At 55.1% G+C, this 61,978-nt stretch overlaps 3 protein-coding genes across 13 annotated transcripts; all 3 read right to left on the bottom strand.

Moving 5' to 3' along the window:
* Positions 1 to 1,350: 1,350 nt before the first annotated feature.
* Positions 1,351 to 28,895, bottom strand: WIZ (WIZ zinc finger). Of its 8 annotated transcripts, XM_073016838.1 has the most exons (13): positions 28,764 to 28,895; positions 27,075 to 27,339; positions 21,594 to 21,666; positions 17,463 to 19,618; positions 15,654 to 15,977; positions 10,651 to 10,821; positions 9,229 to 9,732; positions 7,780 to 8,178; positions 6,653 to 7,204; positions 5,049 to 5,576; positions 4,413 to 4,832; positions 3,984 to 4,179; positions 1,907 to 3,047 (listed from the first exon to the last, which is right to left on the bottom strand). In XM_073016838.1, the coding sequence occupies exons 2-13, from the start codon at positions 27,277 to 27,279 to the stop codon at positions 2,888 to 2,890; spliced, it is 5,688 nt and encodes a 1,895-aa protein (XP_072872939.1). In that variant the 5' UTR covers positions 27,280 to 27,339; positions 28,764 to 28,895; the 3' UTR covers positions 1,907 to 2,887. The 8 variants fall into 8 exon arrangements, with proteins under 8 accessions (XP_072872942.1, XP_072872944.1, XP_072872946.1 ...); XM_073016840.1 differs by lacking the exon at positions 7,780 to 8,178; XM_073016839.1 differs by lacking the exon at positions 10,651 to 10,821.
* Positions 28,896 to 30,579: 1,684 nt separating this feature from the next.
* RASAL3 (RAS protein activator like 3) lies at positions 30,580 to 44,676 on the bottom strand. 4 transcript variants are annotated; one of them, XM_073016836.1, is made up of 18 exons: positions 44,211 to 44,671; positions 43,737 to 44,083; positions 40,437 to 40,573; positions 40,195 to 40,273; positions 40,026 to 40,087; positions 39,168 to 39,223; positions 37,485 to 37,611; positions 37,282 to 37,380; positions 36,245 to 36,787; positions 35,455 to 35,599; positions 35,085 to 35,200; positions 33,592 to 33,866; positions 33,295 to 33,496; positions 33,083 to 33,201; positions 32,050 to 32,440; positions 31,601 to 31,758; positions 31,001 to 31,064; positions 30,580 to 30,894 (listed from the first exon to the last, which is right to left on the bottom strand). In XM_073016836.1, the coding sequence occupies exons 2-18, from the start codon at positions 44,062 to 44,064 to the stop codon at positions 30,751 to 30,753; spliced, it is 3,045 nt and encodes a 1,014-aa protein (XP_072872937.1). In that variant the 5' UTR covers positions 44,065 to 44,083; positions 44,211 to 44,671; the 3' UTR covers positions 30,580 to 30,750. The 4 variants fall into 4 exon arrangements, with proteins under 4 accessions (XP_072872937.1, XP_007993785.1, XP_007993784.1 ...); XM_007995594.3 differs by having other exon boundaries at positions 33,592 to 33,828; positions 35,056 to 35,200; positions 44,211 to 44,666; XM_007995593.3 differs by lacking the exon at positions 31,001 to 31,064 and having other exon boundaries at positions 33,592 to 33,828; positions 35,056 to 35,200.
* Positions 44,677 to 48,424: 3,748 nt separating this feature from the next.
* PGLYRP2 (peptidoglycan recognition protein 2) lies at positions 48,425 to 59,087 on the bottom strand. Its single transcript, XM_007995596.3, has 5 exons — positions 58,897 to 59,087; positions 55,056 to 56,126; positions 51,124 to 51,334; positions 49,402 to 49,699; positions 48,425 to 48,531 (listed from the first exon to the last, which is right to left on the bottom strand). Exons 1-5 carry the CDS (start codon positions 58,955 to 58,957, stop codon positions 48,442 to 48,444), a joined length of 1,731 nt encoding a protein of 576 aa, XP_007993787.1. The 5' UTR covers positions 58,958 to 59,087; the 3' UTR covers positions 48,425 to 48,441.
* Positions 59,088 to 61,978: the final 2,891 nt, after the last annotated feature.

The raw sequence follows: 61,978 nt of genomic DNA, 5'->3' as shown, positions 1-61,978 counted from the left end.
ATAAGATAAACCTCTTACAGCTGAAGACATTGGTCATGGGTTGGTAAGTGATGGGTAGATGAGGGTCCACTTTACTGTTTGCTGTATTTTTGTATAGTTGGAATTCTCCATGATAAACTGTTTTAATAAAACTCCCCCACCCAAATGAGGCTTCTGCAGAACTTGCTGTCATATGGAACAAAGCCACTTATGATGTGTTCAGTGAGCAACTCCACACATGAAGCAGAGATCTGACAGATAAGCACTCTGGCTTTGGGGTTCATCTCCCTGTCAGTCTCAGGGATGCCTGCCTGTCTTTCAAACCAAGGCAGGGCCCTGAAGGTTCGTTCCTTCATGGCACTTGCCACAGCCATCATTGTATCCTGATTTGATTTCGTTTACATCCAACACCCTCACAGAGAGCACAGCTCAAAGGCTGAGACTTTGCTGCCTGAGGTGCATTAAAATGGCTTGAGCAGAGAAGACCAATGCTCAGAAAGTTTTAGGAAAACATCCCCCTGCAAGAACTGGAGGCGATTCTTCCAAGGACACACATGACCCTCACTTCACTGCATGATTGGTGGAACTTGCCATGTGACTTTATAAGCTCTTGTATTATTTGATTGTTTTTTGTTACATCTAGCCTATACCACTTTCATATTTCAAAAACTGACTTATGGGCCGGGCATAGTGGCTCATGCCTGTAATCCCAGCATTTTGGGAGGATGATCGCTTGAGCTCAGGAGTTCAAGACCAGCCCGGGCAACATGGTGAAACCCCCGTCTCTACAAAAATTACAGAAATAAGCCAGGGGTGGTGGTGCACACCTGTGATCCCGACTACCTGGATGGCTGAGGCAGGAGAATCACTTGAACCCAGGAGGCAGAGACTGCAGTGAGCCAAGGTCCTACCACTGTACTCCAGCTTGGGCAACAGAATGAGACCCTGTCTCAAAAAATAAAAAAATAAAAACTGACTTATGAAAAGTTGAAAGAGGAAGAAACACCTTTGGGTCAGCTCATAAGATGCTCTTCCTGCTTCCTAAGTCTTGGATACATCCACCCACCCACAGCACAGGATGGACAAAAGTGGTTGTGGCCTTCTGCCACCAGGCAAGATGTGCGTCCTGACCCCACAGGAGCAGATGTGCGGGCCAAGACCACCCTTGTGGGCGTGTTATTGCAGCCTGTTAACCCCTCCTTCCCAGGAAGGGGTATGATGGGAGGGCCCAGAAAGCAGGGCTGGGAGTAGAGGTGGCCCCTTCTGTCCACATGCCATGAGGTCATTCCCACTTTCCAGCACTTGGCCGTTTAGTGAAAAGGATGAGCTGAAAAACCACATGCAATAAACAAGAAGGAGCAGCCAACAAAATCTCTTAAAATCTCAGAAATGTTCAATAAACATTTGCAGAGCAAGAAAATAAATAACATCGCAAAGGAGCCAGCGGCTCCTCTTTTCCCGTGTTCCTTGGGTTAGGGGTGCATGTGTCTAACTAGAAGTCACAAGTATTAAAAGCAGGTGAGTTCCAGCTCTCTACACCCCCACTGCCCCCCCCCCCCCCCACCAAATGCTCCCAGCAGGTCCCTGACACCCTCGCTGGTAGCTCCTGCCCTTGATAAGCTCCCCTAGCCTCAACTGCTTCTTGATCCTGGCTCCCTTCCCAGACGGGCTGCCCAGAACCCTGGTTTGTCTGCTCACTGGAGCCGCTTTGCCAGCCAGCCAGAGCCCCCCCACCAACATGGCATAAAGCGCCAACAGCTGGGAACTTGGGCTCATCCCCAGCTGCGTCTGGTTTGCTTGGCGGCCAACGGGAAAACCCAGGGCCTCCATGACTCTGGACAGAGGAGGCCCCGATCCCAGCCCCGGCTGCCAGCCAATGCCAGCCTGTCCACTCGACAGAAAAACACACGCTGGCTGCCTGCCCCAGGGCGTTTCCAGAAGAGAAATTTAATCTAATTTACATACTTCTAGGTACATCGATAACCAAAATGTGGCCACTGAAAAAAGTTAAAAGGTCAATCAGCTCCCGGCTTCTAGCTGGCCCAGGATTGCAAAATAAAAAGATCCACGTTCCTTATTCTCTACACAAAACGCGTTTTTAAAAAAGTGAAAGGTCTAGGGAGCTATACATAGAAAGCAACAGTGAAAAGGGAGAGGGAGCAGGAGTGGGGGAGGAGAGTCCCACCCCCCAACCCCACCCTCCAGGGCCCCAGAGCCCCTGAGGCTCTTTGGGGGGCCTTGACATGGCAGGAGGCAGCTGTCAGCTCTGAGCTCTTCCCGGCTGGGAAGGCCCCTCTGGGGGGCAACCAACAAGGATTTCCGTGGCATTGTGGGCTCAGTGGGGGGCTCCCAGGCCCCAGCAGGCCCCACAGAGGGAGCGTGGCTTCCCCTGAGCAAGCACCGTGGCATGATGTGGTCGTTCAACCCGGGAACTGGGGGTCCGGGGCAGGTCCCGGGTCTCACGAGGTGCGTGTGTGTGTGTTCGCATGTACATGCGTGTGAGAGGATATTCATGGGGGCGAGAGGGAACCAGAACAGGGGTCTTTGGGGTCTTTGCAAATGGCCACGGATGGCAGACATTGCCCTGCCTGGCTGCTAGACAGGGGAGTGCTGTCCTCCCCTGTGACCAGATCGGCTGCCACCAGAGACCTGGCTGCTGCCCCTGCTGGACCAGGTGGGCATGGGCTGAAGGAAGACACCCTGTGGCCCCAGAGTCCTCAGGCTGGGGGAAGGGCAGCTAGCTGGCTCCCGGCGCCCTGGCTGTAGTGTGCCCGGCCCCCAAGGGGCGCCGGTTTGAGGTTTTGGCTTGCTCCTTTGGAAACGGAAAGAAAGAGGAAGAGGGACGAGGACACAGAGGAGGAAGAAGAGGAGACAGGTGGCACGAGAGGGGATCTGGAATGCTTTTGTGTTAGGGAGCCTCTGCCGCCGCTGTCTGTGCCTGCGGGGCCTGGGACTCCTCAGGCGGGGGGTCTGCTTTGGAGAAGTTCATCTCCAGGATGTGCCGCTGTAAGTGCCGCACCCACTCTTCCTGGATGGAGAGAGGGCCCTGGAATTCCACCTCACAGAACCTGCGTGGGTGAACAGAGAGAGGGAGTGGCCAGTGCTGTGAGGAGAGGCGGAAGCATAGCCTTGCCCATGTCCCTGGGCACACCTGCTGCTACTTAGTGTGGACAGAGCAAGCCCAGGAGGCGGGGGAAGAGGGGCCCAGAAGTCAGGCATTTCCCATGGACAGCCACCTCCATTCACCATGGGGTCATGTGAGCTCCTGCCTCTATGCTCAGAAGTCACTGGGACCAGCTAAGGGCTACTGGCTTCCAAGTACCCCTGCCATCTGGCAGATACACAGACTCTGAGACGGTAGAGGGCACAGAGAAGCAAATCCTAACCAATAAGCCAGGCCCCCCTCCTCCTCCTTCTGTCTTCCTGGCACCTAAAGAGGCCTCACAGCACAGAGGCCTGGAGCCCAAGCTCCATGGCTCAAGACTTGGCTTTGACTCTGACTTCTGACTTGGCCTCTATGGCCTCAGGCAAGTCACCTCATGTCTCAAAGTCCCAGTTCCCTGCTCTTTAATGTACTTGTGGAGTTTGGTAAGAATTAACTAAGACCTACTTTTTTCTTGAGCCAGACACTAGTTGAGTGCTTACTTACCATGTGCCAGGCAGTTCTGAGTGCTTTATAAATATTAAATTCACTTACTCCTCGTAACAAATCTGTAAGGTAGGTTTGTTATCAACCCGCTTTTATGAGTGAGGAAATTGAGGTAAGGAACAGTTAAGTCCTTCCCTGAGGTCACTAAGCTGGTAAGTGGCAGAGTTGGGATCTGAACCCAGCTCTCGCAGGCTACAAAGCTCAGGGTGTCAGCCTTTAGCCTGAGCCCCGCCACACCCAAGGGCAGCCACTGAGGCGACACCTCCCAGCTCCCACCAGACCCTATCCTGTCCAAGGCTCTGGGTGACCAAGGCCCACTCAGGTGGTCCCCCTCCCTCCCCCAGGGGCAGCCTACCTGCATTTGAGGGTGTAGATGTTGCCCACGAACTTGACAAGTGATGTCTGGGGGGGCCGGGGCACCAGGGAGGGGACCGGCCGGACTCGGGGTGGGGGTTGCCGCACCTCCTCCAGCTTCTGCTGTAGGTCATTGGTGTCCTCGCCTCCCCGGGCTGCGGAGGCATCTGGAGGGCGGGCTTGTCGGCGTTCGAATTCTAAGGTGGAGAGAGGGACCAGAGATGAGTGGGAGGGGTGGATGCTGCAGAGACTTGGAATACACAAGAGCTGAGGACTGATGCTACCTGGATGGGCGGGATGGGGGATGGATGGGTGAATGGGTGAGCAACTGGAGAAAGGACTAAAGGGCCACAGCAGAGCACCTGGGGAGTGGCTGGGTGGGCCTGGCAGGTGCCCGCTGCGCTCCCGACCCTCCTCCACCAGCACTCACTGTTGATGTTCTGCCGCTGGTGCTCCTCAGCCTTCACGGTGCCTGGCGGGCTGGCTGCCAGAGGCCGCTCACCACTGTCGGCTGCCCGGCCAGCCTCAGGCCCTGGCTCCCCCCCGGCACTGCGGCCGACCACGGCCAGGCCCCCGGGTGCCAGCCCCAGGGACGGCCGCTTGTCACTGTCACGGCCATGGCCGGCACTGCGGAACTTCTTGGTGAAGGGGCGGCCGCCCTGGATGTAGCTGCGGTAGGCGCCCACCTTCTGGGGCCGGTGCTTGATCCACTCGCTCAGTGTCTCGATGGGCGAGCCATTGACGCACCACTCGGTCACGCCGAACTGCCGCAGGTGTGCCCTTGCGTGGCTGGCCAGGGCCTTGCGGTTTTCAAAGTAAAGGCCACACAGCTCGCAGCAGGCCTCGGTGGCTGCGGGGCGGAGGGGGTGCTGCTGAGCCACAGCCCGAAGGGGGCAGGTGCACCCAGACGGCCCTGCACAGGCCAGGTGCCAATCCCGCCTCCCACAGAGACCCAGCCATGGGGGCCCCACTTGGGGTCAGTCCACGCTTGTGGCATTGCCTGGCCTGGCCTGGCCTGGCAGGCCCTGGCGGTCGCCCTCCCGGGACCCTGCCGCCCGCTGCTTACAGGAGTGGGAGGTCTTCTCGTGAAGGGTCTTTGCCTTGAAGGGCAGTTCAGTCTGGATGTAGGTCTTGGCCTTGACCTCTGCTGGGAGGAGGCGGTCCTCCTGCAGGGGCCGCTTGGCTGCCACTGAGCCCAGGTAGCCAGTGGCTGAGGGCTTGGCCCCAGTGATGGGCGTCAGGCTGAGCTCTCGAGGAACCTGCGCCGGCCCTGCACCTGGTTTGCCTGGCCGGCCAGCCAGGGGCGACAGCGGCAGTGGGGACTGCACGGGCCCAGGGGCCATGGTGGGAGGCCCATCCTCAGCCAAGGCAGGGGCCAGGTCTCCAGCCGGTGGCTCCTTCTTGATGAGGCACGGCTTGGACTTCTTCTTGAGGATCTCTCGCAGTGTGTCGATGGGCGAACCATTGACCGACCACTCGGTCACACCCATCTGCCGCAGGTGTGAGCGCGCGTGACTCGACAGGCCCTTGCGGTTCTCGAAGAACTCACCGCAGAACTCACAGCGGATGTCGCGCACCGGCTCTGCCCGGGACGCTGCAGGGGGAAGGAGGAGGAGGAGGAGGCGGCGGCTGCGGGCAGGAAGCCTCCAAGCTCAAAGCCCCCATATCAGTGCCAGTTGCCTAGCTACCCCTGTCTATGCCACCCACCAGACCGAAACAACCTGCTCCCTCATCTGGGCCTCCAGAGGCCCTTGTGTACATCTGGCTCTTCTGCTTGTTCTGTCATCTCAAATTCTAGCTGGCTTCAAGATATCTCCCTGTATGATCCTGGGCAAGTCACTTTCCCTCTCTGAGCCTCAGTTTCCTCTGCTGCAAAATGGAGATGAAAACCCCTACTTCCCAGTGTCACTATGGGAGGGTCTAAAATGGGAACAGCTCTGAGCATGGGGCACAGAGCTGGTACACAACGCACGTGAGTGCTAAGGCACAGCCTGGGCTGCCCTCACCTGCTCAGCACAGAGTGGGCATCCAATCAATCTGAGCAGAATGAACACAGTGCTGGTGTCACAGGCAAGCGAGCAAGTGACATTATAAGGACGACATACAGAGTTTTCTGTAACCAGGTGTGTGCTAAGTGCTTTATCCCACTTAATCTTCAAGAAAAAAAGACAGAGTTGGGACTATGCTGATCTCCATCTTCCAAATGAGGAAACTTGCCCATGGTCACACAGAGCTAGACTGGGGAGGAACAGAGATCTTAACTCACACTTGACTCCAAATGTCAAGCACTTAATTACCAAAAAAGTCAGAAAGACACAGTTCAGACGTTCCCTACACTCCTGCTGCAGCAGACATCACTAATGGATCCCCGCATTCTCCCTAGGAGTCTGGCTGGCAGCCACTACCAATCGACGGAAATGGCACAAGAGATGGAATCTTTCTGCTGTCACTGAATGACACAATCCTGCTTCTCAAGTGAATAAAGGACAATTGAGCAGCAGCTCAGTTGCAGGGGTCTGCATAGCAAGAACACACAGCTAACCCCGTGTCCTCTCAACCTGCATGTCCTCCCTTCCAATTCAACCCTAGGCACTCTGAATACCCCCAAGGGGAGGCAGGGAGGAGACCCCTCCAACTGTTCTCCCTGCCCTACTGCGAGGTCACACTTACACAGGTTCAAGGGTGTCATGTCTTCCCGTGGTGCCCCCCAGGGACCTTCAGATGGGTGCAGTTCCCCATGAAGGGCCCCTGGCAGCATCTCCCGCTTGATCTCCACCCGTATTTGTTCAGGCTTCAGCTTCTTGGGCAAGGAGGGTGCAGCCAGGCCTGGGAACATCTTCCGGGCCGTAGGAGGAGGAGAGGCAGTTGGTGAGTGGCCCAGGGGGCTGCCTGGTGGCGGTGGCAACTTCTTGGCCAAGGGAGAGATGTGAAGGTCCGAGGGGCTGCGGGCTTCCAGTGAGCTGCCAGGACCTGTGCCGCCTATCATCTTGGCCAGGGTTTTTGGGCTTGGCCCTGGTGGGTTGGGAGGTCCGCCAGGCCGAGACTGGGTCCGTCTCTTCAGGATCTCCCGCAGCGTGTCGATGGGTGAGCCATTGACGTACCACTCGGTCACGCCCATTTGCCGCAGGTGGGAGCGCGCGTGGCTCGAGAGGCCCTTGCGGTTCTCGAAGAACTCGCCGCAGAACTCACAGCGGATGTCTCGTGCTGGCTCTGGGCCTGAGGCTGCAGCAGGAGGAGAAGGGGGCAGTTAACATCATAGAACTGCCAGCATGGTCACCTGCAGGAGTGTCCTGGTCAGCTGGGCGTGGGCGGCAGCAACACGCCCACAGGTTAGGGTGGTGAGGCAGGTGCAGGTAAGGGAGTGGAAGAGCAGGGCTGGGGGCCAGATACCCGGCAGGTGAGGGGAGGCTCCAGAGAGCACATGGGCCCTCGGTCCTGGCGGAGGAGGATGGAATCAAGATTCCATTGCTCTGTGGGTCCCAACAAGGACAGGGTGAGGCAGGGAGGGCAGCCTAGGTGCTATGTGCCATCCAGACAGGGGCAGATGTGGGTGCTTTGCACACTAAAAGGCAGGATCTCCCCACCTTGGCCTTCATTCTCAGGAAGGGTCACGGAGGTCAAAGGCCAAGAGAGAGGGCCTAGCAGCCCACTGCCAACAAGATCTCTGGGCAGAACTGGCCCACTGCCAAGGGCCCCTGTCTACTCCCTGCCCCAGCAGGGAGGGGGCTGTGACCCCCCGCCCCGGGAGGGGCTCCAGGGCCCGCAGTGAGGAGGGGGCAGCTGAAGCGAGAACCTACAGAGGTTGAGAGGAGACGGCTCCACATCAGAGGCCCAGAAAATGCCGGCGGCTGCGGCGGCCGAGAGGTCCTGCTTCCCCCAGGGGCTGGCCATACCCGCGGCCTTCAGCTTGGCCTTCTTGGCCGGCGGTGGGGGGGGGAGCAAGGAGAGGGCCGCGGAGGTGGGAGGCGGCCGCCCCGGGTGGGCCAGGGCGCCGCGCCTGGGTGGGAGGCGGATCTGGACGCCGTCCCTCCTGATGAGCCCGTGGAGCACGTCTATGGGGGATCCCTTGGCGTCCGGATCGCTGACGCCCAGGTGGCGCAGGTGGGCACGGGCGTGGCTGGACAGGCCCTTGCGGGTCTCAAACCAGGCACCGCACAGCTGGCAGTCCAGCTCTCTGCCCCCGTCACTATCTAAAGCTGCGGAGACAAAACACAGGGGGGGTTCACGGCCGCCACCTTGGCTGGCCTTGGGGGCCTGAGGCAGGAGGGTCTGGTGTGATTTTTGGCTGCTCAGGCAGTTGGGGGGTTCAAGACTCAGGCTGCAGATTTCTTTTGAAGTTTGGGAAGCAGGACATCCTATTTCCTGCCTAGCCCTTTGGCATCAAGGGGAGTGTAGAGAGCTTAAGGACGTTGGGTAGACAGGCAGTGACCAAATTCCAGATAATCGGATACTCCCAGACCCTCTCCCCTAGGATCCCTGCTATGGGAGCTGTGTGGGGGCGATGGTGGCTGCTGGACTCATGCAGCCAAGGGCAGGTGTGCCCCTGAAAGCACGGCAGACTCAGTGGAAGCAATTTCAAGGGAACATAAGGTGCCAAATGGGGGACTCCGTTGGGCAGGGGGTGAGACCCTGGGGTCACCCCCAGACTCTAATGTCCACAAAGATATGGGAAAGACTGATGTTATAACGGACGTCCTTGTTAAACCTACTCACTGCACCTGGAGGGTTTCTTCCCAAACCCTACCTGCCGTGCCCACAGGCAGCCCAGGAGGTGGGGCTTCACTGGCAGGCAGAGAGAGCTGCCTCTGCATGGACAACCAGGAAGACTTGATGACAGGATCAACCGTGGGCACCTCCCATTAGGTGATCCCCATCTACCCAAGATGCTTCCAACTATCACTGAGAAAGCTAGGCCACAGGAACCCTGGTTACCTTCACTGCCCCTACCCACAGGCCCAGAGAAAGCCAAGAGCTGCCCCTCAGTGGCGAGCATGACCCTGGCAGGCTCAGCAGCTGCAGTGAGGCCTTCAGGGGAAGATCAACAAAGTAAAGTGGGAGACACGATCCACATCCAAGGCGGCCCAAAAGGAGATGCAGAGGCTTGACCGATATTCTGGCCCGGCTCACTCAGGACATGGGAGCTGTAGTCCCCACCGCCCCCACCCACCCTGGGCCCTCTAGCCCAACCTGAGGTCCCGTCCCTCCCAGCGCCAGAACCTCCCTCGGCTCTCGGGACCCACACTCACTGAGGTTCAAGGGCCCCTCATCCTCAGACTGAGGCCACTGTGCCTTTGGGGAGGCTGGCCGGGGGCTCAGGGACAGCTGGGGGCTCTTGTCCTCAGGATTCTTAGGGGTAGGGGAGCCCGCCAGGGCCAGTGGTGTCTTTTTGAGGAGCGGAGAGCTGGGAGGGTGGCCCAGGCCCTTGGCCGAGAAGCCGGGAGGCGACTTGATGGCTTTGTTGACAGCAGGGGCATCCAAGGGCTTGGCCAGGGTGAGCAAGCCGGGCCGGGGTGCCCCGGCGACCACCTCCTTCAGCGAGCTGGACTTCTTAGCCAGGCCCGGGGGCAGCCCAAGGTGGGCGTCAGGCAGGCCCTTCTGCTTCACAAGCTCGTAGAGGAGGTCGATGGGTGCGCCGCTGCTCTCCGACTCTGCCACTCCCAGCTGCCGCAGGTGGGAGCGCGCGTGGCTGGACAGGCCCTTTCGGGTCTCAAAGCAGGCGCCGCAGACCTCGCAGGTGGTCAGGCTCTGGGCTGAAGGGCAACACAGAGGCCGGGAGAGCAGGTTGTGAGGCCTGCAGCCCAGCTCTCCCGCTTCTCCTCCCCCGAGAGTCCCACTCACCCAGGCTCCATGGAAGTGTTTTGCCTCCGTCAGGCCCCCCGAACCTCACAATGACCCTAACAAGGCGGAGAATAGCTTGGCTGCTTTGCCAATGAGGGTTAGAAACTGAGGCTCAGAGAGGGAAAAGTTGTGCCCAAGGGCACACAGCAGGAGGTAGAGCCCTTCTGTCATCCAGCCAGTGGGACACCTTTCAGAACCTTTCAGGCCTACTGGGTGCCCTGGCAACAGGTTCACACAAACGCTGACCTGCCAGCCACATGCTTCACTGAATTAAGGTCTAACCACCCTCTGTGGCTCAACTCCTGCCCGAAACACTGGTTCTTGCAGTCTCCTGCACCCTCTTCCACAGAGCCTTTATCCTTGTCTATCTGCTTCTCTGTCTCACTGTTCCCCAACTTGAATGGCCCTCAAGAGCAACGGCCAAATTCACTTTGCTCATCTCACCTCCCTGTCCACCCCAGGGCCCGTCACTAGTCATTAACAACCTTAGGATCAATAGACGAAGAAATGGTGTCATGCGAGAGATCACACAGCTAGCAAAGGCCAGATTCAGCAAATGAGCTGGGTCTGAGTATGAGCTCTGGACCACCACGCCCACTGCTTCTCTGGATGCTGTCCCTCACCCCATGAGGGTGCAGCTCAGGGCCATGCATGCCCAGGACAGAAGTTCAAGGGAGAAGACAGCTGAGTGCCAACCTTGGTGCCTCAAGGTGCCAGAGGGAAAACTGCGGGCAACCTGGAGCCCCACATTAACCCCAAGGCACAAGAGTGCCCCTGTGAGTGTAACCAGCCTGGCCAGCTTCCCCTGCCATGCCACCTGGGCCACTCACCCTTGAGGTCCTGCAGCTCCTGTTTGCTGCCATGAGGAACCTCTGCAGCCACTTTGCTGCTCAGCCGACTGGCCACCTGCTCCAGGGCCCCAGGGACAGGCAGGCTCTTCTTAGGGAGCGAGGGAGAGCCCAAGTCCATGGCCACCATTGCGTTTTCCTCAGAACCCAGGCCTGTGGGTTGGGAAGACAGGCTCAGCCCAGGCAAGTTTCAGGCTGTCTATCCCCAGAACTAAGAAGATAACCTTCTTCCTTATCCTTGATGTCTGCTGTCACTCTGCCAGGCGACTCACCCCAGGAAAGCTGAGGTTCCACCCATAACCCCCAGAACCTGTCCAATGCAGGGACGCTAAGGCTGCCACTGACAGCAGACACCAGCAGCTGCTTCCACACACTACAGCATGGGCAGGTCTGGGGTGTAATGCAAATGTGAGCCCAAACTCCCATCCCGGGGGATCTCAAAGAAAAGATCTGTCTGGGCAGAACTTGTGAGGGGCAACATCTGCCTGTCTTGAGGGTGAGGGTGGGAGGCACTCAGAAAGGGAATTCAACAAAACACCAGGGTCAGGAGGCTGGAGAGGCCACGCAGAGGCAGGGAGCCAGGGAGCCAGGGAGCCAGGGAGCCAGGGACAGGGAAGTGGCTTCACAACCCTCGTGAGGAATCTCCACCAGACAAAACAGCTGGGGCTGCAGAGACAATGGGGGAACCAGGGGTGGCCTACTCATCACAAGCTGAGCCCTAAGTGGGGTAAGGTGAGAACCTGGTGCCTGCACGTACAGCGATCCGACTGCGGACAGAAAGAGTTGGAATCACAGAACTTTGTGTTAAGTTTCTGAGACATCTATCAGGTCCGAAGCATCCCTGGGTGAGGAGTGTGTGGCAGAGGGAACCCAAGGGTGAATTTTCACGTCTAGTTTTTCAAAGGGGCCGGAGAGGCCAGTTGAACTCCAAATTTAGAGTTCAGAGGATGGCAAAGGCTCAGAGGATGAAGGAACTGTGTGCCAGATAGGGCCTTAGAGGCGTTCAGTGGGATGTAACGGGGCAGGGGGCCATGTAGGTTCCATGCTCAGTTTGAGTCTCACAGAAGCAAAGAGTAAGCGCTGAGGACTGGGGCACCGAGGACTTTGTCAAAGTCTCCGGGTCGGGTGGGCGCATCTGTCAGATGGGGCAGGGCTGAAGTGAGTTTCCGCACCGGACGGACCGGAACCGTAGCAAGGGACGCTCCCGGGGCTCCAAAGGGGGCAAGGGACATCTGTCAGACGGGGCAAAGGTCTCAAGGAGCGGCGGCGGAGTGTTTCTGAAGCCTAGGACCCTACGAGCGGCGACAGAAGGCCCTGGGCCCACACGACTAAAGGGCCTGGGGGAGGGGGGGCGTCCCGGAGACTGGACAGAAGGCGTCGGGGGCGGCGGCACCGGCAGGCGGGATTCCGACCTTCCCCTCCCCGCACCCTCCCAAGCGCGGGCTCTTACCCGGCGCGGGAGCGGTCGCGGGCCCGGGCCCCGGCTCCGGCTCGGCCTTGGGCCCGTCCCGCGGCGGCGGTGGCGGTGGTGGCGGCGGCGGCGGCGGCGGCGGGGGTGGGGGCGGCGGCGGCGGCGCGGGGGGTGCCGCGGGGCCCGGGCTCGGGGGGCTGGGCGGGGGCGCCCCCGCGGGCGCGCGCTCCCGGGCGCCCCCCGCGCGCGGCCCCGCCGCCGCCTTGCTCTCCGCTTTTGTCACTCGGCACTGGGCGGTGGAGGCGGCCATCTTGGCTCCGGCGCACGCGGGGCGGCCGCCCCAGGCGGGAGCAGCCGAGCGCCGAGTGCCGAGTGCCGCCGCCGCCGCCGAATCCTCTCTGCCCCGCCCCTCAGGGCGCGCCCAGGGTGGCCTGCCGAGTGCCGAGCGCCACGAGCAAAACAGTTCGTCTGGGCCCTGCGGGTGGACGGCTGCAGCTGCTGGAAGCTGCCCGCGCGCCCTGGCTAGCGGATACACCCATATTGGGCGCCCAGCGGCCTCTAACTGCCGCCCCAGCCCAGTCCCTGGATATCTTTACCCCTAGGATGGGAATCTTCCGGCCTCACTGAAACCCCCTTAAACAACGTCCAAACTCTTAAAAGCCTTGACGGGCGGAGCTAGGACCTGCCCTAGGACCCTGCCCCATTCCCTTTCCGGAAAGTCTCCACCTCCGAGTCGGGGATCCTGGAAAACACCTGATCTCCAACCACGAGAATCCCTCCAGTATCATCCTGGTATCCAGCCGTCCCCCGACGGTGCTGTTCCGCAGACCTAGGGGACCCCACACGGCCGGCACCACATTTCAATTACCGCCTGTTTCTCTCTCCGATTGTCCCCAGCTGTTCCTTGACAGTTGGGTGGGGCTAGAATCCGACCATTGCCCCGCCCCCAACCTGGCACCCGCCCCCTCCTGCCCACTTAGGGAGAGGGGGCAGGCTTCTAACGACAGCCTTGCAGGGCCAGTGCCCAGACGTAGCCCTAATGTTGCACATCCTTACTTAAGGCAAGGCTTCCAGGATCTTCCCAATCACTCCTTAACCGCCACCCCTCTGCCTCGCAGTTATTCACTGAAAGACTGGTCATAGCTCTCCCTCCCAAGGACAAGGCCAGGGCAGTGCCAAACCTGCCTCCTCTCATCCGTAGGCTGACTCCTTATACCCCAGTGCTTCCTGCACCCCTAACCATCCTCAGAGCCAGCTCTGTCTCGCAGTCACCCCTGAGACACTACAAGCCAGGTGCCGGTGAGCTGAACGCCTGGGGGGGCAGCCTTTAGCAGAAGCAAGCCGCCTGAGGTCAAGTCCCCACTTTGCCCCTCCCTGAGATGTCCCCTCACCCAGCCGCTGTCCTCTCTGAACCTCCAAGGAGAGGGGGCTTTGATGCCCCACCCTCCCCTTTGCAGGCTCATGAGTGCCCTTCAAGTGGGCCCTTCAATGGGTCTGACTGAGCCCAGAGTACAGGTCTAGGTAGGACCCCAGCAGCTGCAAGCAGGAATAGTACCAAAGGGGCCGGGTGTGGTGGCTTACACCTGTAATCCCAGCACTCTGGGAGGCCAAGAGGGGTAGATCACTTGAGGTCAGGAGTTTGAGACCAGCCTGGACAACATGGTGAAACCCCGTCTCTACTAAAAATACAGAAAAAAAAAAAAAAAATTAGCTAGGCATGGTGGTGGGTGCCTGTAATCCCAGCTACTTGGGAGGCTGAGGCAGGAGAATAGCTTGAACCCCGGAGGTGGAGGTTGCTGTGAGCCAAGATCATGCCACTGCACATAGCATGGGTGACAGAGTGAGACTCCACCTCAAACAAACAAACAAATAAAAAAACAGAAACACAACAATCTTAGTTCCACAGAGTTACACTGAGGCATAAATGAGATAATACATGTTAAAATCTTAGTACAGGGGCCAGATGTGGTGGCTCAGGCCTCTAAATCCCTGCACTTTGGGAGGCTGAGGCAGGAGGACTGCTTGAGCCCAGGAGTTCCAGACTAGCTTGGGCAATACAGCAAGACCCCGTCTCAAAAAAATAAAAAATTAAAATTAAAAAACCTTAGTACATAGCAAGCATTTGATAATGGAGGAACATATCAGGTCTGCCAGATAAAGCAAACATTGGTTGAAAATCTAGACTCTAGGCTGGGTGCAGTGGCTTACACCTGTAATCCCAGCACTTTGGGAGGCTGAAGAGGGCAGATCACTTGAGGTCAGGAGTTCGAGACCAGCCTGGCCAACATGGTGAAACCCCATCTCTACTAAAAATACAAAAATTAGCCAGGTATGGTGGTGCACGCCTGTAATCCCAGCACTTTGGGAGGCTGAAGAGGGCAGATCACTTGAGGTCAGGAGTTCGAGACCAGCCTGGCCAACATGGTGAAACCCCATCTCTACTAAAAATACAAAAATTAGCCAGGTATGGTGGTGCACGCCTGTAATCCCAGCTACTCGGCAGCAGAACTGCTAGAACCTGGGAGTTTGAGGTTGCAGTGACTGAGATTGCACTACTGCATTCCAGCCTGGGTGGCAGAGTGAGACTTTGTCTCAAAAAAAAAGAAAAGAAAATCTGGCCTGTAGGCTGGGCACGTTAGCTCACGCCTGTAATCCTGGCACTTTGAGGGGCTGAGGTAGGCGGATCACTTGAAGGCAGGAGTTTTGAGACCAGCCTGGCCGACATGGTGAAAACCTATCTCTACTAAAAACACAAAAGTTATCTGGTCATGGTAATGGGCACCTGTAATCCCAGCTACTCGGGAGGCTGAGGCAGGAGAATCACTTGAACCCCAGAGGCGGAGGTTGCAGTGAGCCAAGATTGCGCCACTCAAACAAAAAAAAAAAAAAAGAAAGAAAAAAAAGAAAATCTAGACTCTAGATCTGCACTATCCAATAAGATCCCCAGTAGCCTGATACTAGCTTCATTTCAACTTCTGAACAGCCATACATGACCAATGGTGTCCCTGTAAGACCGTGCAGATATCTAGAGAACATTTCCAGCCATCATCTCAGCAAGTTCTATGTAACAATGCGACTCAAGATAGAAGATGTCATTAACAGCAAAGAATCTGGGACCCGACTGCCTGGGTTTCAAATCCCTGTTTCACCCTTTCCAGCTGTGTGACCTCGAGCAGGTGAAACGCTCTGTGCCTCAGTTTCCTCATCTGTAAAGTGGAAGAAATAATAACCCTGCCTTATAGGATTGTTGTGAGGATGTAAATGAGTTCATGTTTGTAAAGTGCTTAGAACGATGTCTGGCTCCCAGTAAAAGCTCAGAAAGTATTTGTCAAAGTCACTGGCAGGAAAGACAGGGAAAAACTGGATCCAGAAAGAGACCTGGCCCAGATCCTGAGTGAAACAGAAAGGACACCTAAATAGCAGGTTGGTTGTAAGGAGAGTCATCAACATACTTTGTAAAGTGACTCAAAATGCTTCCAGGAAAGCTGAGTGGTGCCCCTCCAGCCCCGCCCCTCCAATGCTCTGGGCCCCTGGGAAGGATAGGGCTCCAGCACAGCCCGTCCCCTCCCCTTACCATCTCCATAGGCTGGCCCAGGGTCCTCAGCCCAGGTGGGTGGAAAGGGCACCGTGAGAGGTAAGCGGGGCCGACGGGAGGTCAGGAAGCTGCCAGGCGGACCCCCAGGCTCTCGGCCCAGGGGGCTGGGGGGCTGCTCAGCAGCAGAGGTGGCCAGCAGCTCCTGCAGGATGTTGATGGGCGAGACAGTGAGCTCCCAGTTGGTGATACCGAAGTCACGTAGGTGGGCCCGGGCGTGGCTGGAGAGGCCGGCCCGTGTGTCGAAGCCAGCCCCGCAGAAGTCACAGCGCATCAGGCTGAAGGTGCCTGGGTCAAAGTTGGCCACTGTGGAGAGAGGACAGGACTGCCTGAGGTGGGGAGGGGCTACTCCCCAGCCCCAACCCCTCCCCATACTCAGGGCTTCACCCTGGACTGTTTGTCTTCCCCGTGGCTGTCCCTTTTGCTCCTGCCTGCCCCTCAGCTCTCAGCTCGTGTATCCTCCCACCCCATTCCAGGAAGCCTAACCCTCCCAGATACCTCCTTCCCACATCTGGCAGCATCAAGGAGGGACCTCTCCTGCAAAAACCCTTCTCTAGGGCCAGGTGTGGTGGCTCACACCTGTAATCCCAGCTCTTTGGGAGGCCAGGCGGGAAGATCTCTTGAGCCCAGGAGTTTGACACCAGCCTGGGCAACATAGTGAGACCCCATCTCAATTAAAAAAAAAAAAATAGCTGGGCATAGTGGTGCGTGCCTGTAGTCCCAGCTACTTGAGAGGCTAAGGTGGGAGAATTGCTTGAGCTCAGGAGTTTGAGGCTGCAGTGAGCTATAATTGCCTCATGGCACTCCAGCCTGGGCAACAGAGCAAGACCCTGTCCCTTAAAAAAAGAAAGAAAGAAAAATAAATGCTTCTCTAGTTGTGGACTTGCCATCCTCTGTGAGAGTATTTGATTAATAGCCTTCTTGTCACTATTTTTACTCATGATCACCCAAGTGCTGTAAATTAAATATTTGTTGGATGAAGAAATGGACAAATGGATGTAATGCCCTCTGCTGGGAGCCTTCTCTGAGCCCTGCAACTGGAGTTAGGGACTTTGTCTCAGCTTCCCCAGCCTCCTGGTTCCCCCAGCTTTCCCCGCATCTCAGCCCTGTTCAGTCAGTGTCACCACTGCCGGGTTTCCTGGTTGTCCACCCCTTGCCCCCTACCCCTAGTGCGTAGACACACATACACACACACAGACACACACACACACACACACTCGCTCTCTCTCTCTCTCTCTCTCTCATATACCATACTGGCACTTCCCCAAGTAGGCTGTGTGTCTGCCAATGTCAGAACCACCCAGAGTGCTCCTGTTGGAGACAGACTTCGGGAATCAGAGCCTCGTACCGTGGGAATTGACAGACCTTACAGGCAGCCTCAGGGGGTTCTGAAGCTGGCCAGGGTGGGGTGGAGGGGGTCCCACCACTCCTGGACTGGGCCATGAACTCCGAGAGTCCAAGAACTGCTATTCTGTCCACTGCTGTGTCCCCAGGTCCCCAGAACAGAGGGGAACCTTGCTCAGTAAATATTTGTTGAATGGAGGAATGAATGAAATTCTCTGCCCGAGGCTGACTCTTCTACCCACACTCCTTCCTCCAGTGGCTGGAATGGCCAGGGCACTGGGGCGTCTCCACACATCCACCGACTGGTGGCCTTTACTGCAGCTCCCAAGTGTCTCAGGAGCAGAGGCCCCAGTGTCCCCCTGCTTGGTGCTAAGGGAGAGAATTTAGATCAAGGGTAGGTTGCCCAGCCATGTGTCCCCTGGGCATTTTAAAGTGAAGCTGCCCTACCTTTTTTCTTCTTCTTCTGGAAGGAGAACCTGCGCTCAATGGCCTTCACCTCCTCAGCGGAGATGAAATGGCGCACATTGTAGCTGACACCCACGCGGTTCAGGTGGCCCCGGACGTGGTTGGCCAAGCCGATGCCGTTGTGGAAGCGATCGGGGCAGTAGGGGCATTTCCGTTCCTCGTGCTTCAGTGCCATGGCCGGGTCCCCATCCAGGAGTGTGTCCAACCCCAGCGGGCCGCCCAGCGGCGCGTCCAGGAGCAGGAAGTCCAGCGGGTGTGCGCCTGCCAGCCCCAGCTCCTCGGGCTGCAGCCTCGGGGGCACCCTGGCCGCCGCCATGACCTGCGGCCCCAGTTTCGCCACCAGCACAATGGGCACCATCCCTCGGAGCTGCTGCTGCTGCCCCTGGGTGGCCTCTGCTGCCTGCAGGGCCTCTCGGAATGTCCGCTTCAGCTCCAGGGCAGGCTGTGGGATGAGGCTGAGGGTGGCTAGGGGTGAAAAGACCCCATTTTCAGGGGAAAAATCCATCTCAGAGGTCAGCACCACATCCTCCTCCTCCTCCTCCTCCTCCTCCTCCTCCTCCTCCTCCTCCTCCTCGCTCCAAGGGCGCCTCCGTTCCCCTAGCCCTTGTGGGTGGACGGTGCTTTTGTTTCTCCCGAGCTGTAAGGAGTAGGGGGTGGATGCTAGTGTGGAGGGAAAGGCCAGCCTTCCGAGAGGCCTCTGGCCCACGCGATGCGGGAGTGGTTTTGACAGCGGGAAATCTCTGATGCTCAGCTGCTGGCATCCTGGGCCAAAGGCCAGGCTGGGGTCGTATCCAGCAGGGTTCTCCCGCCACATGGGGGCCAAGGATGGCTCAGCTTTGCCAAAGTAGTCCACAGCAGTGTCAGGGAAGCAGGCGTGAGCATCCTGGCTAGTGCCCGGCTGGCTGGCAGGGTCCTCCTCATAAGCCTCACCATCCTCCTCCCAGTGGGGACGGGCGTGCACCAGCCTCACATGCTCCCTAAGCAGGCTCTCGCTGGGCGCCGGGAAGCCACAGAAGACGCAGGCGCTGAGGCTGACGGCAGCTCCGTAGGGCTGATAGAGGAGGGCGCTGGCCTCAGGGCTGGGGCTGCCAGCCCCACTGCTGCCTCCAAAAGGCTCCTTGGCGGTCTGGCCTGGGGGCTCACGCACATGCAGCTTGGCATGCTGCACATAAGCCCTGGAGGAATTGGTGCCAAAGGCACACTTGGGGCACTGGAGCCGTGCCTCCCGGCCCTCGTCCCCTGGAACTTGCTTCAGCTTTTGGATCTCCTCAATGATCTTCTCCCGGGAGGCCTGGTGCAGCTGCCGGTGCTGGTCCAGAGCGGCAGGGTCGGCAAAGGCCCAGCCACACTCACCGCAGGCCAGCGGGGCCAGGTCCGCAGGGGGCTCCTGGCCTGGGGCTCGGCGGTGCTGGCTCATGTGCTCCAGGAGGTGCTCCTTCTGCTTGAAGTAGATGCTGCACTCAATGCATGGGAACACGGCCGGCTCCTCGTCCTCGTCCTCTTCTGGGCTGGCCACCCCTTCGGCCACCTCCTCCAGCAGCTCACACAGGTAGGGCCCGGTCCGGATGGGAGGCAGTAGCGGCTGCAGCCGCTCCACAGACGCCTCCGAGTTCACCGTCCAGGTCTGTGTGGCCACCTCCGAGGCTGACGTGGGTAGGCCCCACTCCGACGACTGGGCCAGCCCCTCCAGGTCCTCCAGGTCTTCTCTGCCACCCACCACCGCCATGTCCAGCATCTTCGGGGTGTCTTCCACTGGCACAAACACCCTTCTGAAGGGGGCGAGGGGTGGCGGCTGGGCAGGCAGGTCCAAGTGCAGCCCTGTATCCTGGGGGGATCCCTGCTCGTCCTCATCTTGGAGCCAGTTGAACCTGGGGCGACCCTGGGGGTGTTTCTCCAAGAGCCTTGGTTCCCCCCGGTGGTGCAAGAACCTTCTAGAGCCCTCTAGCTCAGCGTGGGGGTTCATGGCTCTCACAATGACCGAGTCCTCGAATCTCCGCTCAGACAGGATGCCCTCCCCAGCCTCCTGGACAAGGGGGTGCTCCCAGGGTCCCCGGCCATCAGGGGTGCCTGGGAAATGGCCCAGGAGATGGGGTGGTGGGGAGCCCGGCCGGAAGTCCAGGCTGCCTCCATCCCAGCAGCTGCAAGGAAGTGCCAATGGGGACAGGTTAGCCATGGGCTGCAGTTTTCCTTCCTAGGGTGGTGATGGGGGTCCTCACAGGCAGTTTGAAGCAGGCCCCAGAGATCCAGCCCGAGGGCGACAGGGGTGTGGGGGTGAGGGTGGGAGGTAGGGGGAGTCCATGTGGATCCTTTCAGACCTATCGGGTCAAAAGCCAGGTTCAACTCTTAGGATGCACCTGTCCACAAAGCCTAGCCCTGCTGCGTTGTTGGGGAATACGCGGAGACCACGCCTGGACCACACGGGGATGTGGCCACCTCTAAGAAGTCTGGTGGCAACAGTTAACTCTCATCTCTCTCTCCCCAGGAAGGACCCAAGCCTCTCATCTATGCTCCAGGCTGCTTCTGTCTTGGTCTTCCCCAAACTGGGGTGATTTTGCTAATTTAGTTTCACCTCTCCCTCAGATTTGGTGAAAGTTAACTTTGTGGTGGAACAGTTCAAAGGAATGTTCCTTTTCCCTGCATCTCCCCATCTGGAAGGGCAGAGTCAGGAGAGGTGGAAGGTCCCTGCTAAGCCTTTGGCCCCAGTGATTCTGACCTTCCTGGGCAGAGGGGTGGGAGTGGGGTTGGGGGAGGTAGGGTAACCTCTCTGGGCCTCAGTTTTCCAATCCTAAAAATGGGGGTAATTCCCAAGAACTGGGAACCCCTTTGTCCTTATACAACATCTGTGGAGCTTTCTCATAGCCACCATCAACAAAAGGTGCTTGCAACATAAGGCAGGTGCTTATTTAAATGCTCACAACCACAACATTTCAATGACCCCACAGGCTGTAGGGTGAAGATGACACAACTCAGTGCTTGAGAAATGCTTTGTTTCACCTCATGCCTGGACCAGTGTGGGTTCTTATTATGGCCATTTGTGATCGGTTCTCCCTTCCTTTTCAACATCCTGCCTCCATCAGGGGATGCCAATCACGCTCATGGAACAGATGTGGAAAAAGTTCCATTCAGATGTTGGGTGGAGACCATAAGGTCACCTTTCTCAGCTCCATCGCTGACATGCGATACTAACAGGACCATCCTCCTAGGGCTGTGGCAAGGACTCAGTGGGGATAAACACATGTTCAGAGCGTAGCTCATAGCAGCTATTATTAATTAATTAATAATGGTATTGTTCATTCTGAGAGCTATTAGTAATCCTGATAAGCTTACTATGACCTGGCCAGGCGCGGTGGCTCACGCCTGTAATCCCAGCTCTTTGGGAGGCTGAGATGGGTGGATCACCTGAGGTCAGGAGTTCTTGACCAGCCTGGCCAATATGGTGAAACCCCATCTCTACTAAAAATACAAAAACTATCCAGGCATGGTGGCAGGCACCTATAATCCCAGCTACTGGGGAGGCTGAGGCAGGAGAATTACTTGAACCCAGGAGGTGGAGGTTGCAGTGAGCTGAGATCACGCTATTGCACTTCAGCCTGGGCGATAGAGTGAGACTCTCTTAAAAAAAAAAAAAAAAAAAAAAAAATTACTATGACCTATTAGCAGCTGCCAAGCCATTTAATAAAGGGTAGGGACCGTCAGCATTGCTCTTGATTCCTGCTCTCACCCAGTGCCCCTTGGATCCTCAAGGCGAATTCATGAGATGCATCTTATGGACTCCATTTTGCAGATGAGAAAACTGAGGCCCAGAGAGGCATAGTATCATTCTAAGGGTCACCTGGCAGAGACAGGACTCCAAGGGTCCAACATCCAGGCTCCTGCGCCTGTGGCCCTGCTCCTGGCAGGGATAATGAGAGTTGACCTTCTGTGTTCATCCCAGACCTCCCCCAACCCCAGCACACGCCCAGGGGCTTGCCTGCCGGGAGCTGCCTCCTCCTCCTGCCTGGCCTCCTGATTCCCTCCTGTCCCCTTCTCATTCCCCAGGGGCTTCTCTGGGGCCTGGGTATGTCCTGCTTGCCCCCCTGCCCTCCCTGAGGTCAGGGCCAGCATGGCACTCACCAGCTGCTGATCCGATGGGTGGCGGAGGTGGCACGGGGGAGGGCTTCGCTGAGGCCGGGATGGGGCTGCCCGTCTGCAACAGAGAGGGGAGACCCTGAGGGGCTGGGGTCCCCCTGGCCGGGGCCCTCCACACCCCAGCTCCAGGAGCCCTGCCAGGTGCCTCGGAAGGGCCCTGCTGGCTCCCAATTCCTCTCCCTGAGAGGCCTGTGGCCTCTGCAGTCCTGAGCCCTGGCAGGGGTTTCTTTGGAGGAGTCCCCTTGACTCTCCTGGGGGACCCCAGGGGCTTGCTGCCTTCCAACCCTCCTCTCTTTCCCCCCACCCAGTAACCAGGGTGGTTTTTTACAAGACTCACCCTGCTAAAAACTCACCTGGCTTCTCATTATACCTATAATAAACACCAGACTTCTGTTTTTTGAGATGGAGTCTCACTCTGTTGCCCAGGCTGGAGTGCAGTGGCGCTATCTCGGCTCACTGAAACTTCCGCCTCCCGGGTTCTAGCGATTCTCCTGCCTCAGCCTCCCGAGTAGCTGGAATTACAGGCGTGCACCACCATGCCTGGGTAATTTTTCTATTTTTAGTAGCGAGGGCATTTCGCCATGTTGACCAGGCTGGTCTCAAACTCTTGACCTCAAGCAATCCACCCACCTTGGCCTCCCAAAGTGCTAAGAATACAGGTGTGAGCCACTGTGCCCGACCTAAAAACCAGACTCTTAGCCGCCATCTACAAGGCCCTATGAGGTCAGACCTCTTGTGGTCTCTCTAACCTCCCGTCTCTCTCCTGGCCCCTCAATGCCTCTACTCTGACTGTATGGGCCTCCTCGGGAAGCCCCAAGCCCACCTAACTCTTTTGGACCTCAGGGCCTTTGCACCTGCTATGCCCTCTGCCCAGGGCACTCATCCCTGACCGCCTAACTCAAATGAGCCCCTGTGATTTTCTCTCTCAGCACCTGTTTCATTTCTTTCTTAGCACTTTCTGAAATCACCTAGCTCTTTCTTGGGATGACTGCTTGCTGGGTCCCCCACTAGGATGTTGTTGCAGTAGACCAGGGACTTTGTCGGCTTCATTCACTGTAGCATCCCAGCACCTGGCATACAGCAAGCGCTCAACAAATCCTTGCCAGATGATGAACAAGGCACTTGTTCTAACCTGAGCCGCAGAGAGCCCGTCCCTGCCTTCTGCACCCTCTCCCAGGCCTATGTCCTGAAATCCAGTCCTCTCCCGGGACCCCCTCCCCACCAACACAGATGGAGCCAACTCTCTATTATCCGCCTGTGGAGCCAATGCCTGGAGCGACCACAGGAATCCTGGCCTGCGTCTCCTCTGCCCGCCACACTTGCCTGACGCGGGTGAGCTTGCCAATCGGGGAGCAGGCCAATTGCCCGGGCCAAGGTTAACACACTGGGGGAACTTGTGCCTCATCCAGAGCCCGACAGATGCAATTGTTGGATTAGCCTCAATTTGAGGATGGTCCAGAAAAAGGGATAGGGCTGGGGCGAATTCTTTTTCCAATCCCTCATCATCCAATTGGCCCAAGAAATTGAGAGCTGACTGTTGGGAGTCAAGGGATAAAAATGGAGGTAGGATGGGGAGAGGGTGTTGACCAGAAAGGTGTGGTCACTGGCTGAGGGTCCTGCTTCGGAACCCAAGAAAAGGGTTGTGATTGTTGTGTGACCTTTGGAAGGGGTGGTGGGGGTATGGAAATTTGCATCATCTACATACAGCACAAGGTTTCTCAACATCAGCACTATTGGCATTTGGGGCCAGATCATTTTCTGGGGTGAGGTCTATCCTGTGCATTGCAGGATGGTGAGCAGCATCCCTGGCCTCCACCCTCCAGACGCCAGCATCTCCCCAGCCCTCGGTCATGACAACCAAAAGTGTCACCAAACATTACCAAAGTGTCCCCTGGAGGGGGAGGTGAATCACCCCCATTTGAGAACCACCGGGATACACTGATGGGCAGCAGAGCTATGCCGGGGTGCAAGGGCTGGTTTTAGGATGGGGGTGTTGGAGAGAGCGTTCAGAGTTGGGAAAGAAAGGCCTGGCCCAGCCAAGGCAGTGAGGCCCCCAAGAAACAGGGTCTCTAGAGAACACATGAGTCATAGATTTGTCTTTTCTCAGGAGACGGCAACCGGTTCGCATATAACCTGCCCTAGCACGACCTAGAGGTTTGGGTCTGAGGGTCCTGGGCATCCTGCCTCTGAGGTTCTAGGACCCCAAGCTCCCAAGATTCTGGGTGTCCCAGATTTGGTGATTCTACGATTGCCGTTGTCTAAGAATTCCAAGAGCCAGGGGACCGAGTGGCCTCCTTGAGCAATTCCAGCGAGTCTCCTATTTTTAGTGGCAGTGACTTTGGAGGAAGCAGGCCAAGCAGTGCCCCGTGTCCAAGACACCTTGGGGGTGGGGGCTTCACCCAGAGGCCTCCACAGTTGATGGGGATCCAGGAGTCCCTATGGGTCAGACGAGGTGCTGGGTCGCAGCCCTCAGGCAGTGGCCGTGCCAAGCGGCCCTTGTTGGCTCCTGCCATCTGGGTTCCCCGAGAGAGTTTGCAAATGTTGATGGCAAGGGGTGTCCATGAGCAGCCTGAACTCCAAGCCTGGGGTTCAACTTGATAGAGTGGCCAAGAACCTAGATTCTGGAGCCAGAGAGATCCAAGTTCAAGGCCCCAGGGGTGCCCTGAAGGGCGTGCCTCTCCCACTCCGAGCCTTGGTTTCTTCCTCTGTGCCATGGGAACAGCCACCGACCCAGTCTCGCAGGGCCAGCAATGGGTGCCAGCAAGATCGCAGTAAATGCTCCATCCAGAGAAGTGGCGGTGGAGGGGAAGAATGCTGGTGGGAGGCCTGGGGGGTCAGGGCTGGTTCAGCGATGTCTCAAGGGGGAAGCTGGTGGCTAGACCCCACAGCCTCAGGCCCGGTCACTCCACGCTCTGATTTTCTCCCCAGGCTGGGGCCCCAAGATGGCAGAAATGATGTGTCATTTGTCCCTGGGTGCCCTGTCCCCAACACAATGCCAGGCATGTAGCAGACTCTTCATCGATCCATACAGACGACCTCAGCCCCCTGAGTCTTTTCTGAACCTGGGAGGCCCAACCAGAGAGGTAGGAGCTGCAGAGGGGGTGTGGGAGCTCCAGGTGAACAGCCGTAACGGAGGACAGAGAAGGCGGCGGGCACACCCCTGCCCAGGCAGAGAAGTTTGGAGGTGGTCACTCCAGGGTGCTCTTGGGGGGCTCCGAGGGCTGAGTAGGGATAAAGGAAGGCCCAGGCTTTGGGGTGGAATAGCAGCCCCAGAGCCTGTTCCTATTTATAGGCATCACAAGACTAGTAGGGCAGGTGCCTGCGTCCCGGAAGGGGCAGATCAAGCGGACAGGGAGGGTAGTGGGAGAGACGTGGTGTCCCAAACCCAGGCATTCTTCCAAATCCAGGCTATGACCTCACTCCAAGTCAAGCCATTCCCAGCCCTGCCCCCAGCTGCTGAGGAAAACCTTCAAGGGTGGGCCTGGACCCCCTTAGCAGCCACATTTCCCTCCTCCCCAGGCTATAAAAGAGATGCACGCATGAGACCCTGGGTGATTCCCCAGAGGAAGTGAGGATGCACCTACCTGCCTGCTTTTTCCCTCACCCCAGACCTGAGGCATCTGCCAGGTAGAGAAGAGATGTCCAATCCCTCGGAACCAGACCCAGAGAGGACCCTGGGATCCCTACAGCCTGTACCTTCAGGCTCCCACAAAATCAAAGTCCCTGCCCTGCCCTGGCTGGCTATGCGACCTGGCACAAAATCCTGCCTCTCTCTGAGCCGCAGTTATTAACTCAGTTATTAATGACTTAGAGGAGGGGATTGCTAAGTTTCCCTGAGTGCTGATACTCTGGAGTTGGGTGTACCCTGTGCCCTCGGGGTCTCACCTTGCCACCCTACTGCCTGACACCTGCAGATGCCATCAGCTACCTCTAAACCTTTGCATGTATGCAGTCCCCTGCCTAGATGCTTGCTACCCCCTTGGTCTGGCTCATTGTTCCTCATCCTACCTCTCACTTCCTGCAGGAACTCCTGGTTGCTCCCCGCCAGGTGCTTTCCTCATCACAGCCCCAGCCGCTGTGTCATAACACCTGGTGACATAACACCGGGTCATAACACGGTATCACAACATCTGTCTCCCCAGCCTCAGAGGGTGGGGTCTGTGAGAGCGAGGATGGTGCATGCTCAGTCACCACTGTGTCCCAGTGTGTGGCCCCTAGAAGGTGCTGTGTATTTATAAATATCTGAGCATCAGGAGTGGTAAAGGTGGCTGGAGCAGGTCAAGGATCTGCGAGGATGCAGCAGGGTGGTTAAGAGTGGGGGCTGTCAAGCTGTGCTGCTCCCTGGCTAGGTGACCTTGGGCAATTTATGTCGCTGCTCTGGGTCTCAGTTTCCCCATCTCTGATACCGGATAATAATAACGATGGCTACTCCACAGGGTTCTTTGGAGAAAGACAGAAGATGATCATGAAAAAGCCTTGGCATGGAGGAAGCCCTTGATTAGGTGTTTGGAGATGGGCGGGCGGGGGGGGGGGTCTGAGGCATCAGCCCACTGTTTTCCAGGCATATCAGCCTCCTACCAGGTCCTTGGACACATCAGGCTCCTTCCCACCACAGGGCCTTTGCACTGGCTGTTCCCTCCACCCGGAATGTCCTTCCCACCATTCACTCCATGCTCCATTCAAATGCCACTCTATCAGGGAGGCTGTCCCAGGTCTCCCAGGCATGATCCTGGCACTCTGTTTAATGCCTTCACAGCATCTGTCACTACCTATCCTTCTGATATTTGTTTAGTTGCTTGTTGTCCATTTCCCCTACTAGAGTGTCAGCCGCTTGAGGGCAGGAATTCTTGCCTCTTTGGTTTACAGCTGCCTTCCCAGCACCTAGCACATACCCTGGCACACCAAAGGTGCTCAGTATTTAATGAATGAATAACACATCTGGATGTGGGGAGAGTGTCAGATACCTTTTTGCTGGGTAAACCAAGGCACAAAGGGGTGGCCAGTATCCCTGACTACCCAGTCTCTCCCTAGCCACTACAGGGTCCACGCTGTTTTGGCCCATGGCTCAGGAACAGGATACACCCAGACAGCCAGAGAGAGCTGGGATAGACTGACGGGAGTGGGGAATACCTGTGGAACAAGTGGGCTGGGGACAGGGAGTTTGGGGTGCTGAGATGGGCCTCTGGACCCAATTAGTATGCTCAGAGGAGGGAGCCAGGCTGACCTGAGTTTAAGTCCCAGCTCTACACTACCCAGTGGGGAGCCTTGGTCTGGTCACTGGCTCCCAGGACATCTGTTTTCACAACTGTCAAATAAGAAACTAAACAGAGTGCAAAGAAAAGGCTCTGGACCGAAGCAGAATCAGCATCCCAGCTCAGCTGCTACTGCGCTGGGTGACTTGGCTCTCTCTGAGCCTTGGGGAATGGGCTGGATGCTTTCTGGGGGCCACAGGGCCCATTCTCTTACCAGAGATGCCACCTCTGCCATCCAGAATGTCTCGGGGGCCCTCCTTGGTGACAGGCAGGTAATGGGTGGACCGGAAGATGCCACCTTCCCCCTCAGCAGCCTCGGCCCCACCCTCGATGTTCTCCCTCGGCACCGGGCCAGGCAGTCTCTCTGGGCCTCGGGGACGATCTGGTGCAGCCGGGTTGCCTGCCAGGGACCCCTCCATTGGATTTTCTCTGCTTGGATCCACTCAGCTGCTGGGCTGGCTCAGCGGGGCATTGTGGGCCTGGGGACAGAGAGAGGGAAGTGCTTAGGGGATGGAGGAAAGGGAATCTGCCTCAGTTTCCCCTCCCTCAAAACCTCGGTCCTCACCTTTGCAGCTCACTGCCTCAGTTTACCTCCCAGCCCAGGGGAGCTAATGGTGTTCAGACCTTATCCACACACCTTCTATCCCAATGGCCCCTACCCTCAGCATGCCTCCATCTCCCCAACAACTCCTCCCCTTTATACAGATCCTGCACTGCCTCAGTTTACCCATATTGACACATGCACACTCAGCCACCAGGTTTTCTTCCATTAATCTTTCCACTTCTCCAGACGCCTCCCTTCATTCACACACAGCTGCACTTTCCCCAGTCCTGCCCTCACACCCATGCACACGCACATCCTACTGCCATGCCTTCGTTTCCTCGGCAAGAATCCCAGCCACTTGTACACTCCGATCCTATACACCGTCAGGAGTCTCCCATCATTACCCCTTTACTTTTCTCCATTGGGTTGTCCCATACCAATGATCCCTGCACTTTCCCACACTCCAACCCTTCCCCCACACAGGACCTTAGGGTTCTCCAGCATTAACCCGTTCACCCCCTCCACACACACAGCCTCAAGTGACCCCAGCATTAACCCTTTCGCTTCTCCCCAACATTATCCCTCATGCATACCCAGCTTGGGCTCCTCCATTCCCCCCACCCCCCAACCAAGATTGCTCTAGTCCTCGGGCAAAAGAAAACGATGGGGCTCCTGGTCCAGAAATGAGGACCCTGGGGAGCGGGGGTTGTCCTCTCTACCTATAAATACCTTCAAGGTAACGGCGGAAAGTGAAGGGCAGGAATGAGGCGCCCTCCCCAGGGAGATGGTGGGGAGGCCGGGCCCAGGCAACCGGGGCGGGGCCGGGGCGCCAGGCCTGGTTGCAGGCGCTGCCCTCGGGGGCCTGGGGATTCCCAGGGGGCTCCTCCGTGGGCTGGCAGTCTTGGTGGGGGTCCCTACCCAGGCCCGGAGGAAGCACCTGCGGTTGTCCACCGGGTGGGCACTGCCCGCGGGGAACGGGCGGGACCGCAACTTCGGAGCACTTTGGCAGCGTGGGGAGGGGGCTCCTACCCGGACGCCCCCCAGGGGTCGCAGAGGTGGGGGCTGCGCCGTGCAGGCCCACTCCTCGGGGGTCCAGGGTCCGGGGGATGCGTCCTCCGCCCGTGCACCCCGGGGCGGGAGACCCCGCGGGACGCGCCGAGGTAGGGGGGACACCTGCCCCAAGACCCCCGCCCCTCCCCCCACCTGCACGGCCCCGCCCCCGACCTGGCCCCGCCCCTGAAGGCCCCGCCCCCGCCCCCGCCCCGGGGGGTCCCGCCTGGCCCGGCCCGGCCCGGGCCTCCCCCGCCCCGCTACGGCTCCGCCCCACCCGCGGGCTCCCCAGGCCGGGCCGGGCCTCACCGGGGAGGCGGCGCCGCCGGCCAGGTGCCGGGGCTCGGAGCTCCCCTCCTTGGTGCGGCCGTCGCTGCCGCTACCGCCGCTGCCGCTCCCGGTGCCGGTGCCGCGGCCTCCGCAGCCGCCGCCGCCTCCACCGCTCGGGGGACATTGTCCCTTTAAATCGCTCCCCCCGCCGCCCCGCCCCCCCGGCGCGCCGCCGTGACCTCAGCGCGACAGCCCCGCCGCGCCGCCATGATGGGGAGGTCCGGGGCGCCCCCTCCCCCCCGCGCCGCCCCAGGGGGGGGCGGCCAGCGGGCTCGCCGCCATGTTGGGAGTGGCCAAGCGGGTCACCCTTAAAGGGCCCGCACGGCCTGAGTCCAGGGAGAGACCCCGTTACCATGACAACACCCTTGTCGTCCCACCCCCCCCCCCAATGGCTCCTCATCACCCCACTGGTACTTCCAATGGTAGACTCGCTAAAAGCTCTAAAAGAGTGGGGAGGGGGCAGAGAAGTTCCCCCACAGGTCATTGATGGGTCATTGATAGGTCATTGAAGACTCCACCCAGCCAATTTTTAGCCTTTTGTCCCCTGCGCCCCATCAGCTACCTTCCAACCACAAGCTCACGCCCTCCTTCCCAATCATCCGTACTGGACTTCAGCACCTCCATGCCCCTAGAGTTGCCCTAGGTCTTCAGTCCTAAGTCACCTTCTCCACCCAGTTCCCAGGATCACAGCTTCCAGGACTACCCCATCAGACACACATCATGGCCTGTTGTCTTGTCTTATCCACCATGTATCCAGATATCTAACCACCTAGCCATCTCATCCACTTGCTCAATCTATCAATCACTCATCTACCTATCCAATCAACTAATCACCTATCCACCCACCCCTCCAACCATCTATTAATTCACCCAAACACCCACTCAACCCACCCATTCACTTCCCATCTACCCACCCATTCATCCAGCACCCAAGCAAATACTCATTTATCCACATAGCCAAGCAAGTACCCAACCATCCCCACATACAACTTTCCGCCCAGCCCCCAAACATCCATCCACCAGTTTGCCTGTTGATTTGGCCCCTCCACTAGCATGTAAGTTCCATGAGGCCAGGAGTCCTGTCTAGTTCATTATTGTTTCTCCACTGCCCAGTTCTCAGGAGTCTCAGGAGACCTCAACATATGTACATATGACATATATAATCACAACATTCAAAAAAATTTTTTCTTACTATGAACCAGGCCTTTTCTAGGCAGACATACCCAACCTGGTTAACCAACTACCCAACTACTCACCTACTAGGTCAAACATCCAGCAAATGCTAACCTATCCGTCTGCCATTTGCTCCACCCAGTCTACCCCTCACCTATCCACTCACCCATGATTCAAATGACTCGTTTACCCAGTCATTCATACACAGTATCCAACCATCTCCACACCTGACCCCCTTCCTTTATCCGCCTCCCAGACCCATGGCCTCCATGACATGAGGAGGGCCTGAGAAGATGCTCTCACTGTGGGATTGGGAGGTTGCCAGGGTTGGAATTCATGCTTCATTGAGAAGCAGGTGCTGCCTATGACAATGGTGAATACCTTTTATCGAATGCCTTTATGTGTCCTCTCACTGTGTAGGGAACTTTACGTCCATTTCACAGATAAGAAAACGGGCTTTCAAGAGAATGAAGGTCTAAGGTTACACAGCTGGTGAGAACTTATGTATATGGCCCTCTTCATGAGACTTCTAATTAGGGGAGAATTTGGGAGAGATGAATAGGGCTTGGGGGGGGCAAATGCCTTAGAACTGGCAATTCTTAGTGGGCAAAGAAACCAGCAATTTTACTGAAATCAAGATTTTACTGGGCAACTTCATACTGCCAGAGTGGTTGGGACCAGCAGCTCCACTCCCCATTGTAGGCCAAGTAGGGCTAAGGCAAGGTCAGACACCCCCCACAAGACGGCTATCTCTCTGCTCCCAGACCACGTGTGGTGAGGCAGGATGGGCAGCTCAGGTGGTGTCTCCATTGAGGCAAGGTGCTTTGAGGGGCTGGGGTTGACTCCGAGACCCCCGTGTCCTTGGAGAAAGCTGCAGGCTCTGGACGGCATCCCTCAGCTGAGCCTGAGTTCTCTCCATCTCATTTAGGCGGTGTTCCTAGGGAGGCAGTGGCGATGGGGATCAGAAACCAGGAGAGGGCTGCACCCCAACCCTCGCTCCTCCACTGCCCAGACCTGTCCCAAGGCTCAGACGGCAGTCTCACCAGGCTTTTCAGACTGTGCCCTTCATAGATTGGAAGGTTGTGCTTTGAATCAAACTCTGAGCTCCTGTGGGGGTCAGGGGATGGGGGCGAAGGTCAGAGGCTAAGGAGTCCCTTCCAGCTCCTGGTTGGAGTGCCAGGGATTCAGGGGGCGGAGCTTGGAGTGGAGGCGGAGCTTGTTCAGACTGAAGGGCGGAGCCTAAATATGCTTGAAGAAGGGTCGGACCAGAGACTGGAAAAGTTGGAATGATAGGACCTATCAATCATCCCTTGGAGGCGGGGCTTGGCCAGTCCTGAGTGGGGTCGTGACTGGGCTTGAGGGAGTGCCCAGGCTGAGATATCTCAGTGCCCGGTCCAGCCAGGTTGGGAGGGGCTGATGGAGGGGTGGGGCCTGGATGAGAGAATCTGCCAAGGTCCTAGGCCGACCTTCGAGGGGTGGGTCCACCTGGGGGCGGGGCTTGCCAAGAGGGGCCCGGACAGATTTATTAGGGCGGGGCCAGCGTGGGGCTTGGTCGTGCCAGGCGTGGTTTGGGGAGGGCCTGGTCAGATCTAATTGGATCGGGCCCACCTGGGGGCGGAGCTAATGGAGAGGGCTGGGCTCACCCAGCACAGAGCCTGGAGTCCAGATCCTGCAGCTGGCCCCGCAGCTGCTCTTGCTGCTCCGTCAAGGCCCGGATGTGGGTGCTCAGCGACTCCACGTGGCGGGACAGCACTTTCTGCTCCTCACGCAGAGCGGCCACCTCGCACTGCAGCTCTGCCAACTGTGGTGGGAGAGCAGCTGTAATCTGACCCGTCGTCCCGCCCCTGTGTCTCCCTGGAGACCCTGACCTTCCAGGCCCAAGCGTTCAGCGTCATCACCGGCCTGCCTAGTTGGGGAACATCCCTCCTGCTGTACAGCTGGGGAGACTGAAGCTCAGAGAGGGTCGGGCTAGGCCCGTGGTCACACAGCGCAGCGAGCTGGGTACTTGAACCCAGGCTTGCCCGGCCCTTCAGTCTTCCCCAGTCACGTCTCCGTCCCCACTCCCCAGGCGGGGACCTGGGCCTGACCTTACCTTGTTCACAGGTCGGTGCTTGCCCAGTGCCTGGTTTCGGTCTTGCGGCTGGTCTATTTGGCGCTGCCAGGGTACCGACGGCTTCCGAGGCAGCGAGGCGGAGTCCCGGGTCCAAGGCCGGGCGCGGGGCGCCGGGCCCGTGCTCAGGGAGCCTTTGGGTCGCGGCCAGGGCCCCGCAGATTGGCGGCGGCGGGCAGGACGCCGGGTCGGGACACTCTGCGTGCGCTGCACCGGCCGGGGCCGCCGCAGGGGCCGCTCTTCGTCCGGCTGTGGCCGGGCCCAACTCTCTGAGCGGCGAACACTGCGCAGAGACTGGCTCTTGGAGATGAGAGGGGTGTGCTTGGGGAGGTCCCGGGGGGCCAGGAAGCCGGGCTTCTCCCCTGCGGAAAGGCTAGGGGTGGGATGGAGGATCTCAGACCTTCTACTGGCCCCTGAGACGACTCCATCCCGACCTGATCAGAAGCGACCTCACCCCCAGGTGAACTTGTCCTTTTTTTTTTTTTTTTTTAAGACAAGGTCTTGCTCTGTCACCCAGGCTGGAGTGCAGTGGCTCGATCATAGCTCACTGCAGACTTGAATTCCGGAGCTCAAGCTATCCTCCAGCCTCAGCCTCCCAAATAACTAGGACTGCTAGCACATGCCACTACACCCAGGTATTTTTTTTTTGGTAGAGATGGGGGTCTCCCTATGTTGCCCAGGTTTGTCTTAAGTTCTTGGCCTCAAGTGATCCTCCTGCCTCAGCCTCCCAAAGTGCTGGGATTAAAGGCATGAGCCACTGAGCCTGGCTCCTGTCCTTGACTTCTAATACTGTCCTCTCTATGACCCTTGACATCACTCCACCCTAACCTCTCCTCTCATCCCTGACCTCAAACACACTGTGACCTTTGACCTGACCCTTTCTATAACCTGTGATTCCAGTCTGACCCTGGGCTTGACCTCTGCTCACAATGATCCGTCTTCACCTCTGACCCCTGTCTGAGCCCTGCTCCTTCCTGTTCCCACCCATCAGACCCCAGACCAGACTTGAGGTTACCTGGAGTGCATCTGGGCCGGGGGCGGTGGGAGACGCATTGGCACCGATACAAGCACAGGCTGGCCCTCCTCGATGGCTTGCAGGATGGTGGGCAGCGGTTCCAGGGAGTCTCGGGTTGTCTGGTGAGGCACGAAGGACAGAGACTGAGCAAAATCTATGAGGTCAGAGTCTCCCAAACCTTCTTGCCTCCCTATTCTGGGTTCAGGCCATACCTGGTCAAGCTCAGCAAAGATTGTACAGAGCTGGGCATGCAGGACAGCCAACTGGAGAGCCAGGTCACCGCTACCCTGGTAACCACTGGGTGCAGCATCCACATCCACCATGGCCACCTGGTCCAGGAAGCGTTGCATGGCTGGTCCATGTTCCTCCAGGAAGCTATTCATGAAGCCCATGTAGGCCTCCTTCTCACCGAACCTGGATCAGGGCCAGGCTGGGTGGGTCAGGTCAGGCACCTGCCACCCCCACGCTCCCAGCATGGTCCCCCCTACCCCTAGCTTCCCAGCACCTACGGGGCACGGTTGGCGAGGTTCTGGATGACCTTGGCAATCAGTGTGAGGGTGCGGGCTGGGCCGGGTGCTGGATGCTCTGGTGCCAAACCAAAGAGGCTGGGTGCCAGGATGGCGGGGCACAGGAGCCGCAGGAAGAGGGAGGCGCACACCAGTCGGGGGCCCAGCACCTCAGAGCCACGTTCTTTGCATGCTTCTCGCCAGCTTGAGAACACGATGCCCAGCTCCGCAGGGAACCAGCTGGTGCAGAAGAGGCAATGAATGGTCAGACGGGGAGGCTATGGGTATAAAGGTTAAAGTCATAAGGTTGGGAGTCCCAGAAGCATTGCATGGCTAGTCCATGATCCTCCAGAAAGCTATTCATGAAGGCCATGTAGGCCTCCTTTTCACTGAACCTGGGGTCTGGACTCCAGGATTGGGAATATCTGAGATAACAATGCTTGGGGTTATGAGTCAGCATGGGGCCATGGCTTACGTGTAGCTATGGCAATCGCTGGGGATAATACTCTTATAGTTGGGGATAAAAGGTCACATGAAGACAGAGGTTATGAGCTTGGATATACTTATAATTAGACATGAGATTGGGGAGCCAGAGTACAAGATATAAAGTAGGATTGGGGTCTGGAAGTCACCTAGGGTCATAAGTCACTTGATTGAAGTCAGGGATTAGGTATGCAGGTTAACCTAGGGTCAGAGGTCAAGGGATTGGAATCCCAGGTCTCCTGTGATCAGTTGCATGGGATTTGAGGTGGAGGGTCACCTAAAGCCAGGGATCATGGACTTGGGGCATCATCTGGAAGCAGAGGTCATAGGATTGAGATCCTATGCTAACTGGAGCCAGTGGCATGGAATTGGGTGTATGGGATCACCTGTGGTTACAGGACAAGGAATTGGGTCTCGGGTTACTTGGGGTCAGTGGTGATAGGGTTGCATGGTGACAGGGTTGCCAGATGTAGTAAATGAAAATTCAGGACATCCAGTTAAACATGAATTTCAGATAACGGAGTGATTTTTATTTACATTTTTCCTTTTATTTGGGACAGGGTCTCACTCTGTCAACCAGGCTGGAGTGCTGTGGCATGATCATAGCTCACTGCAGCCTTGAATCCTGGGCTCAAGAGATCCTCCAGCCTCGGCTGGGAATACAGGTGCATGCCACCATGCCTAGCTCATTTTAAAAAAGCTTTTTGGAGCAATGGAGTCTTGCTATGTTGCCCAGACTGGTCTTGAACGCCTGCGCCTGGGCTCAAGCAATCCTCTTGTCTCCGCCTCCCAAAGCATTGGAATTACCGGCGTGAGCCACCATGCCTGGCTCAAATGAGTAATTTTTTAGTATAAGCATGGTCCCAATAATTGCATCAAATTTAACTGAGTGTCTCCTGTATTTTATCTGGCAACCCTAAACTGGGGGTTGGGGCTAACATGGTAAGCGGGGGTGGACTAAGGGGCTGGGGCCCTGATTCTCACTCGTAGGAATGGATAATGGTTTCGAAGACCTCCTCGCAGCTGTTCCGAAGTCTGGCCTGGTGCTCTGGCAGCTCCGGGGCTGGACACTTGCTGGGGTCCACTTCACAGTCCTCAGTGGAAGCACAGAGACGCCGCACAACCTGTCCTGCAGCCCAGCACAGCCAGATAGGGGCTGGGACCATGACCACCAAAACCCGCCACACCCATCCTCCAACCTTGTCTTCAGGTTATTCTGGAGGCACCCAACATCTTGGGGAGCTCCCAATTGTCCCCAGGATCCTAGCACCTCCAAAACACCACTCACTACCAGAATCCAGGTTGCTCAAGGACTCTTAGAACTTCACCCAGGTCCCCTAGCTCACCAGCAGGCCACTGACACGGACTCTTCCCCCAGCTCACCCAGGGTCTCCTGGAGGTAATCCTGTGCCACGAGCTTCATGTACTCATCGATAGCCTTGGTGGCCAATGTGTTTTCCCGGAACAGCAGCGCCTCACGGCCTCCACAGCGCGCCAGCTCCGCAGTGCCCAGGTCAGTCACCAGCGCCTAGGAAGGGCAGGGGGTCAGGTTGCACCGGATGCAGACTGAGTCCAAGGGAATTCGGATCCTCGGCTCGTCCTTCACACCAGAGGCACAGGCCCCGCCCCTCGTAGCTGATGCTTAGGCCCAGTCCTTACTGCTGGGGTTCATAACCGAGGCCAGAACTTCTAACCCTCACAGCAGAAATTTAAACCTTTTAGCGCTGGGGTTCAACCTGGGCCCCGCCCCTCATGCGTGATGCTCAGGCCCCTCTCGCAGCTGAAGCTTAGGCTCCGCCCTTCAAGGTGTCTCGCCCGTTATGAATGATAATTAGGCCCCGCCCCTCACAGCTGAAGCTCAGGCCCAGTCCTTCAAAGTGCCCCGCCCCTTACAAGTACAGCTCAGCCCCCGCCCCTCACAGCTGACGCTCAGGTCCCGCCCTTCAAGGTGCCCCGCCCCTTACGGGTGATGTTCAGGCCCCGCCCTTCTAGGTGCCCCGCCCCTTACAGGTGACACTTGAACCACGCCCCTCACAGCTGATACTCAGGCCCTGCCCTTCAAGGTGTCTTGCCTCTTACAGGTGCAACTCAGGTGCTGCGCCCCAATTACCGCCCGAAGCGCGTTATTGGTCTACCCCTGGTCGCCCGGGTCCGCGCTGTCGCGGTGCCGCACCTGTGCCCGGCCAGTGGCCCGCAGCACGCGCACCATGGCGGCCGCCAGCTCCTCCTTGGCTTGCGCAGGCAGCGCGGGCTCCAGGGCCCCGCAGAGGCGCGCGTAGTGGAAGGTGAGGAACTCCGCCAGCTCCTTGTAGCGCTCGGACGGCAGCACACGCAGGCGACGTGCCCGAATCCGCGCCCGCAGCGCTGCGCCCGCCGGCGCCCCGAGCAGCGGGAACCAGCGCTCCAGGCCGGCGGCTGGCGCGCGTGGGGCGCCCAGCTCCTCCAGCGACAGGGCCACGCGGCCCAGCACCGCGCTTCCCGGGCCCAAGCCGCGCAGCCGCAGCGACAGGCGACGTGCAGGTGGCAGCGCCTCGAAGTGAAAGCGCTCGGCCCAGAAGAGCTGGCCTGGGCCGGCCCGAGGCGCCGTGCGTGCCAGCAGCGCGCCATTCAGCCACAGCTCGGCGCGCACGCCGGGTGCCCCCGCCGCTGCCCGGGGAAGCCCCTTCGCCTCGTGCACCCACACGCTCAGCCATGTCTCTTCCCGCTCCACGTTGTCCTACAGATGGGAGTGGGATGGGGGAAGCGTTTTGGTTTGTTGGCACCCCAAAGAGGGCACCGCAAGTGAAGCGCGGAGCCTCAAACCTGGTGCGCTGGGTTCCTAGTGAGATTGCTGGGCCTTTGGGGAAAGAAGTGGAGCCACGGGAGTCCGGAGGTGGCTACGCGGAAGTTTTCTAAAGCTTTTCTGGGCTCTCCGGGAGAGTTCGGGGCTCCAGGGCATAGAAGAGTAGTACTGGAGTGAAGACTTCGCGATTATCTGGTAGGCAGGGCTTTGGGTGCATATAGGGTCGAGAGTGGACAGAAGGGTCGGGTCTGATATTCCCGGGGCTGGTAATAGATAGAAGGGGAGTCTTGGAGCCTTTGCAACGATGCAGGCGGGGCAGGTGCTTTGGGAGCGCGGGTTATGGAGAGAGCTGGCTTTGGGTAGAGTGGAAGGAGTGGGCCAGGCCTGTGGGCGGGGTCTCCGTGTCCCGCTTTATTGAGGGCAATGACCTGGGTGGGCTGGAATTGGCGACGAAGGTCCTCGATCCAGCGGTCTCTCTCAGCGGCCGAGCGACAAGAGAAGCAGCGGCTTCCGCCCGTCCACGTTACCTGTTGGGATGTAGAATCCAACAGTGTGCGATCCAGGCCAAGGGTGAAGCCAAAGGGTGGGAGGTGGGACTGAGGTGGAACCGAGGTGGATTGTCCGCACTTACCTGAAAGCAATGGGGCTCCCCCAAGAGGCTGGGGTGCAGTGGCCAGACCCGCACATCCCGCTCGGCGCCCAGGTCCAGTTCAGAGAGTGTGGCCAGCGACTCCCTAGAGCCCAGAGCACTGGGGGGCCTGGGAAGGGGGCGGGCGAGCACACGGTCATTCCTGCCTCTTCCCATCCCCCATAGCCTGAAGGGTAGAGGAAGGCCAGGAAGGACTTCAACCCAGTTCGGATCCGTTTTCTACCCTGTGCCCACTCCCCATGGCGCCTCCTTACTTTTAGCATAAACTCAACTCCTGGTGACCTATATGACCAAGTAGAGTCCAGATGTTGTTACCTCATCTCCCTCCACCTAATCCATCACTTTCTGAGCTCCAGCCTCCCTGGCCTTGTTTTATTTTATCTTATTTATTTATTTATTTGTTTATTTAAAGCAGAGTCTTGTTTAGTGCAGTGGCTGGATCTCGGCTCACTGCAACCTCCGCCTTCCAGGTTCAAGCGATTTTCCTGCCTCACACTCCCAAGTAACTGGGATTACAGGTGCCCACCACCATGCCCGGCTAATTTTCTAATGTTTGTGTTTTTAGTAGAGATGGGGTTTCACCACGTTGGCCAGTCTGGTCTTGAAATCCTGATCCCAAGTGATCCACCCACCTCAGCCTCACCAAAGTGTGGGAATACAGGGCGTCAGTGACCGCGCCCAGTCCTATTTATTTATTTATTTATTTATTTATTGAGACAGAGTCTCACTCTGCTGCCCAGGCAGGAATGCAGTGGCACAATCTTGGCTCACTGCAACCTCCACCTCCCAGATTTAAGCGATTCTCCTGCCTCAGCCTCCTGAGTAACTGGAATTACAGGCGTGTGCCACCATGCCCGGCTAATTTTGTATTTTTAGTAGAGATGAGATTTCACCACGTTGCCAGGCTGGTCTTGAACTCCTGACCTCAAATGTTCCACCTGCCTCTGCCTCCCAAAGTGTGGGATTACAGGTGTGAGCCACCGCACGCAACCCTATTTATTTTTGAGACAGAGTCTTGCTCTGTTGCCCAGGCTGGCGTGCAGTGGCACGATCTCTGTGCACTGCAGCCTCCACTTCCCAGGCTCAAGCAATCCTCCCACTCAGCCTCCCCAGTAGCTGGGACTACAGGTGCCCACCACCATGCCTGGTTAATTTTTGTATTTTTTGTAGAAGTAGGGTCTCACTATATTGCCCAGGCTGGTCTTGAACACCTGGACTTCAAGCAGTCTGCCCACCTCGGCCTCCCAAAGTGCTACCCCTGGTCCACTTCACCCAGCCCCCTTGGCCTTATTTTAGTTGCTTCTTTCTGCCTCTTGGCCTTTGCACTTGCTGTTACTTCTGCCTGGAATGCTTTTCCCACGCCGCTGTTGGTTTAGTTAACTTCCATCCACCCTTCAGATCTCAGCTCAAGGGTCCCTTCCCTAACCCTCCCAGACCAGTTGATTGACTTAGCTCCCATTTTAGAGTTATCGTGTCAGACTTTGCCGGCACCCTGGCTCTGTGCTACGTCATTCAATGTCCCCAGAATCAACTGATGTGGGGCAGAACACAGAGGCTACAGGGGGTGTTTGGTGTAGATTGGAATGATAGGCAAGAGGAGGAGGAGGAGGAGGAGGAAGGGCCAGTGTCGAACCTCAGCCCCTCCAGCCTCTCATACATCCTTACCCATCCCGGGGCTCCGACCTGGCCTTTTTCTTCTCTTTCAGCCTCTTGAGCAACCCCTGTGAGGAAGGGAATGTCAGCTGGACAGAAATCTGTGCTCCTTCCGCAGCTCCTTCCCTCCCAAGATATCCCTGAGGATCTGCTGGTCTTGGAGGACCAACACCAAGCTCAGGCTGTATTAGCAGGAATAATAAGAGCAACCAACAGCTCCTAATTCTTTGTTCATTTGTTTTTTTAAGACAGGGTCTTGCACTGTCAGCCAGGCTGGAGTACAGTGGTGCAATCATAGCTCACTGCAGCCTCAAATTCCTGGGCTCAAGTGATTCTCTTGCCTCAGCTGGGACTACAGGTGAATGTTACCATGTAGAATTGGGGACTTGCTATGTTGCCCAGGTTTGTCTTGAGCTCCTGGTCTCAAGCAATCCTTCTGCTTCCAGCCTCTCAAAATGTTGGGATTACAGGTGTGAACCACTGTGCCTGGGCCAAACTCCCATTTGTAAAGCATCAATCATATATTCTCGTGCACTATTCATTTATTTATTTAAGACATGGAGTCTCCCCATGTTGCTTAGGCTGGTCTTGAACTCCTGGCCTCAAGCAGTGTTCTCTGCTCAGCCTCCCGAGTAGCTGGGACTACAGCTGTGCACTGCCCTGCCTGGCTCCTGCATTCTCTATTGGCTTCCCCTAAACAACCCCTAGAGAAAGGTTATTTCATTAACTCCATTTGACAGACTGGGACTCTGAGGCCCAGAGAGGGTCAGCAACCTGCCCCAGATCACCCAGCAAGAGTGCCCTTTCAGCTGTGAGGGTCCAAGAGTCTTGGCTCTCCCCTCTACCTACCCCCTTCACTGGCTGCCTTACCCGAACGTTGTGGACCTGGTTGGGACCAGCAGTCTCTGGTTCTGTCTTTCCAGGCATCCGATCTGTGGGTAGTTATGGGTGGCAGGTTGGGGGGTTGGAGTCATCTTAGATTCTGCCCCACTTTTAGAGCCTCCCAAATGCCCCAGGCCTTTCCACTCTTCAAGCTTACCTGGATCCCTGAAGTTCCCCATGGCCACGTGGATGCTGCCCTCGGAGCTAGCACTTCCCACCCGGGGCCTTCGAGGACCCTGTTCTCCCGCAGGAGTGGGTAGTCAGAGAGGGGAGGCAGGCAGGCAGGCAGACCGAGGGAGAGGCAGACGCCTTCCCATTATCCTCCCTCCAGCCCCCGCCTCTGTTCTGCCCTCCTCCTTTTTCTTTCTTCCCTCCGCTTGCCCAGGTGCCCCTTCTCACCTCCTCCTCTCCTCCAAGCAGCACCAGCTTCCCATCAAGCAGGGTGAAGCCCCCAATGTCCCAGACAGGCACGTCAGGTGTGGGGGCCTCGGGGATCTGTGGGGTAGGGGGCTCTGGCTCTGGCTCCGGCTCCAGCTCTGGGAAGAAAAGGAGGCACTGGGGGACTAGAGAGACATTTTCTCTCCCTCAGGCCACCCTTTTCATTCCCGAAGGCTTATGGTGGGTTCCCTCCTAGGTGCCCCCCACCCCAGCAGCCGTATCGGACTGTATGACCTTGGGCAAGTTTTCATGTCTGTCTGGGCCTTGTCCCCACTAACCATGGGTAGCAGACACAGCTCACCTACCATGTGCCCAGTACCCTGTATACCACTCCACACACCTTCTTGCATTGAATCCTCCAAAAGTCATTCAAAGGGCTATGATAACAGGCTCAGAGAGGTTGAGTGACTTGCCCAGGGTCACACAGTTTGTGAGTGGTTGGGCTGGGCTTCAGTCACAAGCATTCTTCTCTCTCTTTTTTTTTTTCTTTGCATTCTTCTCTTAACCAAGACAACATGTGGGTCCGAGAGGTTAAAAAATAGGACCGAGTCTGGGCACGGTGGCTCATGCCTGTAATCCCAACATTTGGGAGGCCAAGGTGGGGCGGATTGCTTGAGATCTGGAGTTTGAGAACAGCCTGGGCAACATAACAAGACCTGTCTTTAAAAAATAGCCTGACGCAGCTGGGCTCCGTGGCTCACACCTGTAATCCTAGCACTTTGGGAGGCCGAGGCGGGCAGATCACCTGAGGCCAGGAGTTTGAAACTAGCCTGACCAACATGGAGAAACCCCGTGTCTACTAAAAATACAAAATTAGCCGGGCGTGGTGGTGCATGCCTGTAATCCCAGCTACTTGGGTGGCTGAGGCAGGAGAATTGCTTGAACCTGGGAGGCGGAGGTTGTGGTAGCCGAGATAGTGCTATTGCACTCCAGCCTGGGCAACAAGAGTAAAACTCCGTCTCAAAAAAACAAAACAAAACAAAAAAACCCTGACACTGTGTTGTGTGCCCATATTTCCAGTTACTTGGGAGGCTGAGGTGGGAGGATCGCTTGAGCCCCAGAATTCAAGGCAGCAGTGAGCTATGATCATGCAACTGCACTCCAGCCTGGGCGACAGAGCAAGACCCTGTCTCTGAAAAACAACAGCAGGCCAGGCGCGGTGGCTCACACCTGTAATCCCAGCACTTTGGGAGGCCGAGGTGGGTGGATCACCTGAGGTCAGGAGTTTGAGATGAGCCTGGCCAACATGGTGAAACCCCGTCTCTACTGAAAATACAAAATTAGCCGGGTGTGGTGGTGCACAACTGTAATCCCAGCTACTAGGGAGGCTGAGGCAGGAGAATTGCTTGAACCCAGAGGGCAGAGGTTGCAGTGACCCGAGATTGCACCACTTCACTCCAGCCTGGGTGAAAGACTGAAACTCTGTCTCAAAAAAACAACAGGCCGGGCACAGTTGCTCATACCTGTAATCCCAGCATTTTGGTAGGCTGGGGCAGGTGGATCACCTGAGGTCAGGAGTTCGAGACCAGCCTGGCCAACATGGTGAAACTATGTCTCTACTAAAAATACAAAATTAACCAGGTGTGGTGGTGCATGCCTGTAATCCCAGCTACTCGGGAGGCTGAGGCAGGAGAACCTCTTGAACCCGGGAGGCAGAGGTGCAGTGAGCTGAGATTGCACCACTGCACTCCAGCCTGGGCGAGGAAGTGAGACTCTGTCTCAAAACAGAAACAAAAACAAAATGGGAATATAAGCAGCGAGAATTAAATGAGCTTCCAGGAAACAGAAGGGCTGAATTAGCCCTCCCAGACTGCCTGTCTGTTCCCTCGTTTTTACCACCAGGAGCAATAAATGATAACTCCCACTTATTAACGGATCACTTAAAATATGCCGGGCCCTAGCCTAGTGTTACATTCCTGAGCCCTAATTCTTGCGATATCCGTTACTCTTCTAGATCCCCCTATGTAACACTTAGCACCATCTGTCATTTTTTTTCTTTCTTTTTTTTTTTTCCCTTTGAGATGGAGTCTCACTCTGTTGCCCAGGTTGGAGTGCAGTGGCGCAATCTTGACTCACTGCAACCTCTGCCTCCTGGGTTCAAGCTATTATCCTGCCTCAGCCTCCTGAGTAACTGGGAGTATAGGCATGTGCTACCGTGCCCAGATACTTTTTTTTTTTTTTTTTGTATTTTTAGTAGAGACAGGGTTTTGCCATGTTGGCCAGGCTGGTCTCGAACTCCTGAACTCAGGTGATCCATCTGCCTTGGCCTCCCAAAGTGCTGGGATTACAGGTGTGAGCCACCATGCCTGGTCCATCTGTCATTTTCTTGTTGATGTATTTTCAGTCAATTCCACTACATTGTGAGCTCCATGGGGCAGGGAGTGTCATCCATCTCTTTCACTAGTGTGTCCTCAGTGCCTAAATCAGGGCCTGGCACATACAATAGAAGCTCAACATCACACCTGTAATCCCAGCACTTTGGGAGGCTCAGGTGGGCGGATCACAAGGTCAGGAGATCGAGACCATCCTGGCTAACATGGTGAAACCCCGTCTCTACTGAAAATACAAAAAATTAGCCGGGCATGGTGGCGGCGCCTGTAGTCCCAGCTACTCAGGGGGCTGAGGCAGGAGAATGGTGTGAACCGAGAGGCAGTGCTTGCAGTGAGTGGAGATCGCACTACTGCACTCCAGCCTGGGTGACAGAGCGAGACTCTGTCTCAAAAAAAAAAAAAAAAAGAAAAGAAAAGAAAAGAAAAGAAGCTCAACAAACCTCTGCTTGAATAAATAAATGAATATGAGCAAATAAAATGATGTACTCTCCAAAATGGAGATCATTATTCTCATTGAACTGATGGAGAAGCTGAGGCTTAAGGGCTCAGAACAAAGACACGGAAGCTAGAAGGTAGAAGAGCAGAAGGCAGGCTGAGGATGGATATCCAGGTAGGAAAGGATGGGCTTGAGCCATTGAAGGAGAGACCCGTTGGGGCCAAGAGCCATTTAGCCTCTGGATAATACCACCATGGGTCTACATTCACTGTTCCGTCCTCAGATGGACGCTCTGCCCACAGGACCCTGGCAACTCCTCCTACCTTCTTCAGGGGGAAAGAGGGAACAGGGTAGCTGGGCCCCAGCCACTTCCTGCTGGGCTTTCGCACTCCCCACAACTTCCTGTGTCTGTAGGGCTGATGCTCCGGAGGCAGACAAAACCCAAGCATCCGCCTTCCCAGCCCGGCCCCAGCTCAGGGTGGAGGAACCATGTACCTGGGGCCTCCTGCTCTGGCTCCGGCTCTGGCTCCGGTGGTGGGTTCTTATGCCTCCCCCAGAGGGCCTTGGAGAGTCGAAGGCGACTGGTCCGTGACTCCTTGGGAGGCGCAGATAGGACCCGACGGAATATCGAGCGAGGGGCTGGCTGGGTGCTGACCATGGGCTCCTGGTGGCTCAGGGCCCTGCCCCAGCCAGCAAAGCGGCCCCAGCGGAACCCTCCAGCCCCCTTCTCCCCACCGCGCCCTGTGTGCCAGCGATAGGAAGTCAGCGGAGAGGGGGCTGCGGGCTGGGTTTGGGAGATCCGGCTTGGCGACGGTGGGTCCATGGTGCGGCGGGGGTGTCTCCTGGGGGGCGAGAGAGTGACAGTTGTGCCCAGTGTCTGTCCACACACTGCCCTCATCTCGGCCCCCTCCCCACTCTCAGCTCTGCCTTCACGAATCCCCCTGCCCCCACCTCCACTGCCTCCCTTACCTTGGTTTCCTGACCAGAATCAGCAGCCGTCTGCACCCTGCCTGGCTTCCTCCCTCGGAACCCAACTCCACGTGACCCTCTCTGTCCCACCCCACCCCACAGCCAGTCTGGGAGGGCACAGTGGGGGCAGGATGCTGGAGGTTCGGGGGAGGAGAAGAGAGGAGGTGAGTTACTAGGCTTCTAGCAAGAAGGACCCAGACTCCCTCCCTGACGGGGAGGCAGCGCTTGGCCCTCTCTCTGAGCCTCGATTGCCTTCTCTGCAAAATGAGTACAGGCTGAACAAATGCTGGTGAGAATACAGAGCACCTAGAACTCTCAACCACAGTTGGCGGGAGTGTAGACCCATTGGCTCGTGTTGGGAAACGGTTTGGCAGGATCTACTAACACTATTAGCTGGATCTTCTCTGACTCAGCAATTCCATCGCTGGGTAGACATCTGATAGATATGCCGCCCCCTCCCCCAGTGCAATGCATAATAGCCCCACATTGGAAACAGCCCAAGTGCCCATTAGTGGAAGAAGGAATAAACTGTGATCTCTTCACACAGCAGAATATCATACAGCAGTGAGAACAAACTAATGAATAATTTAGCTTGGGTGAATCACAAACAATGTTGAGCCAAAACCAAAACCAAAGCCATAAAACGCCAGTAATCTGAGCTATTCAGGAGGCTGAGTTTGGGAGGTCTGGCTTGGAGACGGTGGGTCCATGGTGGGCGGAGGGGGGTCTCCTGGGGATGCGAGAGAGTGACAGTCATGCCCAGTGTCTGTCCACACACTGCCCTCATCTCGGCCCCCTCCCCACTCTCAGCTCTGCTGAGAGGAGGATCACTTGAGGCCAGGAGTTCAAGGTTGCAGTGAGCTGTGATCATGTCTGTGAATATTGGCAGTGCACTCCAGTCTGGGTGACATAGGGAAACCTCATATCTAACTTGTTTTCTCTTTCTCCCCTCCCTGCCCTCGGGAGACCGCATCTCTAAAAAGCAATAATAAATTAAACCCCCAAAACAATGAAGAGTATACACTTTGTGATTCCATTTACATAAAGTCCTAAATCAGGCAAAACCACATGTAACAAGTCAGGATATCAGTTTCTTTTGGAGGCACTAGTGGCTGGGAAGAGGGCACAAGGGGGGCTTCTGGAAGATGGCCAGATTTATTATTACTCTTATTATTAATTAATTGATTTATTGAGAAGGAGTTTTGCTGTGTCTCCCAGGCTCATGTGCAGTGGCACGATCTCGGCTCACTGCTACCTCTGCCTCCTGGATTCAAGTGATTCTCCTGACTCAGCCTCCTGAGTAGCTGGGACTGCAGGTATGCACCACCATGCCTGGCTAAGTTTTTTGTATTTTTAGTAGAGATGGGGTTTCACCATGTTGGTCAGGCTGGTCTTGAACTCCTGACCTCAAATGATCTGCCTGCCTTGGCCTCCCAAAGTGCTGGTATTACAGGTGTAAGCCACCATGCCCCGCCCTTATTATTATTATTATTATTTATAAATGAGATCTATAAAAAGAATATAGATTTCATAAAATAAAAATATAATATTTATATTACATAGTAATATATTATAAATAATATGAATATTATTATTTTTTGTAGATGAGGTCTGTCATCCAGGCTGGAGTGCAATGGTGCCATTATAGCTCACTGTAACCTCTAACTCCTGGGTTCAAGCGATCCTCTCGCCTCAGCCTCCTGAGTAGCTGGGACTACAGCTGCATGCCACCACACCTGGCTAATTAAAAATAATATTTTTTTTTTGTAGAGATAGGGGTCTTGCTTTGTTGCCCAGGCTGGTCTTGAACTCCTGGCCTCAAGTGGTCCTTACACCTCAGCCCCCCAAGTAGCTGGGATAATAGGCACATGCTACCATGCCTGGCCTATTTTTTTTTTTTTTTTTTTTTATTGACGTGAAATTCACATAACACAAATTTAGCATGTTCTTTTTTTTTTAATAAGATTTTTCTTTTTTGAGACAGAGTCTTGCTCTTGCTGAAGTGCAGTGGCACAATCATAGCTCACTGCATCCTTGACCTCCTGGGCTCAAGCGATCCTCCTACCTCAGGCTCTCCAGTAGCTGGGACCACAGTTGCATGCTACCTGGCTAATTTTTAACGTTTTGTCTGTTTGTTTTTTGTAGAGATGGGGCCTCACTATGTTGCCCATGCTAGTCTTGAACTCCTGGGCTCAAACAATCCTCATGCCTCAGCCTCCCAAAGTGTGGGAATACAGGAATAGCATGAGCCTCTGTGCTCAGAGAGACGAAGCCTTGTTCTGTCACCCAGGTGGGAGTGCGGTGGCTATTCACAGGCATGACTGTGGGTCATTGCAACCTTGAACTCCTGGGCTCAGGCAATCCTTCTGCCTCAGCCTCCCAAGTAGCTGGGCCTGCAGGTGCATGCCACCATGCCCGGCTAATTTTAATTTTTTTTTTTTGGTAAAGAGACAGGGTCTCACTATGTTGCCCAGGCTGGTCTCATACTCCTGGGCTCAGGTAGTCCTCCTGCCTCAGCCTCTGCAGTGGCTGGGACTGCAGATGTGTGCCACCACGCTTGGCTTAATATGTTTTATTTATTGAGCTGGGTCCTGGTTACACAGGTGTGTGCTGTTGTGGAAATTCATCAAGCTGTGCCCTTGGGAGCACTTTCTTGTATCTCTGTTAGGCTTCCACAAATGCTTACTTGAAAGCCAGAGGTGAGTAAATGCTGTTCTGAGGAATAAATGAGTCAGCATAAATCCGGTACAGGAGTGGAGTACCAGCTGGCTCCTCTCCCTCTGAGTGACCTCAGGCAAGTCATTTCCTCTCTCTGAGCCTCGGTTTCCTTATTTGTACAAGACGATAATATCAGTTTCAAAAGATTCATGTAAGCCTTTGTCTAGTCAACAAATGTTTCCCGAGTGCCTATTATGTGCTAGGTGCTGGAGAGGCTGCAGAGAACTAACCAAACTTGGTTTCTGCCTTCCTGGAGCTGACAGATGATGGAGGTAGATAAGATCCTAAACTCATACATGAGACATTTCTAGCTGGTAAGGAGGACCTAGAAGGAAATAGACTGCAATGAATGCTGAGCAAAACTGCCACTCTTTGAGCTGGAAAAATCAGGGAGGACTTCCCTGAGGAAGTGACATTTGCAGCCATTTGTATCTAGCAGATGGAATCCACTATGTCCATGTAACAAGCATTCCAAAAGTGCCAATGAATTAACATGTCCCTGAGAGCAGCCCTCACCTAATAACTTTAGTGTATAAATACCCCCGCTCCCTCAACCCTTGTGTGGGATGACTCAGGTATGTGTCCTATGCTCTCCCCCAGGGCTTCCCAGTGAGACTGAGCTCTCTTGCCTACCATGGAAACTTGCTTGAAAACACATTATTTCCTGGCTGCCTCCAGTTCCCTGTGTCAGTACCTGGGTTGTTCACCTCTCTTTTTTTTCTTCTTGTTTTCTTTTCTCCCTTCCTCCCTTATTTCCTCTTTCTTTCTTTCTTTCCTTCTTCCTTTCTTCCTTCCTTCCCTCTTTTTTTCTTTGAGACAAGCTCTCACTCTGTTGTCCAGGCTGGAGTACAGTGACGTGATTATGGTTCACTGCAGCCTTGACCTCTCAGCCCAGGCAATCCTCTCACCTCAGCCTCCGGAGTAGATGGGACTACAGGTACACAACATTATGCCTGGATAATTTTTTCTTTTTTTTGAGACAGGGTCTCACTCTGTCTCCCAGGCTGGAGTGCAGTGGTGCGATTTCAGCTCACTGCAACCTCTGCCCCCTAGGCCCAAGTGATCCTCCTACCTCAGGCATGTGCCACCACCCCTGGCTAATTTTTTTGTATTTTCGTTAGAGACAGGATTTTGTCAGGTTGGCCAGGCTGGTCTTGAACTCCTGAGCTCAGGCGACCACCCTCCTCAGCCTCCCAAAATGTTGGGATTACAGGCACGAGCCACTGTGCCTGGCTATGCCTGGATGATTTTAAAATTTTTTTGCAGAGATGAGATTTCACTCTATTGCCCAGGTTGTTCTTGAACTCCTGAGCTCAGGTGATCCCCTTGCCTTGGCCTCCCAAAGTGCTGGAATTACAGATGTGAGCCACCGTGCCCTGCCCTGGGATCTCCTCTCAATAGACTACTTGTACTGGAATTATCGTCTTAAGGTCTGCTTTTGGGAAGACCCAAACTAGACAATGCATGCAAACACAGACAATACATGAACAGAGACGTTCTTTCCATGCTGTCTTTATTGAAGGTCTGTGGCTGGCAGGGTCCTTGGAGGTGGCTCCCTCCTGGATCTCCGAGAGACACTCCTGGCAGGTCTTGGCTTTACAGTCTGGAAAAAGACAAGACAGTGTGAGGCTTGGGTGTGGTTGTGGTGTGTGGCTGGGTCTGCCCTCCTGGTGGTGGAACCCTGGATCAGGGAGGGGACAGTGGCCCAAAGTGAGAGAGTGGGGACAAGATGAGTATGAGGTGGGTATGCTAGTCAATAACTTAATGAAATGGAGTGGCAGTATGTAGGTAGCACAAGATTATCCAGGTGTGATTCTAAAGTTGTTTTAGTGATGGCGACCTAGGGCTGGGATGAGGGCATCAGGTCAAAGTTGTGCTGGCATAAGAGCTGTCATCAGGGGTTAAGGAGTCAGGGACGAAACAAGCATCCTTAGAGTTGAGATTGGGCAGAGAATTGCAACACAGGATTCAGGACTGGACAGAGGTTGTGAAGGCAAAAGGTCACGGTCTGGGTTCGTGTTGTGTGGACAGAGGGCCTTCGGGTAGCGGCAGGGGTGAGATCAGGGTTCAGCGGGCAAGGATGAGGTGGTGCAGCCTGACAGGTTGTGACTTGGGTAGAGAAGCCATGAAGGCCAGGCTGAGGTTGTGAGGGCAGAGGGGCTGCTCGTAGGTGTCAGGGTCCATGACCTGGCTGGAAAGGTAGAGGTATTAGGAGCTGGGGAAAGGACAGGCTGGCTGGGTCCGGGACTGAGCTGAGGCCGCACAGGCAGAAGTCACAGGATCAGGGATGTTGCCTGCAGAGTGACCCGCAAAGGCTGGGCCTGGGTTGCCTGAAAAGACATGCGGCAGAGAAGCTGGGGGCCTGGCTGAGGCTGTGCGGGCACAGCGGTTACAGGCAGGGGGCAGGGACCTTGTGGAACTTGTGTAGACTGAGGGACGGCGGGCCGTGGTAGTGCAGGCTGCGCAGACTCACCGCGGTGAAGTGCGGCCAGGTGCGCAGCAGGTGGAAGAGCGCGTCGCCGGGGCAGTCGGTGCGCACCAGCTGGCGGTGGCCCAGCAGCGCGTAGTCCGGCCGCAGGAGGCCGGCGCGCACCGCACAACTCGGGAGTGTGTCGCGCACCGTGCGCAGAGCGGCCTCGGTGGGCAGCGCTGCGGTGTAGTTGCCCACTATGGCCACGCCAAAGCCGCGGGAGTTGTGGCCGAGCGTGTGCGCGCCCACCCAGTGCCAGCCGCGTCCCTCGTACACGTAGCCATCCGAGCCCACCACGAAACTGCGGAGGGGAGGGAGAAGCAAGCACCATGCGGCGTCACGGGAACCCGGGCCCTTATCCGCGCCCCTCCCGGATTCTGTTGGTGTGCCAAGGGCCACCGACCCCAAGACCCGCGCGGTCGCGCCGCCTCTGTCCCATCCAGCTCTGTTCCACTCTCACAACAGCCGCCACTCCAGAACCGCTGGGTTTCTCTGAATCCGCCCTTCAGTACTGTCACGCCCCTTTCTGCTCTCCTCCTCCCCACCTCTGCCTTTTCTCAAGTCCAGTTCTTGCCCAATTCAGAGCTCTTTTCTGGTTTTTGGGGTATTTTTTTCTCCTTTTCCTTTTCTTTCCTTCCTTCCTTCCTTCCTTCCTTCCTTCCTTCCTTCCTTCCTTCCTTCCTTCCTTCCTTCCTTCCTTTTCTTTCTTTCCTTTTCTTTTTCTTTCTTTCTCTCTCTCTCTCTCTCTCTCTCTCTCTCTCTCTCTCTCTCTCTTTCTTTCTTTCTTTCTTTTTTGATGGAGTTTCGCTTTTGTCGCTCAGGCTGAAGTGCAAGGGTGCGATCTCGGCTCACTGTCACCACCACCTCCCGGGTTCAAGCGATTCTCCTACCTCAGCCTCCAGAGTAGCTGGGATTACAGGCACCCTCCACCATGCCATCTAATTTTTTAAAAAAAATTTTATTTTTAGTGGAGACGGGGTTTCGCCATGTTGGTCAGGCTGGTCTGGAACTCCCGACCTCAGGCGATCCTCCCGCCTCGGCCTTCCAAAGTGCTGGAATTACAGGCGTGAGCCACCACGCCTGGCCTCTTTCTTCTTTTCGAGACGGTTTCTCGCTCTGTCACTCAGGCTAGAGTGCAGAGGTGCGATCATAACTCACTCAAGCCTGAACTCCTGGGATCCAGCGATCCTCCCACCTTAGCCTGTCGAGTAGCTGGGACTACAGGTGCGTAACACCACCCCCGGCTGTTTTTGTTTTTGTTTTTTAAAAATTTTTTATTTGTAGAGATGGGGGGGGTCGCTCAGGCTGGTCTCGAACTCCTGGACTCAAGCGATCCTCCCGTCTCAGCCTCCCAAAGTAATGAGATTACAGGTGGGAGCCACCTCACCAGGCCTCTTTGTCTGTTTAGGCCATCTCTGCCTGGTCCTAGACCCAGACTCTGCCACAGGTCCCGCTCCTCTCCCAGATCCCGCCTCCTGTCCTAGTTCTCTACCCTGACTCGAGTCCCACGGTTTAGCTATTCCCGGTCCCTGTTAGGGCCCCGCCCCTAGCCTAGGCCACGCCACCTCTCCAACTTGTCTGTCCCTATCAGGACTCCTCCTTGGTCTTGCCAGCTCCTCCTTGGTCTTGCCAGAGGCAGACCCGGTTCCCTGCATCAGGCTCCACCCACTCAGACCCCACCCCCGAACGTGGGCCCCGCCCCCGCCCCGGTCGGGCCCCTCCCACCTGTAGCCGATATCTTCCCAGCCTTGCGTGTCCTGGTGGTAGCGCTGCATGGAGCGCATGTTGGCTGCGCAGCGAGCGAAGTCCGTGCAGGGTGGTGCAGGCACGTAGGTGTGATGCACGTACAAGAATCCTAGCGGCAGCTGCAGCGGCGTCGGGTGGCCCTGATAAGGCGCCGCTCCCCAGCGGCAACGGGGATGGATGGCCGGGCATCCTACAGACAAGGGGATTCAAGGCTGGGGTCAGGAAGTGTTTCTCTGCCTGCCCCCTCCACCCCCATTAAAGCGCACATACAGACCATCCCTCAGCCTCCTGTCAGATTTGGAAAGGGTCCAGTCTCACCCCACATTGGTCCTCCCTGGGCACTAACTATACTCAACTAAATCTATTTTATTTTTATTAAAAAAAATTGAGGGTGGGCCGGATGTAGTGGATCACACCTGTAATCCCAGCACTTTGGGAGGACAAGGTCAGGAGTTTGAGACCAGCTTGGCCAACATGGTGAAACTTGGTCTCTACTAAAAATACAAAAATCAGCCAGGCATGGTGGCACATGCCTGTAACCCCAGCTACTTTGGAGGTTGAGGCATGAGATGACTCGCTTGAACCCAGGAGGTGGAGGTTACAGTGAGCCGAGAATGTGCCATTGCACCCCAGCCTGGGTGACAGAGCAAGACTCTGTCTCAAAAAGAAAAAAAAAAATTGGGGATGGGGGCAGGCATGGTGGCTCACTCCTGTAATCCCAGCACTTTGGGAGGCTGAGGTGGGTGGATCGCTTGAGCCCAGGAGTTTAAGACCAATCTGGGCAACATAGTGAGACTTCATTTTCTAGAAAAAAAGAAACCAGATTTCCCAAAGCAATCTACAGATTCAATGCAATCTCTATCAAAATACCAATGTCATTTTTCACAGAATCAGACAAAAGTACCCTGAAATTTATAAGGAACCAAAAATGAACCCAAATAGCAAAAGCAATTCTAAGCAAAATGAGCAAGGTATCACATTACCTGACTTCAAATTATACTACAAAACTACAGTAACCAAAACAGCATGGTACTGTTACAAAAATAGACACATAGACCAATGGAATGAAATAGAGAACCCAGAAGTAAAGCTGCACACCTACAAACAATACTTTTCAACTAAGTCCACAAAAATAAGCAATCGGAAAAGGACTCCCTATTCAGTAAATGGTGCTAATGGTACGGGGACAACTGGTCAACCATATGCAGAAGAAAGAAACTGGACCCCTAACTCTTACCATATACAAAAATTAACTCAAGGCCAGGTGCACTGGCTCATGCCTGTAATCCCAGCACTTTTGGAGGCTGAGGTGGGTGGATCACCTGAGGTCAAGAGTTGGAGACCAGCCTGGCCAACATGGTGAAACCCCATCTCTACTAAAAATATAAAAGTTAGCCGGGCATGGTGGTGGGTGCCTGTAATCCCATCTATGTGGGAGGCTGAGGCAGTAGAATCACTTGGACCCAGGAGGCAGAGGTTGCAGTGAGCTGAGATCACGCCTTTGCACTCCAGCCTGGGCAACAGAGCAAAAACTCCGTCTCAAAAAAAAAAAAAAAAAAAAAAAAGTCCAGGCGCGGTGGCTCAGGCCTGTAATCCCAGCACTTTGGGAGGCTGAGGCGGGCGGATCACCTGAGGTCGGGAGTTCGAGACCAGCCTGACCAACATGGAGAAACCCCATCTCTACTAAAAATACAAAAATTAGACGGTCATGGTGGCACATGCCTGTAATCCCAGCTACTCGGGAAGCTGAGGCAGGAGAATCACTTGAACCTGGGAGGCAGAGGTTGTGGTGAGCCAAGATCGTGCCATTGCACTCCAGCCTGGGCAACAAGAGCGAAACTCCGTCTCAAAAAAAAAAAAAAAAAAAAAAAAAAAAAAAAAAAATTCACTCAAGATGGATTAAAGACTTACATGTAAGACCTGAAACTCTAAAATACCAGAAGAAAACCTAAGGAAAACATTTCTGAACGTTGGGCTAGGCAGAGAATTCATGACTAAGACCTCAAAAGCACAGGCAAAAGAAACAAAAATAGACAAACAGGACTTAATTAAACCAAAAAGCTTCTGCACACCAAAGACATAATCAATAGAATGAACAGTCAACTTTCAGAGTGGAAGAAAATATTTGCAAACTATGCACTTGGTAGGCGACTAATATCAAGAATTTACAAGGAACTCAAACAACTCAAGAAAAAAAAAAAGGAAAGAAAGAAAAACCCACTAAAAAGTGGGCAAAGGACATTGATAGACATTTTTCAAAAGAAGATATACACATGGTCAATAGGCAAAGGAAAACATGCTCAACATCACCAATCATCAGAGAAATGCAAATTAAAACCACAAAGACATATCATTTTACTCTAATCATAATAGCTATTATTACAAAGACAGAAAAGCCGGGTGATGGCTCACGCCTGTAACCCCAGCACTTTGGGAGGCTGAGGTGGGTGGATCACCTGAGGTTAGGAGTTTAAGATCAGCCTGGGCCAACATGGTGAAACTCTGTCTCTACTAAAAATACAAAAATTAGCTGGGCGTGGTGGCAGGCACCTGTAATCCCAGTTACTTAGGAGGCTGAGGCAGGAGAAACACTTGAACCCAGGAGGCCGAGGTTGCAGTGAGCCAAGATCATGCCATTGCACTGCAGCCTGGGAGACAAGAGTGAAACTCTGTCTAAAATAATGATGATGATGATAATAATAATAATAATAATAATAATAAAAAATTGGAACTATCATTCAATCCAGCAATCCCACTACTGGATATCTACCCAAAGGAAAATAAATCATTATATTAAAAAGATACCTGCATTCACATGTTGATCAGGACACTATTCACAATAGCAAAGGTAGGGAATTAACTTAAGTGTCCATCAATAAAGAATTGGATAACGAAAATATGATATATATCACAGACCTGGATGGCTCTGGGTCTGAGAGCCCTAGATGAAGGTCAGGTCCAGGTTTCCAGCCAGGGTGATTGCCAGGAGGCTATCCACAGTGGTCGGCAGGAAATGGAATACTACTTAGCCATAAAAAATGAAATAATGTCAGCTGGACACGGTGGCTCACGCCCGTAATACTAGCACTTTGGGAGAACGAGGGTGAATCATGAGGTCAGGAGATCGAGACAATCCTGATAAAATGGTGAAACTCTGTCTCTACTAAAAATACAAAAAATCACCCAGACATGGTGGCACATGCCTGTAGTCCCAGCTACTCAGGAGGCTGAGGCAGGAGAATCGCTTGAACCCAGGAGGCGGAGGTTGCAGTGAGCTGAGATCGTGCCACTGCACTCTCCAGCCTGGGCGACAGAGACAGCCTCAAAAAAAAAAAAAAAAAAAAGAAAGAAAGAAAGAAAGAAAGAAATAATGTCTTTTGCAGCAACATGGATGGAGCTGGAGGTCATTATCTCAAGTGAAACAAGTCAAACACAGAAAGACAAATACCATAAGTTCTCACTTATAAATGGGAGCTAAATAATGTGTATGCATGGATGTAGTGTGTGGAAAGATAGACAGTGGAGATTCAGAAGGGTGAGGGGGAGAGAGGAGGGAAGATGATGACAGATTGCTTAATGGGTCGATGTATGTTATTTAAGTGGTGGGTACCCTAAAAGCCTAGACTTGACCACTATGCAATCTATGCGAGTAACAAGGTTACACTCGTACCCCATAAATTAATGCAAATAAATAAAATGAAACAAAACAAAATCAGATGAACACTCCTATTCATCCCTCAAGGCCCAACTCTGGCATTTCCTCACCTGTGCAGCTGTCCCACCCACTCCCGACCAGACCCCTTATTGCCCCCTCTGGTCTCTCCTAGTCCTCAACTTCCCTGAACATATGGGAGTTGGGGGCATCTGTATCTGTAATGGGAAGGATCACAGGGTGTGGGGAACCTCCTTACCCAGGAAGGCCTCAGTGAACTCCTTGGTAGCATTGGCAGCCACCTGGGCCAGCTGTTCTTGGCTCATGCACTGAAGCTGTGAGTGTATCGGCTCCAGCCTCTGTAGAAGGACAAGGGTTCCCCACACCTGCTGGGCTAGGATGGAGGCTGAAGTCACAGCAGCCCCATTCTGCCGTCGGAAGTTGCTGCGGAACCCTGGGTCTCTGGCCACCCCAGCCCCATAGTACTGGCTCAGCAAGTGGCTGAGGGATGGTCGGGGCTCAGGAGTCCGGCTCAGGTAGTCTCCAAGGATGACCCCATCCAGGGCACCATTGAGGAAGGCCGTGGTTAACAGAGATGCCTTGGGGTCCAGGAGAGTAAAGGTCCGAGGGACAGAGAGCTGGTCCCAGCAGCCCTCAGTTCCCAGGTCTGGATGGTTCTGGGTCTGGGGACCCTGGAGGAAGGTCATTCCCAGGTTTCCAGCCAGAGTGACTGCCAGGAGGCTGTCCACTACGGTCGGGGGGGACTTGGCTTTGGCATCTGGCAAGGAAGCTTGGACATCTGGACAACCTGTTGTAGCATCTGGAGAGTTGGCTCCAATATCTGCAGTGGTGACATCTGGAGAGGCAGCCCTGAGTCCTGGGGAGGAGGTGGCTTTTACATCTGGAGCAATGGCCACAACATCTGGAAAGGTGACTCCAGCCTCCCTAGAGGCAGCCGTGCTGTCCAATGGCAAGTTTATGACTTTGCGCCCTTGCAGCCCTGCCTCCAGCCCCGCCAGCAGAGGCTCCACAGCCACAGTCGAGCCATCGGGTGCCAGCACCACCCCGTATTCCTGCCCTTCTCGTACATCATGTTGGGCCACCTCCTTGATCAGGCCTTGCAGCTCTGGGCTCAGTGGGTAGGGATGCAACTCTGCAGCATCGAGGTTCTGCACCCCCAGCAGGAAGTGGTAGAGGCGAGTGTGGAGGCCAGAGTTTGAGGCTGACAGCAGCCACGCAGAAGCTGTGTGGCTGGCATTGGCAGCAGGCACCTTCTGCTCCAGCTCAGCTAGGGCCTGGATGACAGAGTCCATGAGCAGGGGCAGGGAGGCTGCAGGAGGAAAGAATGTGTTAGCCCAGCCCCACCCATTCCTGAGCTTCCTTGTATTGATTCCACTTCTTCCCAATGCTCCCAGCCCTCCATCTGATAACCCCGTGACCCCCAACGCTATCCTTGTATAGATGAGGAAACTGAGGCACATAGACTGTTGCCTGTTGGCTAAGGAGCTCAGACTGTCTGTGAGTACTAGGGAGCCATAACAGGTTTATGAGCAGGAGAGAGGTGTGACCAGCCTGGCATCCTAAGACTCCTTTCTTAGGCTTAGATTTGTTTACTTGGCTGCCATAAGGAAATGGATTTTTGGGGTGCCAGGATAGAAAAGGGGAGACAGTGTGGAGGTGAGAGATGAAGGTGGCAGAAGGTAGGTAGTGACGTTGCAGTGGACAAAAGTGGAAAAGTCCCCAGATCTTGAGAAGGAGAGATGGACAGTCTTTTGTGATGGATTGAAGTTAAAAGTTGGGGATGTTAGAGGGAAAGGTATTTCGAAAGATGCCTGGGACTGGCTGCGGTGGCTCAAGCCTGTAATCCCAGCACTTTGGGAGGTCAAGGTGAGAGGATCACCTGAGATCAGGAGTTCAAGGCCAGCCTGGTCAACACCGTGAAACCCCATCTCTAATAAAAATACAAAAATTAGCCAGGCACGGTGGTGTGTGCCTGTAATCCCAGCTACTCGAGAGGCTGAGATGGGAGAATCACTTGAACCTGGGAGGTGGAGGTTGCAGTGAGCCCAGATCGCGCCACTGCACTCCAGCCTGGGCAACAGAGTGAGACTTTGTCTCAAACAAACAAAAACATAAAACAAAAAATAAACAATAAAAGGTCAGGCGCGGTGGCTCATGCCTGTAATCCCAGCACTTTGGGAAGCCAAGGCGGGTGGATCACCTGAGGTCAGGAGTTCAGGACCAGCCGGATCAACATGGCAGAACTCCGTCGCTACTAAAAATACAAAAATTAGCTGGGCACGGTGGCACACACCTATCATCCCAGCTACTCAGGAGGCTGAGGCAGGAGAACTGCTTGAACCCAGGATGTGGAGCTTGCAGTGAACACAGAACCCCCTCACTGCATTCCAGCCTGGGTGACAGAGTGAGACTCCATCTCAAAATAAATAAATAAATAAATAAATAAATAAATAAATAAATAAATAAATAAAATAAAATAAATAAATAAAATAAAAAGAAAGATGCCTGAGAGGCAGGCGGAGGAGCAGGATGGACTCGTGCCATGTTGGGGAAATGTCAGTGGCTGAACTGCAAACCTAGAAATGCTAAGTTAGGCTCAGAGCTGGTTCAGAGATGGGTTATCAAATAATAGCTAACATTCAGTAAACATTTACTATGTGCTAGCTACTAGTCTAGGTGACTTATATATTGATAATTTAACTCATTTAATCTTCACAACCCTTGTGAATTAGGTCCTATTAGCCCTGTATTAGTATGTTGGTGCTGCTATAACAGAATCTCTGAGGTTGGGTAATTTATAAAAGACAGAAATTTGGCCAGGCGTGCTGACTCATGCCTGTAATCCCAGCACTTTGGGAGGCCGAGGCGGGCAGATCACTTGAGGTCAGGAGTTTGAGACCAGTCTGGCCAACATGGTGAAACCCCATTTCTACTAAAAATACAAAAGTTAGCCAGGCATGGTGGTGGGCGCCTGTAATCCCAGCTACTTGGGGTGCTGAGACAGGAGGATCTCTTGAACTCGGGAGGTGGAGGTTGCAGTGAGCTGAGATCGTGCTGCGGCACTCTAGCCTGGGCAACAGAGTGAGTCGCTGTCTTAAAAAAAAAAAAAAGAAGAACAGAAATTTATTTCTCATAGTTCTAGAGGCTGGGATGTCCAAGATCAAGGCACTGGCATCTGGGACTTCCCAGCCTGCAGAACTGCAAGAAAGTAAATTTGTCTTCTTTACAAATTTACTCGGTTTCAGGTACTCTGGCATAGAAGTACAAAGGGACTAAGATAGTGTCCCTTTGCAGATGAGACATCTGAAGCACAGAGAGGTTAAATTACCTGCCTAAGGTCACACAGCAAGGAAGTGGCAGAGGCACTTTTCGTTTTGTTTTGTTTTGTTTTTTTGAGATGGAGTCTTGCTCTGTCATCCAGGCTGGAGTGCAGCAGTGCTCAGTTCACTGCAACCTCCGTCTCCTGATTTCAAGTGATTTTCTGGCCTCAGCCTCCTGAGTAGCTGGGATTGCAGGTGCCTGCCACCATGCCTGGCTAATTTTTGTATTTTCAGTAGAGATGGGTTTTCACCGTGTTGGCCAGGCTGGTCTCAAACTCCTGATCTCAAGTCATCTGCCCGCCTTGGTCTCCCAAAGTGCTGGGATTACAGGTCCAGCCAGAGGTAGAATTTGAATCCAGGAAGTCTTACTCGCCACACTCTCCTGTCTAGAATCTAGGTTCTTCTCCAGTCCACCACCTAATTCCTGTGTAGCTTTGTTCTCCTCTGCAAAAAAAAAAAAAAAAAAAAAAATACCCTTTCTGGCTTCTCCACCAAATCATTTCTCTTTCTTCCTAGACTAGCTCTCACGTCTCCTCCTCCAGGAAGCCTCCCCTACTTTTGCTCCCCAGGCCACAGATTGCTCCCCCTATCCTTGCCCTGACTCTGTGGAGCTGGGAATATCTATGTCCACATGCTGGAGGTTCTTTGCGAGCTTGAGTCTCCAGCCTCACTTCATGCAGGGCAAGACACAGATGGGACAGCAGTACACTTTCTGCAGAGCCAAGAGGTTTGGTCCCAGAACTCTACCCCCTGACTCACCTGTCCCTGGGTCTGACCACAGTAGCAATCCAATCAGGATCCAGAGGACACCCTGGGCCATTGTTGCTGGGTTCCAGCTTCCAAGGGATAGTCCTGGTTGGCCTCGGCAGAGAACCTCGGCCGTGCTGGACGGAGACAGGCACAGAGAACTGAGCAGAGCCTTTGGCCACTGTCAAAGTCCAGCGGTGAATGACAGACCTGCCTCTCGTAGAGCTGTGGGCGGGAGGCAGCAGGGACATGGGGCAGTGTACCCTGGGTCAAGGTCATCTGGGCCTCACGGTCTCCCCCAGTCTCTTCTGTCCCTCCTAGGCTGAGGTCAGTGGTCAGGAAGCCAGGCCCATCCCCAGTGGGGCCTGGAGACCAGGTGGTTCAGGCTCTATAAACTCTGCCTATTCTCCAGAGAGGTAGATCGAGGCCAGCCCAGCAAGCCCTGTCCCCTCCCCATGGTGACACCTCTGTAGCCACTGCTGGCCACCAGAGGGGACTCTCAGCTGCCGCCTGCTCTACTGGTAAGACCAGCTGTGTTGAGGGAGAAGAGAGAAGCAGAGGCCTGAAGTTGGCACTGCTTTCTGCTTTTTTTTTTTGCAACCAACACTTCAGGCTCAGGCACAGCACGGGTGCGGGGGCTGAGGACAGTGTTTGCTGAGGCCTGAAGTTGGCACTGCCTCCTGCTTTTTTTTTTTTGCAACCAACACTTCAGGCTCAGGCAGAGCCTGGGTGCAGGGGCCGAGGACAATGTTTGCCAAGGCCTGCTCCGAGCCCATGGGGACCAGGAGCTATCACCTCTCATCTAGTTCCAGCCCCTGATTCCAAGCCACCAGCAGTAGCTGAGAACAGGGGTTGAGCTTGAGTGTTCAGGACCCTGGCATTGTCCCAGGAGCTGACTTCTGGACTCACCTGGACTGAGAGTGAATTGTCCTTCCTCTTCTCCGGGTGCCCGTGACTGAGACGTGCAGAATGGGCCCATCTCCCCTTTATTCTGGCATCAGGTGAGGCAGGATGATGGGACTGGGCTGTTGTGTATGTAAATTGCTTCCCTGTGGGGCTCCCAACTCAAAACCACCCCGAGGAGTTTCCAGGAGATCCACGGGGCTGGGGACTCAGCCAGGGCGGGCCTGGGAATGTCCAGCCTGAGCCAGGCCTGGGATTTCCCTGGGGCCACCCCTGGGGCCTCCTCAGATGTCCTCTTTCGGGGGACCTCCCAGCAAAAAGCTGGGCACATAGTGGAGGCTCAGGATGTAGGGTGCTAAGGGATAGAGTGAATGGGGGACACTTCCCAGGGGAGTCAGAGACAATGTCCTCCTCCAAGCTTGTTTCCCAAGATTTGGGGATAGGAACTCTGCTTGGTAGAACCATGTGAAGGTTGTAGGCTGAGGCAGGGACTAGGGTGAGGCATCCTCTTTGCCGCAAAATTTAAGACAGTGCTGAAAATCTAAGTCACCTATATATATATATATATATATATATATTATTTTTTTTTTTTTTTTAGATGGAATCTCGCTCTGTCGCCCAGGCTGGAGTGCAACAGCACGATCTCAGCTCACTACAACCTCCACCTCCCAGATTCAAGCAATTCTCCTGCCTCCCTGCCTCAGCCTACCAAGTAGCCAGGATTACAGGCATGCGCCACCACGCCTGACTAATTTTTGTAATTTTAGTAGAGACAGGGTTTCGCCATGTTGGCCAGGCTGGTCTTGAACTCACAGGCTCAGGGGATCCACCCGCCTTGGCCTCGCAAAGTGCTGGGATGACAAGCGTGAGCCACTGTGCCCAGCTGATAAATAATTTTAAGACTTTTTTTAAGAACAGTTTTATTATTATTTTTAAAGATGGGTCTTGCTATGCTGGCCAGGTTGGTCTTAGACTCTGGCCTCAAGCAATCCTCCTGCTTTGGCCTCCCAAAGTGCTAGGATTTTGGGCATGAACCACTGCACCCAGCTTTATTTTTGGTTTTATTATTATTATTTTTTTGAGACAGGGTCTCCCTCTGTCACCCAGGCTGGAGTGTAGTGGTTTGATCTTGGCTCACTGCCACCCTGCCTCCCAGGTTCAAGTGATTCTCCTGCCTCAACCTCCCAAGGAGCTGGGATTACAGGTGTCCGCCTACCACTTCAGTTAATTTTGTATTTTTAGTGGAGATGGAGTTTCAGCATGTTGGTCAGGCTGGTCTGAAATTCCCGACCTCAGGTGATCCACCCGTCTTGGCCTCCCGAAGTGCTGAGATTACAGGCTTTTTTTTTTTTTTTTTAAACAGACTCTCGCTCTGTTGCCTAGGCTGGAGTGTAGTGGCTTTATCTTGGCTCACTGCAGCCTCTGCCTCCCAGGTTCAAGCTATTCTCCTGCCTCAGCCTCCCGAGTAACTGGGATTGGCGCCTGTCACCATGCCCAGCTGATTTTTGTATTTTTAGTAGAGATGGAGTTTCACTATGTTGGCCAGGTTGGTCTTGAACTCCTGACCTCAGGTGATCCACCTGCATCGGCCTCTATTTTTAATTTTTTATAGAGATGAGTGTCTCGCTGTGTTGGCCAGGCTGGTCTCAATCTCTTGGACTCAAGGGATCCTCCTGCCTTAGCTTCCCAAAGTGCTGGGATTACAGGCGTGAGCCACCATGCCTGGCCTAGAGCAGTTTTAGGCTCATGGCAAAATTGAGCAGAAGTTACAGAGAGTTCTACCCCCTGCCTTAACACATGCACAGACTCTCCTATTATCACTGTCCAGCACCAGAATGGTATACCTGTTATAATCGATGAACCTTCACTGACACATCATTATCACCCAAAGTTCATAGTTTCCATTAGGGTTCGCTCTTGGTGGTGTACATTCTATGGGTTTGGACAAATGTATAATGACATGTGTCCGCCATTAGAGTGTCATATGGAGTACAGTTGACCCTTGAACAACATGGGTTTGACCTGTGCTGGTCAACTTATGCCTGAATTTGTTTCAATAAAAATTACATGGACTGTGCCTGCCTCTCCTCTCTCCCCTTCCACCTCTTCCACCTCTGCCACCCCTGAGACAGCAAGACCCCTCCTCTTCCTCCTCCTCAGCCTACTCAGCATGAAGATGGTGAAGATGAAG

This window comes from Chlorocebus sabaeus, chromosome 6 (genome assembly GCF_047675955.1).
Source record: "Chlorocebus sabaeus isolate Y175 chromosome 6, mChlSab1.0.hap1, whole genome shotgun sequence".
Classification (NCBI taxonomy): domain Eukaryota; kingdom Metazoa; phylum Chordata; class Mammalia; order Primates; family Cercopithecidae; genus Chlorocebus; species Chlorocebus sabaeus.
The sequence above is the reverse complement of the archived record's forward strand: the minus strand, read 5'-3'. Positions and strand labels throughout refer to the sequence as shown.

Excerpts from the sequence above, each read along its gene's own strand:
- WIZ (XM_073016838.1), bottom strand. The coding sequence starts at position 27,279 with ATGGAGGGGTCCCTGGCAGGCAACCCGGCTGCACCAGATCGTCCCCGA. Across the intron at positions 15,978-17,462 it reads CCAGAAGAAGAAGAAAAAAG|TGGCCAACTTTGACCCAGGC; the intron begins GTAGGGCAGCTT and ends CTCTCTCCACAG. Across the intron at positions 5,577-6,652 it reads CATGACACCCTTGAACCTGT|CGTCCCGGGCAGAGCCGGTG; the intron begins GTAAGTGTGACC and ends TTCCCCCTGCAG.
- RASAL3 (XM_073016836.1), bottom strand. The coding sequence starts at position 44,064 with ATGGACCCACCGTCGCCAAGCCGGATCTCCCAAACCCAGCCCGCAGCC. Across the intron at positions 40,088-40,194 it reads GGGGAACTTCAGGGATCCAG|ATCGGATGCCTGGAAAGACA; the intron begins GTAAGCTTGAAG and ends AACTACCCACAG. Across the intron at positions 35,600-36,244 it reads GGGCCACTGGCCGGGCACAG|GCGCTGGTGACTGACCTGGG; the intron begins GTGCGGCACCGC and ends TGCCCTTCCTAG.
- PGLYRP2 (XM_007995596.3), bottom strand. The coding sequence starts at position 58,957 with ATGGCCCAGGGTGTCCTCTGGATCCTGATTGGATTGCTACTGTGGTCA. Across the intron at positions 51,335-55,055 it reads GTTCACTGAGGCCTTCCTGG|GATGCCCGGCCATCCATCCC; the intron begins GTAAGGAGGTTC and ends CCTTGTCTGTAG. Across the intron at positions 49,700-51,123 it reads TGGGAAGATATCGGCTACAG|TTTCGTGGTGGGCTCGGATG; the intron begins GTGGGAGGGGCC and ends TCCCCTCCGCAG.